The sequence below is a fragment of the Ursus arctos genome, unplaced genomic scaffold (genome assembly GCF_023065955.2).
Source record: "Ursus arctos isolate Adak ecotype North America unplaced genomic scaffold, UrsArc2.0 scaffold_30, whole genome shotgun sequence".
In the NCBI taxonomy this organism is placed as follows: Eukaryota; Metazoa; Chordata; class Mammalia; order Carnivora; family Ursidae; genus Ursus; species Ursus arctos.
This window is the reverse complement of record NW_026622986.1, coordinates 28,271,052-28,343,140: the sequence shown is the minus strand read 5'-3', so window position 1 is coordinate 28,343,140 and position 72,089 is coordinate 28,271,052.

Below are 72,089 nucleotides of genomic sequence, written 5' to 3'. Positions count from 1 at the left end.
TTTAATTGATTTTAGGCGCTACCTAGCATTTACAACAGGCATCTTTATCACAACTTTTTATTAATGTTCTACCACTTCATGCATAGTATAAGACCCTTGTAGCAATATCCTTCCAATTCATCTTTCCAATCCTTGCACTACATTTTTTATACATTTTACTTTTACAAATATTTTAACTCTACTAGAATTTGTTACTATTTATCTTTAGGTCAAGGATCAGTACTCTGTTCTGTAAAGGGCCAGATAGTAAATATTTTTGGCTTTACAGGGCATAATATTTCTGTCACTACTCAACGCTGCTGTTGTAGGGTGAAAACAGCTATGGCCAATTCATAGATGATTGGGTGTATCTATGCTCCAATCGAACATTATTCACTAAAGTAGGCAGTGGGTTGGGTTTGGCCTGCAGGTAGTTTACTGACCAGTCCTTCAGATGATTATATTTTAAGCAGATTAAAAATAAGGAAAGATGTCCTCAACATTTACTTTTATTTTTACCATTATAAGGTGGAATTTTCAAAAAAAAAAATTGCACGTAATGTCAAATGTCCATCCGTCATCTTAGTTCTTGAAACAAGCCTGCTCCCAGCGAATTTTCTCAACCTTTGTTTCTTTTAGAAAATCCTTTTTTGTTGTTGTTGTTGGGGAAGTTGACTTTTGAAAGATATTTTTACTTGATATAGAATTCTGGGTTTTGGGGTTGTTTTCTCTTTATTCAGTACATTAGTTATGTCTCCCCATTTTCTCTGGCTTGTATAGTTTCAGACAAGCATGGTATAATTCCTACCTTTTTTTTCTGTAAGTAGCACTTAACGAACTTCCTCTTTTTCTCTTTCTCTTTCCCTATTTCTACGTGTCTCTCTCTTTCTTTCTTCCTGCTAGTCTTTAAGACTTTATCTTTGGTTGTAAGCACTTTGACTATGATATGTATTTTTGTCTTTATCATGATTTGGGTTCTTTGATTTTTTGGGCATTAAGGGATTGATGTCTTTTACTAATTTTGGAATATTTCCACCCCCTTCTCCCATTCTATGTCTATATTACACTTTTCTTACACTGCTTGCTATTGTCCCACCATTTTTGGAAGATGGGTGCTCCTACAAACACACATGTGATTCCCCTCCCCCTCTTATTTGTTTGATATTTTCTACAGTTTTGTCTAGTGGTGTTGATAAGCCTGAAAAGAAATCCCCTAATTTTTCTCTCATGTTTTTTTTTTCCCAGCATGTTGACTCTTTCATGGTTTCCATCTTAGCTGAAATTTCCCAAGTTGTTCGCTTTTTCTGCTAGACCTCATTTGAAGAGTCACTGCTTGTACCTTTTCTGCCAAAGGTAAAGCAGTCTTCGTGATGTTTCTCCTGGAAGGACACTGACCCACACTGGAATTCATTTTTCTTGGTTATCATCCGACTTCAACTCTCTGATAGGCTCAAGGAAAGTTATGCTTCTGTAGATTATCTGGTTTTATTCTTGAGGATTGTATTAGAGTGCTGTTTTCTCTTGTGTCTTTTCACAAGTGGAGCCAAATTCTCCAGGTTCTTTTATTATTTTTTGAATAATATTATTTTCTTCCATATTTTATGTTCTCTTTTTACAGCTCTTATTTGGATTTTGTCTCTCTTGGACTAATTTTTCTTGATATTTTGAACTATATTACGTGAGATTTTCTTTATTTTGTCTTCTAACAATATTACTGAATTTTGTATCTGGGGTGTTACTGTTCATTTCCAATAAATTTTCTTTGTTTTCAGAATTTTTTTCTTGTCTAACTTATCGTTTATTTTGGGGAGCTGTTAATATTTTTCTTAATGAGTATACTGATTATATTTATTTTGAAATATTCCTCTGTTCCATGCATTGTCTTTGGTTTCTATATTCTCATTTTTTTTGTATGTCTTATTTTTAAGTGTTTATTAAATTTACATTTCTCTCTTCAACAATGAGACATTAAAATGCGGATAGAAGGCTCTGAGGGTAGAAGAGGGAAGAGGGCTCTGGATGTTTTCACAATTCATAATATACTAGAAATGTTGTACCTTCACATTCACCCATGGCTGGTGTTCTACATCCAGAACCTCTATTGTTAAACTGACACCATAAGTTAAATATGTAGCCTGCTCTTGGGATTGACAGAGCAGTCTTCTAATCGACAGGGTGGGAGAAGAGACCTTACACCTTAATTAGGCCTTATAAAGTCTTTAATCCTTGAGCTTTCAGTCCCAATCTATATTCCTGCCATCAGTGCTGATTTCATGTCTAACCTGTGAGTCTTGAGTTCTGGGATGCAAATCAATTTGCTTAATATTGACTTCATCACTTGTTGGCATGAATTTCCCCCTTTTTCACCCTTCAGGTACCACTCATCCATCAGGTTTATAATTTCCAACATTTTATGCACATTTGTTCTTGTTGTTTCTCATTCTTTTCAACTTTGTGGTTTAATGCATTTTAAAGAATTCCTTAATTGTGACATTAGTGACATTTTTGCACAGAGGTAAAAGTATAAATTTTCAAAATGCAGTATTTAACTGAAAGTTCAGAGTATGTTTAGCTCTGTTAAATTTAATCTTGTGGTTTCTGTCCCTCTGTGCATTTGGCCAAAGATTTCAGTCACAAGTTATATCATTGTCTTAGATTAAGTTATCTGAAAATAGATACCCAGATGGTGAATTGCTTGCAGAAGGTTTACTGGGAGTATATTCAGAAGGTACATCTGTAAGGAGACTAGAAAAGCAGGACTGGGCAGAGAGAAAATCAAACTTGCAATGTGAGTGATCCAGGACGAAAATCCCGTTTAGAATCTGCTTCATAGACCATTTCTTAAGACTAGGAGTTTTCTGGAAATAGACTCTGAGATGAGAAATTTATGGAAATTTCCTTCACTAGATGCTCCTATTAGGAAACTAGGTCACAAATAGTGAGCATAGAGAGCAGGTAACACTATGGATCCAATGGGGAGCTCAGAACTTGGTCCTTTATAGATGTCCCAAGGCAGGACATGGGATCATAGATTTCATATCCCTTCATCAGCTATCTAGCCATTGACCAAGCATGGCCTTCCAGGAGGGGACACCACCTTGGATGATACAAGTCTCTGAGGCTCAGTGGAATTCCCAGGGAAAGACAGCAATGTATAGCTGATAGATCCTAGTCCTGAAAATTGGGAAATTGGTGGGTTGCCTTCTAGAAGGACATCTTGATAAGCAACAGTATCAATCACAGTAAACACTGCTCACATTGTTTGTATTACCACACCCTGCACCATGTGCACGTTTGTTCTTATTCCTATTCCACTGAAGAGAGTGCAGGAGACGCCAGTTTGTTAGCTCATTTCCCATGGTTTTCAGCAAAGCAGACAGCTACTTGGAAAATTCAACCCTACTTTCCTTTTAGGCTTAAAAACCCTGTGTATAAAATCAGGCCAATCATTACAGATCTGTTTCTTTTGTCCTTGAGTTTCAGCCAAAGATTTTTAGTAGTTTTCAAACTTAGGTAATTTTGCAGTCAATTCCCTTCCCTATACCTGGGGCTGCAGGCAACTACTAAACTACTTGTAAACGTAAAGTAATTTTGATAATTCCAGAATTCCAAATAAATGGAATTGTGCAATAAGTGTTCTTTTGTTTGCTTTTTATCACTCAGCATAATATTTTTGAATTTGTGCATGCTGTTGGGTATATGAAGAAGTTATTTCTTTTTATTGCTGAGAATCATGCCATTTTGTCGATGTATTACAATGAGCTTATCAATTAAAATGATAAAAGACATTTGATTCTCTCCAGTGTGGGGATATTATGAGTAAAGCTGTTATTACCAATAGTATGTGTTTGGTGTAGGCATTGTTTTCTACTTCTTTTGGGAAATTATCTGTGTGACCCTTCACAGCTAAGCCACTTTTTTTGTATTTCTTAAGCAAAATCTAGCCATATACAAGAATTAGCATTGTACTCATGTATATTTAGATGAAAGAAAACTCTTACTGTAAGGGTTTTGGTAGTAAATATTTTAGAGTTTTCTGGCTGCAGGATCTCAGTAGCAACAACCCAACCTTACTATGGTAACACAAAAACAGACATAAAAAATATGGAAACAAATGAGTGTGGCTAAAACCCATATACATAAACAGAAGGTGGGCTCAGTTTAGTCCATGAGCTTTATAGTGTTCTGGCTTGCCTCCCAGTCTAGATATACATCTATACAAATTCAAAACGACAAGAATTATTACAAATTTTATAATATTCCTGGATTATAAATATGTGCATTGATTTGTAAGTATTCACATAAACATGAATTGGACAATACACAGATGCCAGGAAATGACTGCTTGGTGCTACCAGAAAATGATGTTTCAGTATTCATCTGAGAAAATGGGTGTGACAGATAAATGTCTTCATCTTGTCTCCTACCTAACTATTCCTGCTGCTCAAATCCTTCTCACACACTGGGGTGGCATCTATTTTGGACTCTGACAAGGGTATAACTCATAAACTTCTATGACATTCAAACACAGGCCCCTTTAGTCTTAAGGACATAGGGCAAGAGAGGTGGAGAAGCATTGCCCTGGGGTTTAAACACCATTTGTCTCAAGAACAGGTATTTATGGTGATAAGCTGTCCTGTGCCAGTGCTGCTTGTCATATTCTGAGTGATAAAGGTGGGCATAACTTTAATAGATTTATTGTTTGTGTGTTTATGATATACAGACTTTCCTAAGTGGTGGGGCTCAAGGCAGTGGCTTTCTGTTGCCTGAGTCTAAGGGCAGTGCTAATAGAAAAAGAATAATCTTATAAAAACATAAATCAGGCGATGACTCCCTGTTACTTAATACCTTCCGGTATATTTCTGTAACATGTAAAATGAAATCCATATTCCTTACCATGGCACCAACGCTCCCCATGTGGTAGAGAACCAAAAAAAAAAAAAAAAAAAAAAAAAGCAAATTGTTCTCGTTTTGCTTTCCCCTAGCCTACCATGTTCCAGCCTGCTGGCCTCCCTTCTTTTTCTTTAAGAAATAAAGGGGAGAAAACAAGCAAACGAACTAAGCTTTCCAAGTAAAAATATTTCTGTCCCTTTGATTTCTGCACTGTAGGGCCCAGAACACTGTCTAGTAAACAGTAGGTGATCAATTAGCATTTTTAAATAAACGAGTGAGAAGATTTTATGAAAGCAAAACAAGGAGGGGAGTTTTCCCTGTTGATGGAATGGTTTGAGCACATTCTTAGTGGCATGAAATTTATATTTTGTTTTAAAGAATGACTAGCAAGACTGCAGTAATGAGATTTGAAAGAAGAAGCTTATTATTACATACTAAGGTAATTAGTGATGATTTCATGGACAAGATGGGGAATCTATAATATTTACAGCAGTGTTTATGCCTTAGAATTGTATAATGCTCTGCAGTTTCCAAGTATCTTCACATCTGTAATCTCATTTACGCAAGGTCTCTGCTTTTCTAACTTAATGGAGGCCAGGGATGCATGAAAGCTTAATTAGAGACAGAAGGAAAACACTTTCTTCTTTCAATGATCCATATGTGTCTGTGAAAGAACAAAAAGACTTTTTTTTTTTTTAAAGAATCATCCTAAAACTTGCAATTTTATTCATTTCTGACAATGGGGAATGGCTATAGTTGCCAACTCGCAAGTCTTCCCAAGTAAGCAGTTGAGTAAGGAGCCAAATGTCTTGTCTGTGAAAAAAATAATGTATCCGCAGTAAGGCATCTGAATGCCACCTCCGGATAAGAAGGAAATGAGCATGTGTTCATTTGATCTAACACTTTAAATGTTATCTCTCACATTGCTCTCCCAAGACTCATTAGCCTGTGTTTCCAGAGCACCTCTGAGCATGACGGCTCATACCCATTTGCAATTAAATACATATATGCACACTTAAACGTGAATTAAAAACAATTACTCAGTCCATATAGGTAACTAGAGTTTTCTTTTTTCTTAGAAGTGTATGTTCACTATTTTTAAACTGGCCAGAAGATTGCTTGAAAAGAACCAGGCATAGTTTGCAAAATGCCTTTACTACCCTCAGGACAAACTAATAAAGAAAGAGAATTTCATTAGTTAGGTGGAAAACCATCATATGCTATGTCAGGAAATATACTTCCTTGCATATGCACAGAATGTCCCCTTAACGAGGACATTTTACCTAACAAAATATCTACCTAAATCAACCTTACTAATTCCTCCTTCCCTCCCTCCCATGAGTAAATTTCCTCTAATCCTCCTGGAGGAAAAGTGGATCATACTGAATTTGGTAATAATGACTTTGTTTCTTACGGTGTTAGGCAACTTCTTTGTTCTTCAGTGAATTCCTTCAGACCTTTCTCTTGTGATCACTGGGATTTTACTATTTTGTTTCAGGAACTATAGTTTTAACGGAAACATCTTTTTTGGAATTCCCTGTGGTTACCTTACAACAGTTACCTAAAACCCTGCGATCTTAAGGCTAGAAAGAAATACAATGGTCATGTTCAGAAATTAAATTAAAGCATTATTCATCTCTGTATTCTCCGTAATCACACAAGTGGAATACAGAATTATCCTTTCTGTAAACTACAGTATTTTCTGCCTTTATTATACACATGATGCTTTATTATCTGTATCTAGGTACTGTTTTATGTATGTGCACACACACAAAAAAACTGTACAACACCGGGTTTGATATGTTTTCATATTTTGTCCATTTTGACATAGTCTGTATGAAAATAATATTTTTTGTTAAATTAATAGCTATGATAATGTGTGACTACTATTGGGTTTTGTATTCAATTCTGAGTTCTGAGAAGCTAGGGGATATATAGTCTTATCACAACATAGTTTTTCCATCCTTACCACAGTGTTTGGCATATGTAAAGCTATTTAACTAAAAGTCTTGAAAAATTATTGTATTCTGGGCACTAATCTAAGTATTTTGCCTCTATTTGCTCATTTAATATTTAGAATTTCCTTTTGAGCTATTATACAAATGAGAAAATAAGCCGAAGGAAAGATAAAGTAAGTAATTTGTTCAAGATTTAGTAGTTAAGTCACAGGTCTAGAAGACATAATGTGTTATTCATAAATATTTCAATAGACAAATATATTGTGAAAAATTACATAAAAAGCTGAAGCTACTTACCTAACTTTGAAATAAAGGCATATATTTTTATATATTATATATACATATACATATATCTACTAAATAAATAAATAAAATTATAAACCCTGAACAATAGAGATTTTCAAATTAATGAATTACTTAGGATGGCAATTTACTTTTGGTAGAATACTGATATTTTCTATTCAGTCTCCATGGAAGGATGTCACTTTCAACTCATCTTCAAAATAGATCAATGTAAACGATATATCTATGAATAGAAATGAATGATTTTGTTCTCTGTGTAAGGATGACCATCACAGAGACAGTTGCTATTAACTTGTGACCCATTATTGTGATTTGTAATTTGTAAGCTTTTCCTGGAAAGAAGACAGTTGCTATTAACTTGTGACCCATTATTGTAATTTGTAATTTGTAAGCTTTTCCTGGAAAGAGAAGGTGGCTGATTGCCACATGTGAAAATTTTTGTAGTGCCCTACATTGTGAAGATTTGGCAAACCTGTTTTTCTTGGCTCTTTAGGCACACTAGGTTCTACTTAAATTTTAAGATTTAATCCCCCCAATTACATCTATCTATCTATCTATCTATCTATCTATCTATCTATCTATCTATCTATTCCAAGATGTGCAGAACAAAATGAACAAATTGTGAATTTGTTCTGGAGCTGTAAAATATTATATAGAAGCCCTGGTTTCTGCACTGTGTAATTACACACCACGTCCTCCCTAAAACAGAGGCAAATAACTGTGTTTTTCTTTGTAGCATTCTTGCCATCCTCACATCTAGTCTGACAACAGAGGTATAGAAATTAGAGTTCAGTGAAATTGAGTGTCTTGTCCAATGCCAATATTTCTTTAGGTCAAGTTTGGATAATTAATGTTTTTCTCAACCATATTTCACAATTTTTGTGTAATTTTGTCAGTATCTATTAATTTCATTAATTCTTTCATAATTACATTGGAAAAATTTTAAATGTTGCATCATTGCTTTACCTGGATAGCACTTTAATTTCTTCCAGCTTAGACAATGCAAAAAGAATAAATAGGGAAAATATCATAATAATATTTACTTAAACGGCTTCATGGGTATTGTGCTAGGATAAACACTATAAAAATATTGCTTGAAGTTGCTGCTGTATACATGGGTCATCACATTAGAGATTGGTAGAAACATTTGTTTGCACGTGTTCTGTGTAGGAAGCTGGGGAGGAGAGGGGCCTGAAGTTCTGGGTTTTGTTTTGCTTTGGTCCCAGATTGCTTCAGGTCTTAGGAGTCCCTTTGCTGACCAGCATGAAGGAGTCCACAAACCAGTATTGTCAACAGAAGAATCATCTGCTTTACAAACAACCATGAGCTCCCCAAATGCTTCTCACTGCATCTTACCTTCTGCTGTCATGGGAGAGAACCGACTTCACTCAGAGCTGCAATAATGGGAACTTTCCTTGGAGGAGCAGATGGTATTGATGGGGCCATTCACAATGGTTGGGGATCATTTCAAATTAAAACCATGGTCCTTTCTATCTATCATATAATGTTTAACTGTGTCTTCTCCATTATGCCACAGGCATGAAACTCAACTGCAGTTATTGATTTGTTCTCACAGAACATTCAAGTGTTCTAGGTGTGAAATTCTATGCCTTGTGGAAAATGGACTTAAACTATCAACAATGACACTTTCTACCCATCATATTCAAGGGATAAGCTTTTCCATACACAACACTTTTTTTTTATCAGTTGACGGAGGTTGACTTATTAAATACAATTTTAAAGATGTATTTATTTATTTGAGAGAGAGAGTGACAGCACATGTTTGAGTGCAAGGGGGTGGGAGGGAAGGGGGGCCGGGGAGGGGGAAGGAACAGAGGGGCAGGGGGAGAGGGACAAGCAGACTCTGAGCAGAGTATGGTGCCAGACATGGGGTCCATCCCAGGACCCTGAGATCATGATCTGAAACGAAATCAAGAGCCAGCCATTCAACTCACTGAGGCACCCCATTAAATACAATTTTAAATCAGCTTTGTTTTAAATAAAATCTTTCTAAAGTGCTACAGTGTTCCCGGAATTCTTAAACAAGATATAAAAATGTGTTTTTTGAATTGGGGTTTCAGTCGTGAACAGATTTTGATTTTTTTAGTTTGAATATTATGCTCTTAGGTGTTATAGTCTTAATGTCTTTAGATTGGTATACCTGTTTAGTTGTTTAATTTGCCCTTTTTGGGTAGCTTATTAAAGTATAGTTGACATACAACAAACTTCATATATTTAAAGAGAACAATTTAAATTATTGACATAGGTATTAACTTGTGAAATCATCAGCACAATCTAAAAATGACATCTCCATCATGCTGAAAAGTTTCCCTATGTCCTTCCTTTTCTTTTGCCTCTCCCCAGATTATCATCCATCGCCAGACCACTAGTGATTAACTTTTTGCAGTATACATGAGTTTTAGCCTGGGTCTTTTCATTCAGCATAGTTATTTCAAAATTCATCCATGTTGTAATGCATATGTCTTTTAATTTAATTGCTGAGAGGCATTCCACTGTATAAATAGACCACAGCTCATTTATCCATTCACCAGACAATAGATATTTGGGTTGTTTCCAGTTTGGGCTTATTACAAGTAAAGCTGCTATGATCATTTGTGTATGTCTTTGTGTGAACACATGCTTTCATTTTTCTTGAGTTCAATACATAGAAGTGGGATGGCTGGATCATATGGTACCTACATGTAGAATACTTTAAGAATCTGCCAAATGATTTTTCAAAGTGATTGCACCATTTTACATCGTCAAAACCAGTGTAGCCGTGTTCTGGTTTTTCCACATCTTTACCAAAACTTGGTATGGTCATTCTTTCAAATTTGCAACATTTTAATAGGTGTGAAGTTGTATTTCATTATGGTTTTATTTCCATTTCCCTAAAGACTAATGATGTTAAAACATTTTTAAGTACTCATTTTTATCTATTTTCTATTATAAAATGCCTGTTCACATATTTTACTCAATTTTACTGGGTAGTTTGTGTTTGCTAATTATTATTTCGATATTTATTTATAGATTTTGGATACAAATATTTTATTAGATATGGTTTGGAAAGTTTCTCCAGTTTTGGTCAGTATTTTCACTTTATTGACAATGTCTTTTAAAGAGTAGTACTTAATTTTAATGAAGTCCACTTTATCAGGCTTTTTTTCTTTTTTTGTTTTATGGATAGTGCTTTTGGTGTTGTATTCAAGAACACTTGTCCTAACAGAGGGTCTCTAGGTAGTCGCACTGTTGACTTTTGACCCAGATAATTATTTGTCGCCAACGGCTGCTTTGTGCAGTAGTGGATGTTTGCAGGATCCCACTGGATGCCAGTAGCATGTCCTCCCCACTGGAGCAACCAAACGTCTCCAGGTTTTTTCCAAAAGTCCCCCGAGGGACAAAACTGCCCCTGTTGGAGAATCACTGGCCTAACTCAAGATCACAAAAATTTTTCCTATGATTTCTGAAGGGAATTTAACAGTTTTCAGTTTTGAATTTATTTATTTATTTATTTAATTAATTTATTAATTTATTTATTTATTTATTTATTTATTTATTTATTTATAAGATTTTATTTATTTGAGAGAGAGAGACAGAGAGAGAGAGAGAGCATGAGCAGGGGAGGAAGCAGGGGAAGAGAGGGAAGCAGACTCCCCACTGAGCAGGGAGCCCAATGACATGGGGCTTGATCCCAGGACCCTGAGCTCATGACCTGAGCCGAAGGCAAACACTTAACCGACTGAGCCACCCAGGTGCCCCATCAGTTTTGATTTTATATAAATGATCCATTTTAAGGAATTTTTGCAAATGGTGTGAAAAATGAATCCTGTTTTTGCATATGGATATTCCATTGTTCTAGCACCACTTGATTAAACAAAAATTCTTTTATCACTGAATTGTTTTTACACCTTTATAAAAAAAAAAATAACCGTCCTTATATATGTAAGTTTATATCTGTACTGTGCTGTATCCCATGGTTCCATTTGTCTATCAACATCAGTACCAAACTATCTTTATCACTATAGCTTTACAATGACCTGAAATCACATTGTTAGTTTTTCAACCACGTTTTTCTTTTTCAAAGTCTTTTGGCCGTCGCAGGTCTACTACGCAATCAAGTGTTGAGGTGGTCGATTAGGATAACAAGCTAAACTGAAAGTCACAATCAAATGATAATGTAATCAAGAGGCAAAAAAGAGGTGCCTGCTCAGCAGTGTTCTGTTTTCTCCCACAGGACAGCACAGGAGGAGGGTCAAGCAGATGCAGTGTAGATGGGGGATTATCTCATTGCCAGTGAGCCTCTTGAGGGGCATGAATCAGCACTGTACCCAGGGGATGTTACATAAAGCCATATTATTATTTACTTCTTTTTTCATGTTAATGGGCTAATTTCATAATGTCACTGATAACTTTAAAAATGGTCGGTTGGGGGAATGATACAGAGACGATATTTAAAGCTGGGCATGTCTGTCAGCACTCTTTAAAATACCTCTGCAATTACCTGTTGAGGTCACAGGTAATGTGACCATCATCCATGAGAAGATGACCTCCAAACACCCATGTAGGTACGGGGCAGTTGCACTGATGCTTTCATGGGAATGCAGCTACGATTACTGTCATCTTGGAAATTCTTCAGCATTGAAGACTATGACATAGGTGTAAGGCATAATGAAGCCAAAGCAACTGGGGGTGATGAAGATCCTGATTTCATGCACATGTCACCATGGATAACATAATTCCTAGAGATACCACATATCTACCTGACATTTTCTAAAGATTTTTCTGTATTCTGGGACGCCTGGGTGGCTCAGTTGGTTGAGTGTCTGCCTTCGGCTCAGGTTATGATCGCAGGACCCTGGGATCAAGCCCTGCATTGGGCTCCTTGCTCAGCAGGGAGCCTGTTTCTCCCTCTGCCTGCTGTTCCCTCTGCCAACGCTCCTCCTGCTTGTCTTCTCTCCCTCTCTCTCTGACAAATAAATAATTAAAACCTTAAAAATTGATTTTTCCGTATTCTGCTTAACTTAGAGGGTTGGGTAAGAAAATTATTTTGATTTCATCTTCATTGTGTTTTGGCTTCATGTTTAAGTCTTACTTAGAATTTAAGTTGAACGGAAGCTATTCAAGGTTTGTGAAAATATCTACTGGTATTTTCAAGATAAGCATGTGAAAACCTTTGAAATCTGTTAAAATTTCTATTCCTTTTTAATTCAGTTTAGAATCTACACAATTCCCAATAAACATCTGATTATATTTTCAAATTGAAGACATTTATTTTAGAATGATGGACTCTGAGTCAATGTAGTTTAAGTCTACGAGCACTCACATTTCATTTGAGAGGAACAACTCAATGCTGGGCAACGGAAATGATGGAATTTTAGCTGTCATTTCTGTATTAGCGCTCGGATTCTTTGCTTGAGTAAATGTAATTTAAAAATAAATCTGACTCTCAGGGAAATGAAAAGAAGTACTCCTGAACTTTCCCTTATCAGTTCACAAGCTCCTTGAGGTATTGTTCTTAAATATATCAAGAAGGGCTATTAGTTTGTTCAAAAAATAGTTCACGGTTGATCCACTGGAGAATTGCTTAGTATTCTTTTTTTTTTTTTTTAATGTAAAGCATTTGGTGAAATTTATTAAGATTCTTTTCGAGATTTAGAGCCAGAAGTTTTAAATGGAAAGAGACCTTTAGAGTTTATCTAGTTCAGTCTCTTCATTTTACAGATGATTAAGGTAAAGGAGTTCAAAATTGAATGATTAATTGGTAGCAGTTTGTTGTAATGCATAGAGAACCATATTTGGCAGAAACCTGGGTTCTAGTCACATAATTTCTTTGAACTCTGTTTTTCTCATATATAAAGTAGGGAGGTAGAACCTTTTCACATTCATATCTCTTTTGGACTAATTTTATTTTTTTATTATTTTCATTTATTTTATTTATTAATATTTTAATAATTTTATTATTTTTATTTATTTTATTTTATTTTTATTTTAAAAAATATTTTATTTTAAAAATATTCTATTTATTTATTTATTTATTTATTTATTTATTTATGAGAGAGATAGTGAGAGAGATAGGAAAGGAGATAGAAAGAGCCAGCACAAGCCAGGGGAGAGGCAGAGGGTGAGGGAGAAGCAGACTCCCCACTGAGCAGGGAGCCTGATGTGCGATGTGTGGATCAATCCCAGGACCCTGGGATCACAAACTGAGCCAAAGGCAGACGCTTAACCGATTAAGGCACCCAGGCGCCCCTCCTTCAGACCTAAAACCTATAAGACTTGAGAGGTCAAAGAACCTTTTTACATTTCGTGGTCTTCAATGAATTTTCATAGATAGGAGTTATAACCCTTTTGTTTAATTATGATCTATTTTACTCATTATTTCCTAAATTCAACAAACATTTAATAGGTACTCAAAATTTGAAAGGCATTATGCTAATACTAGCAACCATTTCATTAGTTTGAAATTATATCAAATGAACTCATGTTTATCATATCACTGATATTCTTCTTATTGTTTGTTTTACTTTAGCAGCAGGACCTCCTTTATTCCAGTGAAAGTTTTTATAATATATAATCTTTATAATCTTTAAAAATGGGGCTACTTTTCTAAATCAGTTATGGGATTCCTGCCCATTTAGGTTCCCTGTTGCTTTCTGGCTGTCCTTGATACAATTATGGGGAGCCTAAAGATTCTTGGAATATGGTTTGAAAGCCACAACTGGAGTCCTATTCTTTGGTTTTATGGACAAGGAATCTGTGGCCCAAACTGGATAAGTAATTTTGTCATAGAAAAGAAGCAGAATAAGACCTTGTTCTCTTCAGTGATTTCTCATCCTGTACATAGTCTAGAAATTAAAGCACTCTCTGGATTGTTTCATATTTCAGTTTTTGACAATAAGCAGATTTTTTAACTTGCCTGTCCTTTAAAAAGTTGATTATATTTCATAGGGTATACTTTCTTCCAAATCACAAAATAATCTAGGTGAGTTAAAATTTATTTATAAAATAGACTTGCATAATATGAATTTGTTGTGCAGAATCCCTACTTTGGTGAGAAACCTAAAACATAAATAATACCTTTCAAAACAGTCACATCCAGCCCATTACAGATGACTTTGCATGTAGAGCCGTAAAGGTAATACACACATGAACCTTAATACAAATGATTTTCAACTGACTCTACTTTCCTTGACAATACAGCCAGTTATCCTTGGGACTTGTTCAGGACTGAAGAAATCCAATTCTATCATTGGAACAGAAGCTTTGCCACATGGCTTCTACCCATTTTTTTCATTAATGATGCATTTTCTCCCAAATGATATTCTAATGGCCCACATACAACATACAGAAGAGAAACACTACAATAGTTATTGAGAGATGCTTATTTAAATGTGTACCAAACATTTAAATTTGAGAATAGCCAAGCAATTTAAATAGTTAAAAAGACTCCCGTGGACCTAAGGCTTAAAAATAGCTGAGAAAAATATATATTATAAGTAACAGCCTCCAACAAGTCTTTATCTTCCTCTCTGAGGGGATGCAGGATGACTCAGATAGAAGTCTTTTTCTTAAGGAGGAAAAAGAAAAGCACTGTAACCATTAAGTGTGTTCTGTTTCTTAAAAAATATAAAAAATAAAAAAATAACCAAATAAACAGCATCTATTTTTAAAATGCAGAGTATAATGAACATACAGAAAATGGAACAAAACATAAAGCTGCAGCTCAATAAATCACCTCAAAGTAAACATTCATGTAACCCCCACCAAGATCAAGAGCTAGAAGTTCACCAGTACCTTGAGAAGCTTCCCTGTTGTTGTCTTTCCCGTCGGTATGTCCTCCTGCGAATTAAAGAAAACACAATCTTGACAATCATGGAATCTGTCATTCCCCCCCCCCATGTCCACCACAAGTTTTTAGTTTTAGTACGTAATATGTATCTCTTCACAATATAGTTTAGTATTATATGTACGCATGTATCTATGTATGTGCTTATGTACAGTATTCACATATTTATTGTATACATGGAATCATTCAGTATATTGCTTTTTCTCTTTTCCCACTTAATATGATGCTTGTGGAATCAATCCTGTAGGATGTAGATATAGTTTATTCATTTTTCAAATCTCTATATTTTACATTGCTGAATTAAGCGTAATATATCTGGCTGGGAATTAGTTTTTTTCTTTTTATTCATTTTTAGTCATTATGAGCAATCGTCTCATAAACATTCTTGTGTATGCCCCTCAGGGCACATGCCAAAGTACTTTTTTTTTTTTTTTAATATTTTTTTCTATTTATTTGAGAGAGAGAGTGCCAGCAGGAGTGGGGGTGGGGGAGGTGCAGGGAGAGGGAGAAGCAGTCTCCCAAATGAGCCCAGAGCACTTGATCCTGATCCCAGGACCCCGAAATCATGACCTGAGCCGAAGGAAGACGCCTAACTGACTGGGCCACCCAAGGGCCCCATTGTACTTCTGTTAGATATGTACCTGGAGTGGAATTGATGAGCTCAACAAATGTGTATTTTAACATATGTAAATAATGCCAAAGAATTTTCCAGAGGTGACACTCAGGGTATGAAAGTTTCCATTTAAGCACATACTGGCTAACATTTTACATTGTCAGTCTTTCGGGTTTAAGTATCCTGTTGCACATCTTATTGTGGATTAAATTTGCAATTATGCCATCCCTAATAATGTGGGTTCAACATTTTTCAACACAGTAATAAATTCTTAAAGGAAAGTTATCTCAGTAGATTAAAAAAATCAATATTTATATACATTCATAATACAGGCCTTTTGCAAACAAGGGCTAGAAGACAAATATTTAGATCTCATAAACACAATACAAAATTTGCAAAATGTTGTAAACATTCTCTTTTGAAAACATAAGTGTATCCATGACCATCACTTCAACTAACTATCATACTGAAAGTACCAGCTAGTGAACAAATGTAAGAAAATAAATAAATGGCAAAATGAGAGTAATAAAAATAGTAAAGCAAGCATTATTCATAGATAATATAATTATAAATGAAATAACCCCCAAATATACAAATACATTTTTAAGAAGTTTTGCAAGATAGCTTGATACAGGAAAAATAAAAATATAAAGAAATAGTGGTTTCATATGAAAACTAACTTTAAATAAAATTTAAATGAAATTTTATATACATCATTAAAATATTGATATAAGGAGCTGGTCTTTGATAATAATGATGTGTCACTACAGTTCATCAACTCTAACAAATTTACTACTCTGGTGTGGAATGCTGATAATGAGGAGGCTGTGTGTTGGGAATGTGTGTGGAGGAGGTAAATGGGAACTCTACTTTCTGCTCAATTTTGCTATGAACCTAAAGCTGTTCTGAAAATTAAAGTTTATTTAAGAAATATTAAGAAATATAAAATTTCTAGAAAATAATTACAAAATACTAATTATAATATTTCAATAAATCTAAATAAATAGAAATATGTTAATTTCCTGGACTAAACAGAAAAATAAATGAGAGTCCTACTAATGTTAATCTGTAATTTCATGTTTTTCTACCACATTTGGTTTATGGATATAGACAAAAAATTCTAACATTGATACGGAAAATACAATAAGGAAAGAATCACTGAGGAACTATTAAAGAAGACAACAAGGGATATAAAAACTTACGTAGAACCACATTATGTAAGATTGAGTGGGTTTGGTGCAAAGGCAGAAAAATAGACAAAGGAAGAAAAGGGTCAAATTACAGTGCCATATATAAATAGATCCTTAAATTATGAAAAAAAAAGTGTCACAGCAGATTCATGGAGAAAGAATGATCACTGAATTTAAATGGTGTTGCATGGCCATTTGGCAATCCATAGAAGAAATTGTGAGAATAAAAGTAACAATAACCACAACAAAACAACCTTTTTCTTATACTATATACTAAGTCAATTCCAGATTAATTTTTGGTTAAAGTATGAAAGGTAATCATTAAGTTTCTTTTTTTTTTTTAAGATTTTGTTTATTTATTTGACACAGAGACAGCCAGTGAGAGAGACAGCCAGTGAGAGAGAGACAAGCAGGGGGAGTGGGAGAGGAAGAAGCACGCTCCTAGCAGAGGAGCCTGATGTGGGGCTTGATCCCAAAACGCCGGGATCACACCCTGAGCCGAAGGCAGATGCTTAACGACTGAGCCACCCAGGCACCCCAAGTTTCTAAAAGTTAATAAAAGCAAAAGGGAGAGATGAAGTGGTTATGCTTATATCAGACAAAGGAGGTTTTAAGACAAAGAAAAATGCTACTTCATACAAAAATATTATTTCATGATAAATGGGTCAATCATGAAATCATATAATTATAAACATATATGCATGTACCAGCATGGCCCAAAAATACGTAAAGCAAAATTTGACAAATTTGGTTAAAAAATAGATGGAAACTTCAACATCACACTCTGGATAATCCACAGAACAAATAGAAGATTACAAAGGAAACAGAAGATCTAAAGCTATCACACAAATTGTAAAATTGTAGCCACCAACAGCAGATTCTATAATCTTCTCAGGTGACTACGGAACATATATCCAGGATATAGCATGTGTTAGGCTACAACACAAAAGGTCTTAACAAATTTAAAAGGAGTAAAATCAGAGAAACAGTATTCTCAGATCACAAAGAGATAAAGAAGTCAATAACAAAAGGTATTAGGAGAATTCACAGGTATGTGCAAATTAAACTACACTACTAAAGAATCAATGGGACAATAAAAGAAATTACAAAATAATTTGAAAAAAATAAAAACAAAAAGAAAGACAAAACATACAGAAATTTATGAGCCACACCTAAGGGAATGTTTACAGGGAAATGTATAGCAAAAAGAAGAAAGATCTCAAGTCAATAAGGTAATCTTAAGAAAATAATAAAATAAGAGCAAGCTAAATTCAAGCAAGCAAAATCAAATCAAATAAACAGTAAAGATTAGAGCAGAAATGAAGTAGAGAATTTTTAAAAAATTAAGAAAATCAACAAAACCAAGAATTCTTTCTTTGACAAGTTTAATAAAATTGATAAACCTTTAGCTACTAGACTAACCAAGGTAGGGGGAATAAAGAGAAACTAAAACTATCAAAATTGAAAATGAAAAGGGGAATTATTATTAATCTCATAAAATAAAAAATAAATAAAAGAATACTATGAATGTTTGAAACAAATTAAACTTGAGAGGAAATGGGCAAGTTCCTACAAAGACACAAACTACTGAAATGAACCAAAAAAATTAAAATAGATGTATAACAAATATATTGAATTAGTAAAACAAAACAAAACAAAAAACTGCAACAAAGTCAACGATGGGCCTACACAGATTCAGTAGCAAATCCTAACAAATATTCGAAAAAGAATACAAATACTTCAAAATTTTCCAAACATTAGAGAAGACAGGACATGTCACAAAATATTCTATGATGATCGTATTGCTGCAATACCAAAACAGGATAAAAACATTTCAACAAAACAAAAGTAATACAAATATCTTTTAGGAATATAAGCACAAAAATCTTCAACAAAATACTTGCAGCTCAGATCCAGCAGCATATAAAAAAGATTAAACATTACAAACATCACTTATTTGTTCCAAGAATAAAGGTTTGTTCAACAAACAAAAATTAATCAATGTATAATGCACCATATAAAACAAAGGACAAAAAAACCTGTATCATCTCAACTGATGCGAAAAGGCATTTGACACAATCTAATACTCTCTAATGTTAAAATACTCAGCAAACTATATAAAAATTAACTTATTCCATCTTAGAAAATATCTACAAAAACTCACATATATCATTACACTTAATGATAAAAGATGATACATTTACCCTAAGAATATATATATATTCTCTCTCTATATATATACATAGAACAAATATATATATTTTCTCTATATAGTCTCTCTCTCTCTATATATATATTCTCTATATATGTAATCCAATAAAAATGCACATACAAAATTAGAACTAATAAACAAAGATCAGCAAGTGTGCAGAATATATGATTGATAGTTAATCAACTGTATTTCTATATATTAGAAATAAACAATCCTAAGCTGAAATTAAAGAATCAATTTCACTTATAATAGCATCAAAAATAACTGAATACTTAGGAATAAATTTATCAAAAGAAATTCAACGCTTGTGCTCTAAAAGTTAACAAAAACTCATTGAAAGAAATTATAGAAGACCTAATGGAAAGATATTCCATGTTAATAAAATGGAAGACTTAAATATTATTAAGATGGCAATACTGCCAAGTTGACCAGTAGTCAGTTTCAATGTAATATGATACTCACCCAAATTCCAGCTACTCTTTTTTAAAGAATTGACAAGTTGATACTAACATTCATATGAAATTGTAATCCACTCAGAATAGCCAAAAGAAACGTGAAATACAAGAATAAAATCAGAGGTTTCACACTTCCTGATTTTAGAAATTACTAAAATGTGGCAGTAATAATTGAAACAGTGTGGTACTAGTATAAATACTGATATATAGATCAATGGAATAGGATTGAAATTCTAGAAATAAACCCTAACATCTACGATCAATTAATTTTTGATAAGGGTGTCAAGATGATTCAATGAGTGAAGAATAGTCTCTGCAACAAATGGTTTCTGGACAACTGGATATCCACATACAAAAGAATGCAGTTGGATCCCTATCTCACACCCTATATAAAAATTAACTCAAAATGGATCAAAAACCTAATGCAAGAAGTGAAACTATAAGGCTTCTAGGAGAAAACACAGACTTAGATTTTCATGACTTTGAATTAGGCAGTGGTTTCTTAGGTACAGTGTCAAAAGTATAAGCAACAAAAGAAAAAATAGATAAATTTGGCTTTATTGATATTAGAAACTTTCAAAGGAACTGTGTTTCAAAGGACACCAGCAATAAAGCGAAAAAAAAAAAAAACTACGTAAGGAGAGAAAATATTTGTAAGTTATAAGTTATCTATCCATCTATCTCTCTCTCTCTATATACACACACACACACACACATCTATCTATCTATCTATCTATCTATCTATCTATCTATCTATCATCTATCTATCTATCTATCTATATCTGATTAGGGACTTATATTCTGCATAAAGAATTCTTAACAACTCAATGATAAAAAGGATGAATAATCCAATTAAAAATGGAGAAAGGATTTAAATATATATTTCTCTAGAAAAGATACATAACTGGAAAATAAGTAAGTACATGAACAGATGTAAACAGGATTATTCACTAGGGAAATATAAATCAAAATTATACTACTACTTCATACCCATTAAGATAGATATAATAAAAATACAAGCAGTAACAAGTTTGGGCAAGGATGTAGAAAAATCAGAACCCTTATCCATTCCTGGTTGGAATGTAAAATGGTGCAACCACTTTGGAAAAAAATGCCTGATAGCTGCTGGAAGAGTGAAAGATAGAGTTATCATATGACCCAGTGATTCTACTTCAAAGTATATACCTGAGAGAAGTGAAAATATATGTGCACACAAATATTCACAGAAGCATCACTTATAATAGTCTGAAGTGGAAACAGTCCAAATGCCCATTAACTGATATTGAATGAATGCAATTTGGTATATCCATACAATGGAATATAACTTAGCCATAAAAAGAAATGAAGTACTGATAAATGATACAACATGGATGAACCTTGAGAACATTATGTTATATGAGAGAATCTGGGCACAAAAGGCTGCAAATTACATGCTTTCCTATTCTGGACACTTCATATTATGTATGAAGTGTCCAGAATAGGAAAATATCTAGAGAAGGAAAACAAATGGTTTCTAGGGTCTGAGAAGGAGAGTGAAAGGGGAGTGACCACTAGTAGGTATAGGATTTCTTCTAGGGTGATAAAAACATTTTTAAATAAGATAATGGTGGTGATATTTCCATAATTCTGTAAATATACTAAAAACCACTAAATTTTATACTTTAAAGGATGAATTTTATGCTATGTGACTTATATCTCAATTTTAAAATAAGCAAAAGTCTTTATGTTGTCACAGAGGGAAAGTTTCTTTAGGTTTTTACCAGTACACATAAAGTACTACCTATAAAGATAAATAAAATTAAGAACTTCTATTCATCAAAAACACAAATAAACCTTCAGTGTGGCTATCCTCTTGATTTGATTTACAATTAGTATCATATACTCCAGTTTTACTTTATTGTTCTTCCTGTTAAACTGTGAGTTCCTTGAGGTCAGGTTTAATTTTGTTCATCACTGCGTACAACTGATGCTACGCACAGTTTGCTCCACATCTTTTGCATAATTTACATTTTGCTTTTGTTTTGTTTTCCTAAGTCTCTGTAACAAGTAGTTAAAAACTTGATGCTTATGAAATAATATTTTTTAAATCAACAATAACTAATGTTTATTGAGCAATTATTCCTTGTAAGGTATTCTGCTAAGTGTCTTATGTTAACTCACTGGATACTTACAACAACTCTATGAGCTTTTGTCTCCACTTCACACATGAGAGAAATGAGACATAAAGCTTAAGTAGTTTTCCCAAGTTCACACAATCTGTAAGTGGCAGAGTCAAGATTTGAACCCAGAGTGTCTTATTATCTGGTCTGTTCCTTTAACTACTTCGCTAAAATGTGATGAGTAGGATTCCACACTCTTCATGGTTAAACAACCAAAAGAGGAAACACTAAATTGAGTAAACAGGTTTTACCCTTATAGTCTTTCTTATGACTTTCCCTAAGCTTTTCTATGATGGTGGACTAGACCCTATGTATACACATTTGTGAATGTAGATGCTTATAAATACAGAAATGGAAGGTCTGTTTTTACTGTTTATCTTCTGGTCATTCATTTCCTTCCTAATATTCTGTTTCTTATAAAAATTACGTAAAACATTGGCAATGCAGTATATCATTAAGACAGTGTGGTACTAGTACAAATACTGACATACAGATCAATGGAATAGAATTGAGATTCCAGAACTAAACCCTAATATATATGATCAATTAATTTTTGATAAGAGTGTCAAGATGGTTCAATGAGGAAAGAGTTGTCTCTTCAACAAATGGTCCCTGGACAACTGGATACCTACATGCTTAGTATTGGCAGTTAGAAATGGGTTAGTAAGAAGGAACAGATCAATAATTATATTCACACACTAAATAATTGTTTCCAAGTCATATTCAATATTTACTGACCACGTACTGGTCTTTTCTAAAACATTTTGAACGAATATAAATGAATCCCTATTTGAATATATGCAGATGAAAAGACTGCCTTTTATGATGTACCATTAGGTGTTAGATTTCTTAAGTGACGTATTTTATGCATGAATTTAAGACAGAGAACTTTTAGTGTCAGGTTAAGGATAATGTAAAAATTTTAACTGAAAGCCATTTTCTTTAAAGACTTGTATCAGCTTTTGAATAGATTCAATTGTTTTTGGATTGTCAGATGAAAAGCATCATGCAAATTAAAATAATATTAACACTGAAATTTTTATTTCTTTTCATTATTTGATTTCAACTCTGAAATTCTACAATATTGTGCATGTTACTGGAATATAGGTGACCTTGTAGAAAAATGAGTATCAAGAGCTCAACACAGTATATCACTTATGGTAGAGAAATCATCATGTGTTGAAAAACCAAAGAAACAAATACTCTCAGTCATTCTTTGCTTTCTCAACCTTCTACCCCCAGGGCAAAGTGCCAGCCATATTTTCAGCTCGTAATTATTAATGACTCATAAAATTTCCATTGACTCTTTTAACTGGAGATTGATAGTATCAGTAATGAAATGTCCTGCCCAGCTGTGCCTGAACTACTCAACATTGCTTCTGTTTTTCTAACCAACTTCCCAAAGAACTCCGGAACTTGTCATAATTCCAGTGGTTACCCTTAGGTCTCTATACTCTATTTCCAAGTTAGAATGGCCATTGTGTCAGCATAGAGATATGGAGATTTGATTTAAGAATGGGATATTAGCTCTAAGTATGCATTGATTTCTTTTTTTCTGTTTGAATCAACTCTTAATGTTTACATACACTGTAGTGGGTTAGACAATTAATTACTCCAAACCTTGACTTATTATATATGAAGAATATAAGTCAAATTTATTATCTGTTTCTTATATTTTTATGAGGCTTGTTAGCAGAACTCCATTACATCCAACGGACTCCCTGATGTCAAGAAGCCATTCTTGTTGAAATATTTCACATTAAAATGAACCAACAAATCACTCAAATGGCTTTCCTATACAGGAAAAACAGAGTGAGATATAAAATATTTTTTAAAAATACAATTAAAAGCATTATGGACATTTTCAAACAACTATGCAAGTCCCATACAAAGGAACTGTTTATGAAGAAGACAATATTCTCCAGATTCTGATTGTTCAATTTTAAGCTAATTTTTCTTCTCTTTTTCTCCACCAGTGCTAAGCGAACAGGTTCATTGGATTAAGGATTGCACCTGGCCAGTTTAAGACCACATGATGATTTCAAGGAACAATCTTATGTGATTTCTATCTACAGTGCCCTTAAGCAAAAGAATTAAAGTCAGGGAATGAGCCCTTGTCAACCACTGGTTTTTATGCAAGCTTCAGTCATGACCAGGTAACTGAACATTTCTAGAATGAAAAGGCTTCAAGCAGACTCCTACATTTTTATTTTTCTTTTCATATTTTTTGAGATAACATGCCACTGTATTATGCAAGATAATGATGACAGTAACAATGGTATTAAGAATAATAGTGGTGTGTTTTTTTTTATTTTGAAGATGCAGAAAGCATGGGAGAAAAGGTGTCTAGAATTAGCATGATATTCTTGCACTTTTCTGAAAATGCATGCATTAAAAACACAGTTTAGTGTCTCCCGCAACTTTTTAATACAAATGCTTATCTATCCTTTTGTTTTTATTAGTGTTATTCGTATCAGATAGTCTTGACTAAGGGTCTAGATAGTTTTAGCTTTTATATTAACAATATGAGTAAAACTGAAGAAGAGTGAAAATTCACAAGTGGATAATCCAGACAAACAGCTGTTCCTTTTTCCCCCACAACAGAAATAGGGGCTATTTGAAGACAGAATGTGTTATGGTAAAAAGCAATAAAGTATCCTTAGAAAGAAACAAAATATCCTAAAAAAAAGGAAAAAAAAAATTCTTGGATGTTCAAAGTTTAAATTCTTCACAACAACAAAAATATTTCTAGCTCAGCAGTTTCAGCACAAAAGATGCAGAATTGCTTTATTGGGATAAGCAGGTACTGCATTTTCAGAGCATCTACCTCTTTGTATTTGCCTAAAATAAAGTGTATCAGCTCTCCTTTCAGCCGATGGCTTTAATTCATTATTTGAGATATGACAAATGAGAAAACTAAATGAAAAAATTGTTGCGTATATATATTTTAAGGTATGAGTCACATCTGAAATAAAATTTGAGTTTAAAAAAAAATACTCCTGATTAAGAATGCAAACTCAAAGAACATACCATGACTCACCAACCACTGAACTATAGATGTCAGCACCAAATGCAATCTCTCTTCAACTATTTTAAACTAGAAAGAAACGAGAAACCTCGGAGAATTAGATCTGTATTGACCTAGCTTCATATGTGAACTATCAGGATTTTGAAAATGAAAATTCTAATGTAAAAATGATAGTGTCATTCATATTATATGCTTTTTATGAAAGAGAAGATCTTGGAGGAAGGGTTTGTAAAAATTACGATGCAGTCATGTTCAAGAAGTAAAACGAAAATCATGGTTGACCATTATAGCTAGAATTTAGCTTAAGTATCACTTGGGTGAAAAGTTTTCAAAACAATATGAAATTATCTTCAAACGACATGAATAGGAAGTCTCCTTCCACCTCTTTTAACAGACAGAGTGTGAAGTGAAGCCAACCTGCATGTTCTTCAATGTGAAAGCCTAAGTGTTAGCAGCAATTGTCAAAGCAGGCTTCTGACTTTGTCCTCTAAAGAAAAGTAATTTAAACAGATCTATGGTCAATAAATCTTTCCCCTTACTCATAAAAGATACATAATAAATATTTTATTCATATTTAATTTTATCCCAGTAAAATATATATTTGCACAACATTTTCCCCCAGATTATGAAACAGCTTATATCAGTGATAATCAACTCTGGGAAAGAGTCAATGGAGAATCAAAAGCTGGTTGTGATTATATAACTTCAGACTTAAAAATATCTAAGTGTTGTTGTTGTTGTTGTTGTTTTGTATGTTTAAAGACAAGTGCTTGATTGTAGAGTACAGATAGATAAAACATTTCTAGATTATTTGGGAGGCAAAAAGGATAAGTGTTGAGAGACTCCAGGATAGGCTGGCTTTTTAAACTGATGTTCAGTTAGAGAAGATCTTAATCTCAAGATGTCTGAATTATTCAGTTATTTCTGCATAAATTCCCCCATCTTAGTGAGTTTTAGTAATCAGTGTATTGAGGAATAACTACTATAAAGTAAGCAATTCTAAGTTTTTACGTCATTTGAAATCTAGTCATTATTCCTTTGCAAGGTACTTATTTTATAAATATGGCATTGAAGAATAACATTGGGCACACAGAGTTTTTTTCCCCAACATTCATTCCTATGTTCTTCCTCCTTTGCAGTGGAACACCTTAAATCATCTGCCTAATTGATAGATCTTAATCTAGGATGGCTTGGGTGTGGCTGATTCAGCATGGAAATGTGACCCTATCAGGCAGTGAGTCATGGGAGCAAGTGTGTGGCTGGGTTTGGGAAAGGTATCTTCACCAATTAAAAGAGATTCATAAGAAAAGAAAGGAAGGCTCCTTTCTTCTGTTGGATATTCATAGACCTAGAATTTTGCAGCGTTCTTTCCAATCGGAGGGAATTCACAAAAGACAAAGTCAACAGAATTGATCATGGGAGACTATAAAATGGAGAACTTGATTCTTGGTGATGACACTGGGTGGCTGAATTAACCCACCCTGTAGGCACTCTGCCTTAGGTCTTCCTAAATGTAAAAATAAGTCCTCTCATTGTTTAAGCGATTTAAGTCTAGAATTTTTGTTACTTAAATTTAAGGTATCTTAAGTTATAGACACTGAATTGAGCAACTTAGCAATTGACCACTGTAAAAAAATATATATATATATATATGATTTCTGTTCAGCTTTCCTCTTTGTACTTAGGGAAAAATACTCCCAAGCATACTGCTTATAAGAACTGTGACTTTTAAATGGCTACGGTGGTAAAACTCTAATTTTCCCTTTTATACAGATTTTACCTGCACACACTGAGACATATATACCGTGTTCCTATAAATAGAAACACAGTTTTTCTAAGTGCTGTGGCTCTTAGAAAGGTAGGTGTACTATAGATCTAGAATGATATGTTTCTGTTAGTTAGAGAGACTCCTAGAGACTACGGACTCCGGGAAACAAACTGAGGGTTTTAGAGGGGAGGGAGATGGGCTAGCCCAGTGAAGGATATTAAGGAGGGCACGTATTGCATGGAGCACTGGGTGTTTTATGCAAACAATGAGTCATGGAACGCTTCATCAAAAACTAATGATGTACTATATGGTGACTAACATATCATAATCAAAAAAAAGAGAGAGAGAGAGAGAGAGAGAGACTCATATGATATACAGTAGTTAAAAACTGTTGCCACAGGAAATAATTAAAAATGCCTTATTGTAGGGGCGCCTGGGTGGCTCAGTCCTTAAGCATCTGTCTTTGGCCTAGGGCATGATCCCAGCATTCTAGGATCGAGCCCTGCATCAGGCTCCTCCACTGGGAGCCTGCTTCTCCCTCTCTCCCTCCACCTGCTTGTGTTCCCTCTCTCACTGGCTGTCTCTCCCCGTCAAATAAATAAAATCTTTAAAAAAAATGCCTTATTGTATGTAAGGTATCCTGACAATATGGTACTTTCTAGAAAACAGCATCATGCCATATCAGGCTTTCATGTATCTAGTGGCTGTTTAGGGAATATGTTGATGATTGAGGATCAATTAAGCATCAAGTTCTGAGAAAGTTTTTATTTATTTATTTATTTATTTATTTATTTATTTATTTATTTATTTATGATTCATTCATTTAATTATAGATTTATGTATGTATGTATGTACATATTTTTAGAGGGAGAGAGAGAACATGCAGAGGGGGAAGGAGAGAGAGTCTCAAGCAGACTCTGTGCTGAGCATGGAGCTGAATGTGGGGCTCACAGGACTCAGAGATGAAAATCTGAGCTGAAATCAAGAGTCAGATGCTCAGCCGACTGTGCCACCCAGGTACCCCTGTGAGAAAGTTTTTAAATGCCTGTGTGTAACCAAAGATGTCTACATGGAGGAGAAGAAGAGAAAGTAACTGCGTAAGAGAAGAGAGTGAAAATATTTTCTATTATAAAAAGTAGTTAATAGATATGTATCAAACATTTCTTTATGTGTAAATTCTGGTCAAATGGTCACTTTATCAACTTGGCTCTATTTAATGTTTTAGGCTAGTTACTTTTCTGGACATTCAAGAGTCTGTTAAAAGACTTTAATCACAATATGTTGAAGATAATTCAATGATGGCATAGTCCCGATAACTCAACATGTGGTTGCAATCAAGAGTACTGAAAAAAAAAAAAAACAACAAACAAACAAAACATGTCTTACTCATAGAAATTTGAACACCTAATCTATATTTATAACTCTTTGACATATTTTTTGTACCCGTGTGATCTTGTAGCTTGAGGTTTAATAACGTCTTAGAAAAGTAAAAAAAAAAAAAAAAAGAGAGAGAGAGAGAGAGAGAGAGAGAGGGAAAGAAAGAAAGAAAGAGAACACAGACACATTTAATCAGGTCACTGATTCTGATGGTTTAAGAGAGATAAGTGTAATATAACATATTCTGGTACCTATTTTGTATTAGGTCTCTTGCTCTCTCTCTCTCTCTCCCTCCCCATTTCTTCCTTCCCCCCTTCCTCTCTCTTTCTCTTCCTCATACTTCTTTCTCTCCTTAAATCTCACCAAAGGAAGTAGCCCTATTATAACTGTCTTTTTCTCATAATGACATATGGAAATTATTTTTCTGTACTTAATTAGATAACAAGTTTTTTTTTTTTAATTCACAGATGTCAAAATATATAAAACACACACCAACACTCCCTCTCCCCCCCATTATATCATCTAGACAAGTCCGCACATTTGGAATATACTATTTTGGGAAATCATATGGAGCCTTCTAAATTCTAATGTCTCCACCCTTCAAAAGACATCCTTGTGGGGCTCCTGGTTGGCTCAATTGGTTAAGCGTCTGCCTTTGGCTCAGGTTATGGTCCCAGGGTCCTGGGATTGAGCCACCATGGTGGGCTACCTGCTCAGTGGGGAGTCTGCTTTTCCCTAGGCCCCTCTCCCTTCTTGTGCTCTCTCTCTCAAATAAATAAATAAAAATCTTAAAAAAATAAAAGACATCCTTACATTTGAATTAAATTATGGCTAAAATCTAAAACACCTAGAAATCCCAAGGCATAAAGCCAGGTAATTTAGCTGGTATGCCTAAGTCAAATCACTCCTACACAGCATGGAGGATGTAATCATCTTACTCGGAGTACTTTGACTTGAAAGGTTTTACTCCTACGTCAAGACCAATCGATTCTCTGTCCTAATTTTGTTTAAGGCAGATGACATAGATTGCCGCTGTGTCAATCAAAGCTGACTGGGTTTTTTCTTCTCTTAAAATATCTGGACAGGTTTTAATAGAATCTTTAGATAATGTATATCCTAAATAAAGCTCTTTGTGAGCCTCTGTTGCCTCACAACAACTTAGAAATTACTGGTTCTCTCACATATCTGTTGAACATCTATATAATATGATCTCTGGTCCCAGGCTGGGGCATGAAACACACATGCAAGGAATAGATATAATAAAATATGGCCTGCCTGGCATGGTGGTTAAAAACAATGTTTTGATGTTGGCACACCTGGATTGAGTCAGAGTTGTGATGCTTATTTAGTAGCGTAAACTAGATCACTTTATTCATTTCTTTTTAAAGACCAAAACAAAAACCAAAACCAAAACCCAAAAACAAAAAAACAAACACACACAAAACTCCACAACAAACGTGTGTTTTTACGAAAGATTTTGAGTGCAAAATGCTTACCACAGTGTCTGTCACAAAGTAGGACTCAATGATCACCTGGTTACTAATATTATCAGCAGTCCTGTCATTGAGAGATGTAACAAAGGCAAGAGGAAAGAGGGTAGGACATACTGCTCCCCAGTCTGGACGACAGCTGTGGCAGGGATTAAGGGAGGCTCTTCAGGGGGGGCAACAGTTTTGAGCAGCTCTTTTGTTTTGCAACTCAAACAGCTCTTGAATCTGCTAATTGTTCTTCTTCTTATATAACACTTTTTGTTATTTATAGACAAAACATTACAAGCTTTTAACTACCCATCAATTATCTCTGCTGAGACATGAATGGAAGTTTGGCCATTATGGGGTTTGGAGGCAATTTGCTTATAGAGGTTATTTCCATGCTGTTTTCTATTTCCTAATAATCATGCATGATTCCACACTTAGTTTAGAAAACTGTATATAAGAATATATAAACAGAGTAATTTTCTGAAATGAGATGGCCCTGAATGCCTCTTTTTCAGTTAGCAAAGGCTTCCAACCACATTTTATTTATTTATTTATTTTTTATTTTAATTTTATTTTATTTTTTAAAGATTTTATTTATTTATTTGACAGAGATAGAGACAGCCAGCGAGAGAGGGAACACAAGCAGGGGGAGTGGGAGAGGAAGAAGCAGGCTCACAGCAGAAGAACCTGATGTGGGGCTCGATCCCATAACGCCGGGATCACGCCCTGGGCCGAAGGCAGACACTTAACCGCTGTGCCATGCAGGCGCCCCTCAACCATATTTTAAAGAGCATGGAATTATGTCCTATGTGATTTGGTCAAATTTATGATTATGTGTAATCTTCCTCAATGGAATTATGAAGCAATAACTTATTTCATGCAACTATTACTCTCTATCATTCTCTAAATGTGCCTGATTTTTTTTTAAATGCAAGCATAAAACTTGTGTAAAATAAAGGACTCCACAAATTAGATTAGGGCCCAGGTAATTTTTTTTATTATTTTATTTTTTAGAATAGTTTTAGATTCACAGCAATATTAAGCAGAAAGTAGAGATTTCCCAGATACTCTCCTCCCTCACATACACACAGCCTCCTTCATTATCAACACCCCAAATCAGGACAGTACATTTGTTACAACTGATGAACCTACACTGACACTTCCCAATTACCCAGAGTGTATAGTTTACACCATGGGTCACTCTTGGTGTTGGAAATTCTATGGGTTTGGACACATTTATAATGACATATCCCCCACTATAGTATCAAATAGAGTTTCACTGCCCTAAAAAGCCATTAGGCATGCCTATTTACCCCTACTTCCCTTCTAACTACAGATAAGCACTGTCTCTATATTTTGGATATATGGATAGTGTCTCCATATTTCATTGTCTCCATATTTTTGCCTTTTTTGGAAAGTCAGAGTTGGAATCATATAGTTCGTAGCCTTTTCAGACTGACTTCTTTTACTTAGTAATAGGCATTTAAAGTTGGTCCATGTCTTCTCATGGCTTGATAGCTCATTTATTTTTAGCACTGAAAAATATTTGAATGTCTGGATGAACTACCATTTGTTTATCCATTCACCTACTGAAGAACGTTGTGGCTGATTCCAAGTTTTGGCAATTATGAATAAAGTTGCTATAAACATCCTTGTGCAGGTTTTTGCATAGAAATAAGTTTTCCACTTCTTTGGGTAAGCCAAAGGGTGTGATCTCTAGATCATACAGTAAGAGTATGTTTAGTTTTATTAAGAAACCAAGATACATATTGTCTTCCAAAATGGTTGTACCATTTTGCATTCCCACCAGCAGTGAATGAGAGTTCTTGTTGTGGAGATGTTCATCAATGTTGTGTGTTGTCAGTGCTCAGGATTTTTGGCTGTTCTAATAGGTATATAGTAGTATCTCATTGGTATTTTAATTTACATCTTCCTGACGTAAAGCATCTTTCCATACACTTATTTGCCATCTGTATATCTTCTTTTTGTCGAAGACTGGAAAGGGCTTTGGCGCAGTCTTGAACTAGGTTATTTTCCTATTGTTGAGTTTTACGAGTTCTTTGTACATTTTGAATAGCAGTCCTTTATCAGATGTGTCTTTGGCAAAGGCTTCCTCCCAGTCTGTAGCTTGACTTTTCATTCTCTTGTCTTTTACAGAGCAGATGTTTTTAATTTTAATGAAGTCCTGCTTATCAATGCTTTCTTTCATGGATCATGCCTTTGATGTTTTATCTGAAAAATCATCACCACTTGGAGGTCATCTAGATTTTCTGGGACGTATCTCCTAGGACTTTCATCGTTTTATGTCATGTTTTGTGCTATGACCCATTTTGAGCTAATTTTTGTGAAGGGGGTATGATCTGTGACAAGATTTTTTATTGTTGTTGCTTTGCCTGTAGATGTCCAGTTGTTCCAGCATCATTTGTTGAAAAGACTGTCTTTTCTTTACTGTAAATGCTTTTGCCTCTTTGTCAACAATCAGTTGGCCATATTTATGTAGGTGTATTTCTGGGCTCTCTATTATGTTCAGATGAAATAGTTCTTATATCACCAATACCAGTGTCTTGATTGCTATGGCTTTATAGTAAGTTTTGGATTCAGGAAGTGTCAGTCTTCCAACTTTTTGTATTTCCTTATTATCCTTTTTAAAATTTTTTTTACTGATGTTAGTAATTTGTGTTCTCTCTCTCTCTTTTTCTCCTGGCTACAGGCTTATTGATTTTATTGGTCTTTTCGAAGAACCAGCTTTTGGTTTCATTGATTTTTTATACTGACTTTCTATTTTCAATTTTATTGGTTTCTGCTCTAATCTGTATTTATTTCCTTCTGCTTATTTTGGATTGAATTCACTCTTGTTTTTCTAGTTTCCTAAAGAAGATGCTTAGATTTTTTTTTTAATTTTAGATCTTTTTTTCCCCTAAAATAGTCATTCAGTGTTATAAATCTTCCTCTTAGCACTGCTTTCACTGCATCCCACAAATTTGCTAAGATCTATTTAAATTTATATTTAGTTTACATTAAAATTTCCTTGGAGATGTTTTCTTTGACCCATGTGTTATTTGCAAGTACGTTGTTTAAACTTTTAAGCATTTTGGGGGGATTTTCCAGCTATTTTTTGTTATTATCTTGTTTAATTATATTGTGGCCTGAGAGTAAACATTGTATGATTTCTGTTATTTTAAATTTATTGAGGTGTGCTTTATGGCCCAGAATGTTCCATACAAACTTCAGAAGAATGTGTTATCAGTTGTTGTTGGATGAAAATTGTCTATAGATGTCCATACTATTTGACTGATGCTGTTCTTGAAAGTGGATCCTAACTGTTCTCATCATAAGAAAAACCCCACATTTTTCTGTATCTATACAATATGATGAATGTTACCTAAGCTTATTGTGGTAAACGTTTTATAATATATGCAAGTAAAATCATTATGCTCTATACCTTACACTTAGATAGTGCTGAATGCCAATATTACCTCAATGTAATTGGAAAACAAACAAAATGCTGTTGTTGGTTAGTTTCTTGTAGTTGTCAATTAGTTTAAATTGATTAATAATGTCGCTCAAGATTTCTTTTTCTGTGTCTGTGTCTTTCTGAGTTTCTGAGAATTATTGGTGAAGACAAAATGGATATGCAAAATATTTACTGTGGATAACAGCTATGAAAGATAAAGGCAGGAGAGATGGGAGCAGATGAGAAAATTTTCCAGAGTGCGCTACAGTTCTGATATTTAGCTAAGGAGAGAAAGAAGAAAAAGGTGGATTGGGCAGGGTGGGCCTTGGATCATTTTACAATTCTGGGGAAGCTTAGTCGTGGAACAGTTCTTCTCCACCCCTGTGCTCTGGTTTATAATGTGCCTCTAGCAGAAAGCCAAGGTAGATTTTATGGCACACTTTGCTCCATTCCCTTCCCTCAGGGATTATACACTTGTCCTTCCTGTTGTCCAATGTCTGAAAAAGTTGCTTCATGTATTTTCGTCTGGTTCCTCGTTTTATAATGTGAGAAGTTAAGTCTTCTGTTATTCTATCATGGCCAGAAAAGGAATTCTGACTTTGTTTTAAACAGGTAAATACTGGATCAAATTAAATGTCCATAAATACAGGAATAGTTTAAAACTATTGTGGTGCAAACTTTGGAATTATAGACAGCACTTAACAATAATAAAATGAAGTTTAAATACAATTGTATTTCCTTGTTCCCAAGAATTTTACATGAAAGAAGCCGCTATATAACATGTATATATAATGCACATATACAAGTATACATACACAACTATACCTAAGTGCTATATATTCACAATTATAAATACATGCATGTATATATTTAAACACTTATCTGAAAGGAGATATAAAATTGTTGAGAGTCCTGGAATTGGGTGAAAAAAAGGCATGGATGGTTATAAAAAAGTAATTTTCAAATTTTGCATTATATACAATGATATTTTATAATGTAAGAACTCCAGTACTCCTCGCAAAATTTTAGAGGTAAAATGGATTACATTACTTATTCATTAGACCAAACTTGGTTGTTGCTAAAACCGAAGGGATTATTTGATACTGCTAAAATTTGAAAGGCATGACTGTGGCATAGTACAATAATCTTTTCTATAGTTTAGGGTAGTACTGTGTAATTACCCCAGTACTAAAATCCCTAGCTCTTAGCCAAGTACGAACCCCATTATTTACCTTTTTTAAAGACACTTTTAATTATATCCCATTTTCTTTTTTTTTATTCCTAAATAAAATGGGTGTTTCCCATCAGGGGAAGATATCAATGTTCACAATTAATTATATCTAAGTGCTATAAGCATTTTTATAGATTATTCGGAATGGTGAAAAATCTTCCGGATAAAAGTTTATATCATTACCCTAGAGTTCATTATCTTTAAATTAGGTAACCTAAAGGTCTGATGTTATATACTCATGTGTCTATTTACAGTAATTTCTGTTTTTTTAGTAGTCCATATAAAGGATGGGAGAAGAATGAGTTTCAAATTTTTATAACTAAATGTTGTGTATGAAGAGACATTTATGTTTTGAACTAGAGAATGATCGCAATGCTGCTTTTATCGAACATTTTGTTAGTGTTACAAGATGCTCTCACTTACCTATAAAGTGCTGTGTTTCCTCTACACATAATTGATATTAGAGGGAGAATAACCTTTTCTAGAGCCTGAGCAATAAAGAGGAAATGTTCAAGTTCTCTCTTTATGAATTCTTCATTAACTTTAAACAATTTATGAGGTTTTACAGAATCTTCCAAAAACGTTTTGTTTTTAACCCACAAAATTATGTTGTTAAAAATGCTTCAGGAAGAATATAGTCAGGAATATGACCCTTGGATAAAGCACATACGTAAAGTCATGATCATGTTCCTTGTATGAGAAAGGGCCATTACATTACCATCATAAACAAAAACCCAAAATAATGAAAAGAAGTTAAAAACCCCTTTGTATTTATTAATTCTTGCATTCAGTTAAGAACAATGAAGACTCTGAGCATACAGAAATTAATAGCATTCACTTGTTTAGCTGGAGGAGATCACAGTCCAATGAGGGACATAAATGTACAATCATGTAACTGAGATACAATATTAAGTTATAAAAAAATGTGCTATAGGAATCTAGAGAAGGGAAAGTCAAGTCTACATAAACGAATCACAGGAAAAAATATTTATGCTGAAACCAGAACACTCAGTAAGAATTTTACCAGGGGACATGAACAAAATCTATAGGGAAGGAATGGGTATTAGACCAACTAGAATTGGCTTTTCCTTACACATACACACATGATGATTACATGTATCCACACATGCACATACACACAGGTGAGATGTTTTAAGGAACCATGGAGCATTCTCTGCACCTCTGTCAAACTCTGTCTTCAAACACTCATTCCAGCTTTTCTACTTTGAGAAAAGACAAAAGAGTTGTCATTGCCTAACACATCTGCTATTGAAATGCCACTCATTTCCATATCCAAGTCATCTTCAACTATTCTTTTTTTTTTTAGATTTTTAAATTTATTTGAGAGATAGAAAGAGAGAGAGAGTGCACAAGTGGGGGGGGAGGGGCAGAGGGAGAGAATCTCCAGCAGATTCCGCACTAAGCGTGGAACCAGTGGGGTATTTGATCCCACGACCCTGAGATCATGACCTGGGCTGAAACCAAGAGTCGAATGCTGAACCCACTGGGCCACCCAGGCATCCCAACTTCAACCATTCTGTGAGTACTTTCTTGATATTTGAAGAAAGTAAACATTTCTCCCCAAGTTTTCATTTTATTTGTATTTATTATGTGGTAGCTTATATTCTGCTTCTCATTATAATTTTTTTTTTTTTACATTTTATGTATCACAAACTTTTGTTCTCCTAATTTCCTTCTTTTTCAAGGTCTAACTTGTCTTGTACATAATATTAGCATAAAGATATGCTTAATTTCACTCACCGACACTTAGGATATGAGATGATTTAGTGCAATTCATTATAGCTTTTCAGCAGGTAAATTAGGGTAAGAACAGTTATGCTAAAGGTCAAACAGACAATATATATTATGTAACAGAATCAGAACTCCAGATATTTCAGAAACATATTTACTGCTTTTTAAAAATTTTCTCAAAAGTGAGAATCTTCTACATAATCCACCTGTGTTCCCAGTATCAGAAAATAATCTGTCATTCTACTGCGTTCTTTTCTTAATCATTGAACTGCATGGGGACCTTTTGAAAATCTCATGTTTTTCTCTGATATCAATAGTCTGCTATGATTTTCTTATTAGTCTCATGCCAGTGAGTAAAGAGAAACATTATCAGTCATGTCAGGAGGGAAAGGATGATACGTGTCAACTGAGTTCCCGTTCTAAAAAGTCTTTCTATCCACTGAATACAATAGTGTTTCCTGAAATTTGACAAGACTCATCCTTTAAGTTGTGAAAAAATAATCAAAAGATCAATACAAGGCAACATTTTTCTGAATTAAATTGGTATTTTAGTGTCAACCAATTTTCTGTTTTGGGGCATGTCAGGTCACCAACATAGACAAACCACTGAAATGAGCTCTTGGATCCACGGAGTGCATGGAAGAAGGCTGATGAAGATGTGGACCATAATTTTCTAGGGATTATCCTCATTTTGAAATGTTTCAAGTATCAAATTCGACTGGAGTTTATTATTCCCTGTGTGGAGCTGGCTTTTACTCTTTATACTGAGGAAGACTAACAGTGATGACTATATTCATATAAACAACAAAAGTAAATCTAGGTGGGTGCATAACCCCTTACCACTTGAAGTAAGGTCCAGAAACTTCACTTGTGTAAAATGGGAGATTGCTTTATCATAAGGTTAATGAAATCACTGAAGAGAACTAGCAGCAGAGGTCAGGAGACGATGGCCAAACAAATTCTATTAAAAGTTGCTTTATTGGAAGGTACATTATCACAGAATTTCCCTGTTTATAACCTTAACAGAAATGTAGAAAATCACTGATGAAAAATTGACTTTTTGTCTCACAGAAGATATAGTTCAGACTTACAATCATTATTAATTTTTCTCATGCTTATCCCTGGAGTTAATGTGAAAAGCTAAGCTTACTGGTCTTTCATAAAATAGACAATGAAATATATTATTATAATTTTGGAAAGAAGTAAAAACTTCTATAGTTTGAATTCCTATTCGGCTTTGATAATTATGATTAGGAGATTAGCTTCCACCCCCAATTCTTTTGATATCTCAACACTGAGGGCAATTTGGGTTATGTGTTAACATCCTTAAGTGCTTCCATAGTCCTTAGCCCAATTTTGGATACACTGAAATTACATAACAAAAGCTTCTTGATTACAACCAAAATATTTTTGTGCTCACTTAATATTGTGATTCAAGATAGAGTGGAGGGACACCTGACTTGCTCAGTCAGTATAGCATGGGACTCTTGATCTCAGGGTTGTGAGTTTGGTGTAGAGTTGAGTGTAGACATTACTCAAAAATAAAATCTTAAAAAAAAAAAAAAAAAAGATATAGTGGAAAGAAGCCAGAAACGAAGTGCTTGCTCCATGTCCAACCACAGCTATCTGTGAGATCTTGGGCAAATTATGTTGCCTCACCAGTCAAGGGAAATAATGACAGAGGGGGAGAGAGAGAGAGAGAGAAAGAAGAAGAAGGAGAAAGAGAAGGAGAAGGAGAAGGAGAAGGAGAAGGAGAAGGAGAAGGAGAAGGAGAAGGAGAAGGAGGGAAAAGAAAAGAGAAAGAAAGAGAAAGAAAGAAGAAAAAGAAGGAGGAGGAGGGGGACGAAAGGGAGGAAGGGGGGAGGAGAGACAGTGGCTGAGGAGAAGGAGGGAAGGAGAAAAGGGTGGGAGGGAAGAAAGGAGAGTAAACTGCAGGGTCTCCTCACATTACTAATCTTTCACTGATAATTCAAATTTCTGAGATTCAGAAAAGTCTTTAAAAAAACGTAGATAGGTTATTTATTGTCATTAAAACACTGATTTCCCTTGAACTTCCCTTACCTACTGTAGAACTTTGAACTCCACACCTATCTCTAAGCCTTGTGAAAGAGAAATAGTTGATTTCAGAGCAGTTATAGAACGATGTTATGTAACAATGTTACAGCAGAACATTAACTACAGCAAAATTCATACCCATGATATAGGTATTCAGGGAATTTTCAGGAGATTTAGGGAATTTATGTTTTACTTTTTATTTAATAAAGGTGAACATCCAGTAGGAAAGCCCAGTCTTGTACTGGGGGTCCTCTTGTCATGATTTTCAGAAGTTATATATTCTTATTTTCCAAATTATAACTTCTGCTTCAGCTGAAGTTTTCTTATTAGTCTCAGGGTTACTTTCTTCTTCTTCTTTATAAAGTCCATTTTCCGACGGACTTCAGATTTCCACCTTGGTAAAAATTTCATTGCTTTTTTTATTTCTTCATTTAGTTGTTTATTTTTTCTTAAAATTTAACACAAAAGATTGTTCATCTTTCCTTCATTCCTCTGGCAATGTACCAAACTTGTGATAGAGCCTGGCAAGAATTTGTCTCATTAACTTGGTTTTATCACATGTCTCTTCTGGATCAAGTTATAATATCTCACTTATTTTTCTCACATTTTTTTATTTTGGAAAAGAAAATTAAGTTTCCACAAACAATTCTATGAGAGGAAAAATAGCAGCTTTTCCTCAGCAAAAATTAGGAGGAAATAAAATCTTTTTCTATCTGAAGAGATTATCTATGTGTGAGGGATGCATGTGAGAGTGTGTGTGTGTGGTGTGGGCGCGCACTTGTATGAATTTAGTCTATGTAGACTTACTATGATACAAGGATCTAGAATGTAGAATGTAAAATATATATAACAATAAACTAAAGCAAATTCCTTTGCATCATAAACTTGTTAAGTGGTCAAGACAAATACATACGAAACATTAAGTAACGAAGTATTATTCCAAAGGATATGGTTTGGACCTTAAAGTAATCTACTTTTCTCACTTACTACATTATTACATATCTTTGTTAGTAAAGACGTATCATTTTGTTAATAGCTACACACTATTACACTGTACATATACATTGTGTGTGGGTGTAATTATTTTAGTTTTTTGTTGTTGTTATTGCAGAACAAATAAGCAATTTAAGAATATTTGCTACTACTAACAATTCTGTAACGTAGTCTCCATGTACTTAGATCTTATAAATGCATCTGTGTGTTTTTCTCCAAGGCCATTTTCCCAGGACCATTTCCTGTTTCTAAAACAGAACAATTTTCTCTTTTTAAAAACAACAATGTTTTTAAAGTTTAGGTTTAACAGTGACAATTTTAAAACACTCTCAATAGTAATAATATTTCTTATCATAAGTTAAGCAGAATGACTTTTGTTTGCCATAGCTCTTTCTAGTGAAAAAAAAATCAACATTTTTATGTGTATGATCTTCAAAATCTTTCATTTGTGAATAGCCTGTTTATGTTACATTTCATTATTATGCTGATGTACTTCTTTGTTAAATAAATTGTAAAAATTATTTACATATTAACGATGTAAATTTTAACTGCTGTATATATTACAATTATATTTTTGTCCCAATTGGCTTTTGCCTTTTGATTTTGTTAAGTGTGCCTGTGCCACATAATACTGTTATAATTTCACATAGTCAAATAACTCTACCTTTTTCTCTTTGGACTGACCATTCTTTTGAATCAAGTTAAAATTACTCTCTAGTTATTCTCACTTTTTTTATTTTGAAAAAAATATATAGTTTCCTCTGAATTAATTCTAAAAGGGAAAGAATGGAAACCTTTATTCAGAATGGCAATCAATGAAAAAAGGAATTCCTACAATAGCAATAGGGTGGTGAGGAAGAGGTCAAAGACTCAGAGTTCTGCATGTTAGCTTAGGGATGACATTCTACAGATTAGATTACATCTTCTGCAAGATGTGGTATATTTTTTCAACCAGCTGTCATTACACAGTTTAGAGCCCCAGATTGCTAGCATACATGAATCCAGAAAAGAAAAGACTCAGATAGAAGTAGCTCATCTAATCATCACTCCAATTGACCCACTTGGGGAACTTGTGCTTCTCAATCCTACAGTTTTGGCTTAAGATGTCTTGATTTTCATAAGTGGGAAACACTTCTACCAAGGATCATAGTTAGAGAACATGGTAAAGGTTCCATTTAACCTAAATATTTTCTTTAAAAAAAATATTTTATTTATTTATTTGACAGAGAGAGAGAGAGAGCACAAGTAGGGCCGGCAGCAGAGGGAGAGGGAGAACCAGGCTCCCTGCTGAGACCCAGGACCCTGGGATCATGACCCAAGCTGAAGGTAGACGTTTAACCCACTGAGCCACCCAGGCGCCCATAACCTAAATATTTTCTTGTCTCAGTAGAGAATATCACACAAAAACAGGAACTGCTATTATTCTAGAAGTGATCATCGATGCTAAATAACAAAAGGAAATAGGGTTGCTGTCACACTATGGAGACAAGAAGGCACATGTCTGGAATTCAGCATATTCACCGGGGCATCTTTTTATATTTCCATAGCCATAGACATGGGTGGACAGTTGCAGTGAGTATGGCCTGATAAGGTCATACTAATGAGGGACTCACATCTCTCAGGGATGAAGGTTTGGGTTAAACCAGTGGGCAAGGAACCTAGACCAGTATAAATGCTGATTTGAGTAGGAGGGAAATCTAGAATGAATAGTAGGACACAGAGGAATAACATCAATTATGGTCTTGGCACCAACTGTAAAAACAGAGACTGTAGCTTATTTCACAAATATGTGTTGTTGTTTTCTGTTTGGTTGTTTTTTTTTGAAAACTGTGCACTAACTGCCAAATAGAAGAATCACTAGCATGAGGATAGAGTGACATTAACATGGAGCATGGATGGATGAGCCGTACGAAGGATGAACTCTTACAGACATTATCAGTGCTTTACCCATAACCCATAGTGACTTTCTGGGCAGACTGGCCTAACTTCCAGCTGCCAGAACTTTGGATATTTTGCCTGAAAGCTCTCTGAGTCTGCACTGCGCCTGCCCGGTAGCTACACTGCCAATGCCGGAGGTGCCATTTTTTTCTTAATTTTGTGGTTTTTAGACTAGCAAAAATGCAGAAAAGAGAAATGCAATTTTCATATAAATTCAATTTAGATTATTTGTTTACTGCCACATTCATATTTGGGTGGGAGACCTGAAGCCTAAGATAAGAGGAACAAAGATACACCACTCAACTCATTTTATCCTCTCCTCTTTGATTTTTTCTTTCTCTTTCCTTTTTTTTTGGGGGGGGGAGCTTATTCAAAAGTCCCTGTATTTTCAGAAGTATCTAAACTAACAACAGTCAATAGGTGAAGTACATATATATTTTTAAATTTTCTAGTAGCCATATTTTATAAAGTAAAATGAAGCAGGTGAAATTAATTTTAATAACATGTAACACAATATATACAAAAGATGATCATATCAGCATGAAGTCAATATATATTATTGAGATATTTATATTCTCTTTTTTAACTAAGTCTTTGAAATCTGGTATATGTTTCAGACTTAACAGTGAGTCTCAATTTAGGAGAGTCATATTGCAAGTGCTCTGTAACCAATTCTGGCTAACTGCTACTCTATTAGACAGTGTAGATCTAGAACTTTCCTGTGAAAGCACCCACACCTTATTACCTCTTAATGCCCTTATTTATTTTTTTTTGTAAGCATCTATAGTCTCTCCAAAGACATAACAGTGATAAATATGACACCTCACTTGTATAGAAAATTTGTGAAGAAAGCTCACATGAATTACATGAGAGGTACCATGACTCACCTTTTAAATTCTCTATTGAACTACACGATTAGTGGGTGTTCAAGAAATAGATATGGTTATGAATTGTAGAGAGGGACCAGTATGCGTTGAAACAAGTAAATGATCAAAAACGTGTATTGGTGACCATAAGAGCATATCTTCCCTGAAGAGGGTTGTGGAAAAGCCCTTTTTATTTGACTCACCTCATGAAGAGAATGATGGCTAACATCTCTTTAGTGACTTAAGTTTTCTTATGCAGGTTTAATATGTATCATTTGAGAAGTTTTGACCAGTATTTATTTTTCCATGTTTATAATTAAAGATAAGTTTTAGAGACTAACTCATTCAAGGTCACACAGCTGGTGACTAGTGCCCACAAAACTGAAATCGAACTTCCTAGCTACTCTGCCAGCCCTTTCCTTGCACACCTGCTCTGAAAACAAAGAAGACATGAGACGTAGTACATCATAATTATGTTGTTTTAACAGTGTTGCAATTTTTAATTTAAAGTACCTGTGTCCCCTTTTCTAACAAAAGCAGAGTGGACAGCATCAAGAACAAACAGAAACTCTATATGTGTTTTGTTTCAAACCAATGGAGCTAAGACCTGTAGAGCTGTTTTTCTTGTATTTGAAACACTACTGACAAGAAATTAAGAAATAATAATAATAACCTTGAATCTCTTGCTTCTGTCATATAACAGCTTTCACTAGAATCAAGCAAACACCACACACACACAAACACACACAGACACATAGACACGCACGTTAGAATTGCCTATTTGACCTTATTTATTCGTCTTAGCTAAAGAGATGGGTTTGCTTAATTGCTATTCTGAAGTAAAACATGCAGACCTTTTTGATACTGATTACTTCAGCCATTGTTCTAGAAGCACTGAAATTGCTACCCTGAATCTTCAGTTCCACATTTTTCCATGTTATAATTTTGGAGTCATTTAAGCCCTCTGAGGATCCGACGATGTGGTGTAGTTCACATATAAATACCAGGTTGCCAGAGCAGAAATTCATTGTGGAAAATTATATACCAAAAGAACAATTATAACATTCCTATAAAGGAAACACCCACATTTTATTTCTAAATTATTCTTGTAACATTTCTTAAAGACTATTTGATAAGTAAGTAGTGCACATTAAGATAAAACCCATGCATATGTTTAAATAAACATTTTACCAGTGGCATATTTGGGCACAAAAGTAAACCTTAAATTATTTGTTGACAAAATTTGCCTCCTTATAATGTTGCATCCACTTCATCATGAATCTCTTAATCTACAAACTGCAATAATTTGCTGGTATTAGATTCATTTAAAAATTATCTTGCAAAAAGGAACAGAAGAAGTTAGAGGTATATGTAGCCTGTACACATATGTGTTGACTGCTATTACTTGGTACACATTTTTATATGCTATTTCTTCTGAGATTTATTGTGAAGTTGTTACTGAAATTCCAGTTAGTGAACACACAGTGAATTTAGTTTCAGGTGTACAATTTAGTGATTCAACACTTAAATAGAACACCCAGTGCTCACCACGAGTGCCCTCCTTAATCCTCTTTTCCTATTTAACCCATCCATCCACCCAACTCATCTCTGGTAACCATCAGTTTCTCTACAGTTAGGAGTCTGTTTCTTAGAGCTAGAGAGTATTTTGCTAAGTGAAGTCAGTCAGTCAGAGGAAGACAAATACCATATGACTTCATTCATATGTGGAATTTAAGAAACAATACAAATGATCATAGAGAAAGAAAAGAGAAAGGCAAAACAAGAAACAGACTATTTCTTCTTAGATTATAAAGGAAGGGAGAGAGGACAGGACAGAGTGGGGGAGGGAGAGAGAATTAGAAAGAAGTAATTTTCCCAGCATCACATAATCTGTCTATTGAGAAATTGGTAGTAGGGTACCAATATAGTTAACCTGATTTTTATGAAGTAATGCCTAATGATCGTCTTTACCTTAGTTATTTTTTTCTTTTCTTTTCCTTTTTGCTATAGTATCTTTACTCAGAAAATTTATTGGCTGAAAGCTTACGGACTTGGCATTAGAATTATATTGAAGACATGGACGCCATCACAATTGCTATGGGCAAATGGACTTGACTGTGGTCTTGCTGTTATCTTGTACTTAAAATATAAAAATTCTGCTCCTTTTCTTTTTACTCACGATTCTGCAATAATGGTAGGACATGTAAATAAGGGCAGTCCTATTTATTGGTGTTGCACACAGCTTCTGATATCACTCCAAACAAGAAGAAAGTGCCAATAGAGCTCTACTGATTACATATGGGTGTCATTCTTGTCCTACACATCTTATTATGATGGTAGGATGTTCTTTACCCTCTTGGTTCTAAAAATAATTAAATCACACTTTCTATGTCAAATGGAAAAGCTGAGGTCATACATTGGATGAATCACCAAAATCCTAGAAAGAAATGTGTCTCTCAGATGAGAAACCAGGTAGATGACAGTGTGGGAATTATCATTAGGCCATCGCCCTGAAAATGAATGCTGTCATTCACAATTCTGTCATTTCACAAATATTTAAGGAGGTACTGTGTGCTAAGAAGTTGTCTGTACCTGAGCCTGAACCTTTAAGAAAGCTGTTCATGGGGCCAATGTGGTATTGGTGATTTTAATTAGAGCAGAAAAAAATGCAAGACTAGGTAAACTGAAAAGAAGAGGATTCTGAGCCATGTGGCCCTGTCCCTTCTCAGCCTAGAGTCTGCTTGACTCTCAGAGGTTGACTCTGTTTCTGTTTAATCTTTTAATTTTAAAAGAAAAGTATTTCTCTCCTAAGAACAAATGGCAGGATGGAGGGAGTGCGGGCACCCACTCCAAAAGAACAAAATAAACTCCCAAGTATTCTTGGAATCAGTGTGACTTCTTTATGGTCATGATATGATCCTCCAGGAAATTTTCAGAGTCATTACAGCAACCCTACAGTGCTATTGAGATTTCTCGGGGAAAAAAATGACACTTAACCTCTGCATTTATTTTTAAAGAAGTCTTCTAACTTCGCTTATTTCTTCTTGGATATACTTCTCATTATAGCTGCAGAGCCAAACTAGCAGAGGGAGATTCTTGATGGGGCCATGTACATCTACAGGAGTCCCTTAAGGAAAAGAGTTTCTTTAAGATAAGTTTCCTATTCTGTGTATCACTAACATCTTCACTTCCTAAATACCTTCCCAGGTGGGTTTATTTTTACTGAGTGTTATCAGATCAGCTTCCTAGAGGTAGCATATAAGTAATTTGGAATGCTTCTACCCTCATGTTTGTCTTTAAACTGCAGGATTTCCCTCCCTTGGCTAATAGAAAAAATGATCTAATGTTCCATGAGGTAATTTGAATTTTTCTTTTTTTTCCTTTCATATCCATGTGTTAACTCTGTGGAGGAACTGAAGACTCATGGTCAAATGTCAGCACTATTTCAGTGCATAAGAGTTTTTAGTGTAACTATTCCAAACAGTCTATTTCTTTGCCAACCCAGTAACGCACCAGAAAGACCTCTGGTAGCCATAGCAACATAACCACAAGCTGCTCAATTTTAGACACTCTTTTTGTGTATCCGATTCCCTCTCTATTTTACAGAAAATCAGAAGCTAATGGGACACAGCTGCTTTCACTTTGGTTTGCTTATTAAGCTAAATTCAAATTGTTTCTTGCTTTATTCATTTAATTAATAGGGTATCAGTTTTCAACATACCAAGTATATGTTATTTGAATCCCCAAGATTTATGAAAAAAATGCAAAAAGAGAATTTTACTAGAAGACATGTAGAGAAAAACATCTAGCAGCACTTTTAATTTCATTCAAATTCATTCTCAAATACAATATCTTAATATATCTTAATATATAATAGACACCTTGACCTTAGTTGAATGAAAAGTCATTAAGATCTAACTAAATAAAGGTGATAAAAGAAAACTATTGATAAAAGAGGTATTTGGGCACGTAGCTGTTGAGATCAGCTGCCTGGTGCATTATGATAATATGTTAACTACTGTTCCTTATGCCACTGTAACAGATTAAATGGTGTTCTAATAAGCTGATTATACATATATATGTATATTACATATAATATAATGTATATATTTTATAATATATATTATAATTATATATTACATACTATATACACACCATTCTTTTTTTTTAAGATTTTATTTATGCATTTGAGAGAGAGAGAGAGCAGGGGAAGGGGCAGAGGGAGAGTCCCAAGCAGACTCTGCGCTTAGCAAGGAGCCCAACATAGGGCTCAATCTCATGACCCTGAGATCATGACCTGAACCAAAACCAAGAATCAGATGCTTAACTGACTGTGCCACCCAGGTACCACCCCCGCCCTCCTCACACACACACAATTCTTACTCTTGAGTTTGGTATGAAGGATCCATTTACATTGGGAACTAAATCAGTAGGTAAAGACCTATATATAAAGATCTTGAATTCAAGATTTGGAGTTCTGAATATATTTTTCTTTCTTATTTACATGAAGTTGACCAATTAGTTGTCTTATTTGTCACATTTTCAGAAGGACTATGTCTAATTTATCTTCCCAGCTCTTGTAAGGGCTATGTACCAACTAAAAATTCATTTTCCCAAATCATTCAATCCTTCTTTTATCTGTCCAATCATTTGCCCATTCAGCTACTCATATATTTTCTAAGCAGTTACTCAGCATGCAGCTAGGTATTGCAAATATGGGCTTGAAATAAAATGCAGCTTCCACATGTAGACACATAAAAATAACTGAAATGTAGTTTGACATGTGTAACAAACTAAATTATACAGTGTATGATGCAGGTGGACCATATTCTGAGAACTACATATTTGTTGAAATAGAAGGCAGGAAATGAACAACTTACTCCAGAGAAGAAAGGGCAGATTAGGGAAGTACCTCAGAGGATTTGACGATCAAAGTGAACCCTGAAGCATGAGTAAGAACAGTTCTTTGGTTGTACTGAAGATGCAAAACCACAGTGGCATAAAACATGGGAAGTGTGAAAAATTACAGATTGTGCCTTTTAGATTGTCCCAAACCCCTATTAATGTCAAAGGATGCTCTGTTGTCTGAAATTCTGGGAGGGGTTTTGGTCTGAAGAGCACTTTCAAGAATTGGTTGCACATCTGTTCAACAACCCTAATTTGAAAAGAAAAAAAGAAAAGAAAAGAAACTAATAATTACTATGTATCCTGTATATACCAGGAACATGCTACATACTTTAGATGCCTTATCACATAAGCATTATTATTAGCTTCACTTGACATGTGGAGGAGCTGAGGTTTAAAAGGTAGGGGAACTATTCAAGCTTAGTAAGGGAGAGAGACTGGGTTGAAATCCATGTCTGCCTGACATCAAATCTAATGCTCTCCACAGCACCATTCCAGTGCCACAGCCCAAAGATCAGAGCTTTTGACACAAAGGAAGGTCAATGGATAAGAAAAAGTCAAGTAGGACAGGCAAAAGATTACCCGTCACACTTTGGTGACATTCAGGCAAGAGATGACCACTGTCTGATGTTATCAGGTAAGAAGTATATAAGGAGGCTGTGAGGCAAAGATCTTTCTTTATTAAGAGACTGTTAAGTCTGAGCCATTTTTTCCCCTTGGCCAAGTTAACTAGTTTACTGTAGTTGGCTCCTGCAATAGATTTTCCCTTTGAACCCACTTCCATTCATTCACATTTAAAATGTTCTAGTGACCTCCTAGTACAGGCCCTGTGCCCTAACTTCTGTGGGAAGTACAACTGCCACTATTCTGTCTTTCAGTGCCAACTGACTTAACAGTCTTTCCAACTACAGGAAAACATCTTAAAAATTAGGGCCGTGTTTCATTTACTATTACACCTACAATACCTAACAGAGCATCTAGAACATAAAGAGCTACAATATGATTTTAATAACATGAATAATGAGGGAATAAATTATACAAGCTTACTGTGAATATGAAGTGTATGTACATTCAGATATTGGGAAATAACAAAGTTCAGACACCTTCAGCATCACAAAGGTCATATACAATAAGCCCACAACTAACATACTCAAGGGTGAAAGGTTGAAAACTTTCCTCTTAAGATCAAGAACAAAACAAAGGTGCCCACCTGCACCACTCCTATTCAACACAGTACTGGAAGTCCTAGCCAGAGCAATTACACAAGGAGAAAAAAAAAAAAAATCCAAATTGGAAAGGAAGAAGTAAATGATCTCTCTTTGATGATGACATCACCTGGTATATAGAAAATCTTAAAGACTCCATCAAAAAAAAATGATCAATACAATAAACAAATTCAGTAAATTTGCAGGATAAAAATCAATACACAAAAGTTGGTTGCATTTCTATATACTAACAAATATCTAAAAAAGAAATAAAAAGAATAACCACATTTATAATACCACCAAAAACAGTAAAATACTTAGGAATAAATTTAACCAAGGAAGTGAAATATCTGTAACCCACAAACTATAGGGCACTGATAAAGGAAATTAAAGATGACACAAACAAATGGAAATCTATACCACATTCATGGATCAGAAGAGTTAATACTGTTAAAATGTCTATACTGCCCCAAACCATCTATAGATTCAATGCAATCCCATTCAAAATCCCAATGCCATGTTACACAGAAATAATTTTTAAAAATCCTAAAATTTGTATGAAACCACAAAAGGCAATGAATAGCTAAAGCAATCTTGAGAAAGAAGAACAAAGCTGAAGCCATCACACTTCCTGATTTCAAACTATATTACAAAGCTATAATAATCAAGATAGTACAGTACTGGCATAAAAACATAGACCAACAGAGCAGAACTGAGAACCCAGAAATAACCCTCACATATGTGGTCAACTAATATTCTTTGGAGCCAAGAATACTCAATGAGGAAAGGACAGTCTCTTCAATAAATGGTGCTGGGATAACTGGATGTCCACATGCAAAGAATGATACTGACTCTAATACCACTCACAAAAATTAACTCAAAATGGATTAAAGACTTAAACGTTAACATGTAAAACTGTAAAATCCCTAGAAGAAAACATAAGGGAGAAGCTCCTTGACCTTGCTCTTGGCAATGAGTTTTTATGACACCAAAAACACAAGCAACAAAAGTGTAAGCCCGTAAGTGAAACCATACCAAACATAAAAAACTCCTGCACAAAAAAGGGGAAACAATCAACAAACAGAAGGGCAATCTGTGGAATTGGAGAAAATATTTGTAAACCATGTATCTGAGAAGAGGTTATTATCTGAAATATATGAGGAAATCACAACTCAATAGCAAAATACAAATAATGTGATTAAAAGTAGGCAAAGGATGTGAATAGATACTTTTCTAAAGAAACAGCCAATACATACATGAAAAGATGCTCAACATCACTATTCATCATGCAAATGCAAATCCAATCCATGATGACATATCACGTCACACCTGTTAGAACAGCTATTAATAAGAAGACTAGAGATGACAAATGCTGGTAAAGATGTGATAAGAAGGAAATGCGAGTGCCCTGATGGCATGACTGTGAATTGGTGCAGCCATTACAGAAAACAGTACAACGATTCCTCAAAAACTTACAAATAGAACTATCTGCATGATCCGCAATCTCACTTCTGGGTATACAACTGAAGGAAATGAAACCACTCACTCAAAGGGATATCTGCACTCTCATGTTCATTGCAGCATTTTTCACAGTAGCCAAAACATAGAAACAAACCGAATGCCCATTGCCAGATAAATGTATAGAGAAAATCTGGTATGTATATGTGTTGTGTGTGTGTGTGTGTGTGTGTGTGTGTGTGTGTGTATAAATAAAATGCAGTAACATTCTGCCACAAGAAAAGAAGGAAACTGTGCCATTGGTGACAACATGGGTAAATTCTGAGGGCATTTCATGAAGTGAAATTAGTCAGTCAGAGAAAGACAAATACTGTATGATTGCATTTCTATGTGGAATCTTAAAAAGCTGAACTCATAGAAACAGAGTTGACTGGTGGTAGTCAGGGGTTAGGGGGTGGGTGTAATAAGGAGATGTTGTTCAAAAGATACAATCTTCCAGTGTAAGAGGAATAAGTCGGGATTTAACGTACAGAATAGTAACTGTAATTAACAATACCATTTTGTATGCTTGAAAGTTGTTAACAGAGTAGATATTGAATGTTTTCACTGTAACAATAACAAAATGGTAATTATGTGAGGTGCACGTGGTACTAACTAACCTTACTGTGGTTATTGATTTATAGTTTATATGTGTGTCATATCATCATATTGTACAGCTTAAACTTCCACAATGTTACATGCTGATTATAGCTCAAGAAAGCTGGGAAATGAAAGAATTTAGAAGGAGGGATTCAGTGGTGTCAGGAATGAAGGGGACTATAGGACCAAGCAGATTATATCACTTCCCTTGGGATAAAATAAATGTTCTTGATACTTTTAACACATTTCCTTCACCAAAGTTTTAAAATCATATGTGGCTGGGATCTTGTTTTGTTGTATTTTATTTATTTATTTTTTCTTTTCTAGTTTTCCTTTTGGTTTGAACATTTACTGAAAACAAAACGTTCAACATTTTCAGCTTCACAAACCCTTCTTAGATGTGCTTATGGGAATAAGAGGATTTCTCTAAATCTTATTTGATTATTTAGTCACACACACTGGCAACTATTGTCAAGTAGTTAATTAATTAATTAACTTATTTTGAGAGAGGGAGAGCCTGCACATGAGCAAGGTGGGAGGTGAGATCATGACCTGAGCCGAAATCAAGAGTCAGACACTCAACCAACTGAGCCACTCAGGCGCCCCACCATCAAGTAATTTATATGTTGCTATGTGAAATAGACCTGGCATGGTTTGCATATTTAGATGTCTTTTGATATATGAAATGAATGATAGGACAAAGATAATCTAATCATGTGGGTTGTCTTAAAACATCAGGGCAGATTACTGTACAACAACTATTCCTAAAATGATCTTTGATGTCTTTTCTATCTTTTCTTGGACGGAGCCAAGGAAGAGGCAGCCAAAAGATCTTTCAAATGGACTGACACCTGAAAGGGGGAGGCCATGAAGCTTCTTCACATAGGTGGCTACTCATAAACAGATGGAAAGAAGAGGGACAGATGGAAGGAAGAGGGACAGGACCAGAGAAGACATGGCTGTTATCAGGTTTATGGGAAGAACTTCTGAACACGGAAGATGAAGTCAAGAGATGACAAGCCAGACTAATGGTGGACTGGAGCATCAAGAAGGAACAAAAACAAGAATCGAGTGACAGCGTCCGACGTGCCTGCAGATCCACTTCCAAGGGTGATGCATGTGTAGTGCTTAGATCCCCACTCTTCCAATTTTCTCAAATGTACATAGATGTGATAATTTTTTTTTCCACATGAGGACTGGATTAAATTAGGTTTCATGTAAACATTACAAAGTGCTCATTCATTAGTTTCTTTCCTCTTTTCCAACAAGATGAGTTTCTCACTATTGATTTTACCAAATTAGGTTTTCCAAAGTTAGCAAAACAGAGGTTCTTCTAGTTAAGATTTCACTCATATTGTCATTTAATACCATCATCAGAGCAATTTCCAAGAAGCGTAATCTGATTTAATGATATAATAGTTCACAACTAGATATTAGGCTCAGAAAGAAGGCTTATTGAATAAACAAATAAACTTGTGAAATATCAGGTTCTAAGTGATTTAAATGGTACACAGAGATTTGGGTTCATTGATTAGATATAACAACTCTTCACTTCATAACTTTGTATTTTATGTATAAATCTGTCAGATCAACAAATGTTCTTAAAAAGAGAACACATATTTTGGGAGAGATTAATGCCTGGAGACAAATAATCATATCTTTCAAAAGCTTGCAAACTAAAAATAGATAAAACATCTGTTGCCTGTTCACAATGCATCAGTGTCTTTCTGACTGCAAGTGTTGATATCCAATCCTCACAACTCTGAGGTCATTATGATTATTGTCTTCATTCCATGGAGGAGAAAACTTACCGAAACATAGAAAACTTACTAAGCCACTTGCCTTATCAGCACTCAAGTGACAGGACCAGAGTAGAGTTCTGACTCCTGTGTCTTCAGAGTGTGGGGTATCCTACACTGTCAGATGTCCTTGGCTACACTTTCTCCATGTGCTGCCAGGAACCCAAGCAGATTTCAGTACCAGTATGCGTGGTTCCAAAATGACTCTATGGCTCTAAAAAAGCTAGTAAACAATATAGAATTTGCTGACGATTTAGAAGGCAAGCTATAAGAGAGACTTTTAGAAGTTATCTTGCATCTGGGCGCCTGGGTGGTGCAGTCAGTTAAGTGTCTGACTCTTGGTTTCAGCTTAGGTCATGAGATTGAGCCTTGCATCAGGCTTCGTGCACATTGTGGGGTCTACTTGAGATTCTCTCTCCCTCTCCCTCTGCCCCCCAAAAAATAAATAAATCTTAAAAAAAAAAACAAAAACAAAAACAAAACAAAACAAACCCGATATCTTCCCTCATAGTAAATTACCTCCTGTTTCTGACTGGATGTGTTTCTCCTCCCAAGGCTCAGGCAACACTGCCAAGTGGATAAAGGCAGGGAGCCAGTCACCTTCTTTTTCCCTTATAAACTCCTGTTTTACTACAAGAACCTGTGTAGCTCCTAGATCTAAACCCTCTCCTCTCTGTCCCTATTTACTCCTTTCTCAGGCAGGGGATTTTATTCTATCCCAGATCCTCTGAACTGCATTTCCATGCCTACACTAACCTGCACTAACCCTAGTTAGTAGAACCCGCTGTCCTTTGAAATGGTAATATTTGGAAAAAAAAAAAAAAAGGAAGGGAGGGAGGAAGAGAGAGACAGTCAGAGAAAGGAAGGGAAGGAAGGAAGGAAGGAAGGAAGGAAGGAAGGAAGGAAGGAAGGAAGGAAGGAAGGAAGGAAGGAAGGGAGGGAGAAAGGAAGGAAGGAAGGAAGGAAGGAAGGAAGGAAGGAAGGAAGGAAGGAAGGAAGGAAGGAAGGAAGGAATTTCTGGGTTCTAATATGAGAGGTAATATTTTTACCAGTGAGTGAAGGACCTCAATTATTTAGTACAAATCCAGAGGCTGGAATCGGGGTTGTGGAGAGGGATACAGATTGTATTTTCTGTATGATCTAAATGTAAGCCATTAGAAAGCCAAAAATTAGCTCCTTTGTAAACCCGCTGAAATCAGAGTTGAAGGTAGCTGTTAAACTGGCAGCCCAGCAGGCAGCATTGGGCCCATGGAGTTCTCCCTTAATTGAGTTGGCCAGGAAGCAACCTGGTAACGCAGAGCAGGATCAGACCTAATCGCAAAGGAGCTGAGTTGCTTTGCAGTAATTTCACCAGGGAAGGAAATCCTAGCATCCTGATTTCTGAGAGAGACCCACACTGATCCTAATTCTTAAATGATTCTTGAAGCAATCAGTAAGGCAGCCAGGACACGACGCTACAAATTTCTCAACAGTCATCATATTTAGAAATTCTTTTTGTGGTGACTGGCCATTATGTTGAATTTGCTTAGGCTTAACTGCAAAGATGAAAGGATTCTAAGCCAAGTAGACTATGGTAATGACTTCATCAGGAAGTGTTTAGATACCTTCCCATATGTGGTTTAATCCAGTTGCAGGAGGGCAGATAGATTTAAATCATATATGAAACCAAGTCTTCAGGCTTAAGGTAAAGCAAGGCCACTTATAGTAACTAGATGGGATATGGGAACAAAGCAAAGGCTCCTTTCTTTCTTTCTTTCTTTCTTTCTTTCTTTCTTTCTTTCTTTCTTTCTTTCTCTTTCTTTCTTTCTTTCTTTTTCCTTCCTTCTTTCTTTCTTTTCTTTCTTTCTTTCTTTCTTTCTTTCTTTCTTTCTTCTTTCTTTCTTTTCTTTCTTTCTTTTCTTTTCCTTCCTTCCTTCCTTCCTTCCTTCCTTTCTTCCTTCCTTCCTTCCTTCCTTCCTTCCTTTCTTCCTTCCTTCCCTCCTTCCTTCCTTTCTTCCTTTCTTTCAGACTTTATTTATTTGACAGAGACAGCCAGCGAGAGAGGAACACAAGCAGGGGGAGTGGGAGAGGAAGAAGCAAGGTCCCAGTGGAGGAGCCTGATGTGGGGCTCGATCCAAGAACGCTGGGATCACGCCCTGAGCTGAAGGCAGACCCTTAACGACTGCACCACCCAAGCGCCCCATAAAGGCTCATGTTTGTACACTAATGTGTCATAAGGAGAAGGGGATTTGGGTCTGTTCATCTCCATCTCCCACATCAAACAGGTCCAGTCAGGAGGCAGAGACTGACCACACAGTATGGAAAAGGTTTAATATATAAGGAATTATTAACTCTTTAGAGGAAAGTAATTAGCAAATTGGAATAGAGAATGGTAAAGACTAATCTATAGTTTAGGGTGGGTGCCTGTTATAAACTGACTTGTGTTCCCCACTCCAAATTTATATATTGATGTCTCAAACCCCAATGTGACTGCATTTGGAGATAGGGCCTTTATAGAGGTTATTAAGGTTAAGGGAGCGCATAAGGGTAGGACCATAATCCAATATAACTGATGTTCTTATAAGAAGAGGAAGAGAAACCAGGGATGCTCTTGCACAGAGGAAAGGCCATGTGAGGACACAGCAGGAAGGTGGCCATTTGAAAGGGAGAGAGTCCTCACCAGAAACCAGATTTGCAGGCACCTACACCCTGCACTCAGCCTCCAGAGTTGTGCAAAAATGTCTGATGTTTAAGCACCCGGTTCATGGCGTTTTATTATGGCAGCACAAGCAAATTATTACAGTGCTCAAGGGAGAAACAAACACTGAAAGGAATGTGTGTGTGATTCAGACACTGTTGAGAGGGTGTGTGCAGTTTGTGGGGTTGCTCCAGACCAGAACTCGTCCATATTTGGTGGCTGGCGGTCCGGAAACAGCCTGGCAGAATGCCAGTGAAATTCACCAGGAAGTTGCCTGTGGGGCTGGAGGAGAGGATTTGTGCTGAAGCTTGGGGGAAATTGGCTGGGGCACCTGCATAACTAACTAGAAAGTCATCACGCGAAGCCACTGGGAAGCCAGCTGGGTTGTCTGTGGATCTCATGAAGCCGTGAGTGATGCTTCTAAAACATTAAGGCAGAGCTCTCCTGGAGCTGTGGGCACCAGCTCAGGGCCATGAGAACAAGGAGGAGGGAAGCACGAGGAGACCAGAAAATGCTCCTTTCTCCTTCCATCTCCTTCCAGAATCCACTACCGACACTGTGCTGGCTGTCTGCGGAGAAATATTCCAGTATCACCAGCAGACAAGGAAGGGTGGATGGGGAGCTGAGAAGCAAAAAGTTCATAACTGGCACACATTCTGTCAGCCACAGGGATTGTCTTACTTGCATTCAGGTAACATGTTCCAAATCCGAACAGACTATTTTCATCATACAAATAGATGCATTTGTCCCCTTCATCGACTGCCCTATCTCAGTGCCTATGTCAGAATGTCAGCTCTGCAGCTCCCACAACTAAGGGGACTGTCTTCATCTTTGCCCATAGATGCGTCACCCACCGCCATGCCAGAGGCCCCACGCCAAGATAATTCCAGGTGTTTTCCTGTTCCTCAAACGTCTTGAAGACTTCCTCAGTCTTGATCTGCTTTCTGTCTGTCTCGGGGGATGGTGTGATGTTCAGCCCAGAATATATATCAGGGGCCTCAGAACTCAGAACCACTTGTTCCTCCTTGAAAAGATCAACACTTAAAGCCATGTCTTCTTTCCAAATGTACGGTTAATGTGTCAGAAATGAAATATTCCTAATAATCAGATTACTCATAAAGGAGAAGGAGATTTGGTGCCCTTCACCATGGATATATCTTCCTTCATTTTCTGCCATTTGTGAGTTGTAAACATAATTAATGATACAGATGTTGCTAACACTACTTGTGTATTTTTTTTCTACTCATACTTTTCTACTCATTCTTTCCATATTTTTTATGGTTAATTTAACCTTTGGTGGTCAAAGATACAGCCAAAATGGATGGAACATATTAAATCTTCCAAAGTGTAAATTTCCTCTTATTAGCTAATGGCTTATGGGGGGGAAAATAAGGGATTAATTTGGAAAATATATTTTTCAAGGATGTTTCACAATTCTGTCACAGATGTCTATGATTTGGGTTTTATGGTTAAAGATTTGGCACATTTTACAGTACTGCTATTTAATTGTTTTTGTATACATAGATTCCCCAAATGCCTGCATTTTGCACTAAAGACTCAGCATGAAACAATACCTGTTGTTTAAATTCCCTTAAAATATTTAGAAAACACTTTGGCTCTGATTCTCATCTACTCATAAAACAGATGTGCACCCATACATCCTTTTATCTCTTTGAATTGGGTTCTTCAGGGATCTTGTTAAAGCTGCATGAGGCCAAGTGAAGCTCAGAGGGGTAAAAAGCAGCCTTATTTGAAGGTTGCTGCCATCCATAAATGGACAGAAAGCAGAAGATTTGAAACTGTGCGAAACAATGGCTTTATAGGTCAGGATGCTACTGCTGAGAAAGGAACATTTTTCAGGTTGCCTCTGATGAGACCAGCATAATTTTAAAGCCATTTTTACTGCAAAAGCACCTGACCCAATAAAGAACCACAGTTTATAGTAAATACTTAGTCTCCCTTCTGAGTCTGTCAGCATTTTTGTTGATTTAAAAATGTACTAACCCTATAAGTTCCTCCCAGAAGACCTATAAGTTCCAGGTAGTGGCAGAGATCTGGAAGGTACAGGCAGTGTCCAAGGGAACGCAGTAATTGAACAATGCCTTCTGTCTCAGCTATCTCAAATGAGGTAGGAGCCATGCGCACTGGTTTTGTACAAATTAATCCTCTTCCTTTGGATTTTCCATTAACACTATGCCTCTGAGCAGTGCTCCCCCATGGGTTCTCAACCTCTTTTTTCATTAGCAGTAATAAAAATAATTGCCTCAAAACATCCAATACTAGTGATACCTTGGCCTGTCAAGCAACAGCAGAAAATACAGCCATGGCTGTTAAACCTTCTTTAAAGCATTTGAATAAAGGTTGTTTCCTACTCGCGTGTGTGTGTGTGTGTGTGTGTGTGTGTGTGTGTGTGTTAAATGTAAATAAATTGTGGTTCACTTCAATGCCAGACTACACTTGCCCTATGCCAGCTACCTAGTCAAGTGCTCTTTCTTCCTTTTTTTAAGATTTTTATTTATTTATGTGACAGAGAGAGACAGCCAGTGAGAGAGGGAATACAAGTAGGGGGAGTGGGAGAGGAAGAAGCAGGCTCCTAGTGGAGAAGCCCGATGTGGGTCTCTATCCCAGAACGCTGGGATCACGCCCTGAGCCAAAGGCAGACGCTTAACGACTGCGCCACCCAGGCGCCCCTAGTCCAGTGCTCTTATGAGAAACTGGATTCAGAGTTTCTGAGTAAGGCTAGGTTAGCAATAGAAAAAATCTCAAGTCAATTATTCTGGTGTTAATGATATCTTTCTGAAAGCCAGGTGTTTGCAGGTAGTTAACTAAGTTCTGCCACTTGATTTACTTTTTCCAGATACAAGTCACACATTCACAAATTTCACAAAAATGTTTCTCTTGCAGATGGAGAGTGTTTACTCATATATCCGTGCCACTGAATCATACAAATTTGAAACTTTGGAAAAATTACTTTGAAATCATGAATTTCATATGTTTGCGTGTCCAAGACGTGGACCATCCTGGGTGATTCTGGTTCGATAATGTAGGATCTTTATCTTTGCGTTGAGTTGCAGTTTACAGAGCTTGCCTTATTTATTGGATGCCATAAATACTTAATATTCAATCTAAACATGAAGCCTAAAGTCTAAACACATTGATGAGTACTAAGTAACAGAATCTAGAAAATCTAGATTAAATCTAGAAGTCTAGAAATTTCATACAGAATGAAAACAAACTATACATTAACCAACTATTTCAAATGATAGGTCTAGAGCAAAAATAATAATTATTTATAAACCTGTGACCACTTGAAGTAGGCAGTTCAACAATAGAACAGAGTTACATGGAAATACAATGTATTTATTATATACAAATGGTTTCTTGTAGTCAACATCTATAGTGTATCCCTGCAAATTTTTCAGCATCATTCATTAGAAGGAAGATAAAACAATTTTTAGCTAAGTCTTCCAAAATAGGAGATTAAGGATACACCCTTTGTTTAAAGATATATCCTTTACTTAGGAAGAATTATGCTTTATTTTTAGTATTCTGAGTTACCTAAAATATGGTTTACGTCCCTGGAGAGCCAAGATTAGTTTCCTATTTATTACACTACGGGTTTTCTTCTATCTTGTTCAGTAATCGCTGTGGTGCTGAGCATAAGTATATAACAAAATCTGTCAAATGTAACTGAAAAGTAAGTCTAACAAATAGAAATATAATGCAGAATGAGTGCCCCTCACCATATCTCCGGACAGAGAACTTGATGGATCAGTTGTTCTGGTTAAACGGTTATTAAATCATTAAGACAAGATCAGCAAGTTCCTCTGAACACGACTGTGGACTAATTGTTGAGAGACAGAGTTGCTCTCTCCGTGTGGTGTTTCTTTCAGTCTCAGTGTCCTTAGTCTGTTTATTACTGGCAATTCTTTGGAAAACTCAGACTACACAGCCATCATTTAAATTTGGGCTGAAGTGGTTGGCTTAGTATCCCAGTATTTCTGACATGTCCCTTTGTTCCCCAACTCAAAATCAAACTTTAGCAACAGTATTAATAATGGACATTAGCAGCTAATCTCAAAACATCTCCACTTGCAAATGACAGAACTTTAGTAACTTTTTTTTTTTTTTAAGCCACCCCATTACTTTTCCAACACTACTTCTCAGCTGAACGGAATCAAAATGCTGGTGATAGAAATAATGTCATATGTTTAGGTACAAATAAAAACAGTGAGAAAAGGCTATGTCTCTTTTCAAAGATTACTTTATCTGTAAGGACTGGAGTCAATTCAAGTAAGAAGAAATGATATGTCAAAGCATAAATACCCTTAGAAATTAATGATGAAAAGGCCTGGGCCAGGCATAAGTCACATTTCAGGTGTGTCATGAGGAGGGCATTCATTACTCCAGGTGTAAATGATTTCTTTCTCTTTCTGGGCTTCTGACATTTTCAATACATCTCATGTGAAAGCTGTTTGTGGGGGTCTGGTGTGCTTATTCTTATGAGACTGTATTTTTTTTTTTTATATTATGTTTCATTTATTCAGTCATTCCGCACATGTGTGTTGAATGCCTGCTTCATACACAGTGCCGGGGAGACGATCAAGATCATTAAGTTCTAGGTCTTGCCCTTCATGACTGTATTAATCATTACCTGAGAGTATCTTTTTATTATTCTCCTCAAAATACAGCATAAATAGATGTTCAATAAACACTTTCTGAATGATAAAAACAGTAAGAGGATATATCTATTTTTATACAAATATTACTATCCCAGACTGGAGTCTACCACATTGGCTCTCTGGCTCTCAGGCCCTTGAGCTCATCACTGGCTTTCCAAGGTCTTGAACTTGCAGATGGTGGACCATGGGGCTTTTCAGCTTCTGTTATTGCGTGAGCCAACACCTTATAATGAATCTTTTTATGTGTGTGTGTGTGTGTGTGTGTGTGTGTGTGTGTGTTGTGTGTGTGCGTATCCTACTGGTTATGGTTCGCTACAGAGCCCTAACTAATACAATCTGCATTTTACAGGTGAGGAAAACTTTAATTAAATGAAGCATAAGGAAGGAACCCAGGCACCCGGCCTCTCACATTTTCATTGAAGCACATACTGTGGAGGATTAGCACCCACATGAGCACACCCTCCACTCTGTTTTCTTTGCAAACCTCAGAGATTAACTATGTTCCATGCCTGCCTGGGGCTTTTCTTGTTTCAATCTGAATGTTGCTGTTCACAAAACTCTGAAGTTCTGAAAAATTCTACGGGAGCATGTTGAACTGTCAGTTAAATGTTAAATACATACCATCTGGGCTGTTATTGTTTAAGCATAAAATACATTTATATCTGCCCCTCCTTCAGGGAAATTAATGCCTTATTCCAGATGGGAATTGATCTAAACGGGAAAAACAAAAGCAATATTAAAAATGTTCCCCAAATCACTGTACTAGGTTTTAGATGCATGCTATATATATGGCATTGCTATTTCCTGACATACAGGAAAAAAAAATGCATGTGGATGGAGCTTCCACACAGCATGGTGACCCCAGGGTAGTTAATCTCATCTAGTGGATTGGGGCTCCTAGTGGAGTGCTCTCTCCTTTGAACAAGGCAGTAGCTTCAAGGTCTATTATGAGCTAGGCTCAAAAGCCACTTAGGGTCATTTCTGTGAGAGTCCAATGATCACTTCCGGCATATCCTATTGCTCAAAGCAGTCCAAGGCTGTTTAGATTTCAAGGGAGAGAAAACTGGCTTCATATCTTAATTGGCAAGAGTGTCAAGATTGCATAGCCATGTTCTCACTGGTATCACACTGCCATGGTAAAAATTTTGGCCACAAATTATTTCACTTCTCCTTTGTGTAAAACATGTTTACTTCCCTCATAAGACACCCAAAGTTCTCATCCCATTATGGCATCAAATTCATGCTTAAGGTCTCGGATATCTTCATCTGTATCAGGTGCAGGTGTGGTTGATATCTGGGGTTCAGTTGCTTTGGTATGGTTTCTCTTGGCTTGAAGGCTTCTTAACTCCAAAACCCAAGACACCTGCTTCCCACATACCCAAACACACAATGGTGGGACGGGTACAGCATTGCAGCAATAGCTAATTCAGTTCAAAAGGGAAGAAACCAGGAGAAGCACAAGGCCATCACTGGTGTGTAGCAATGTAAAATCCAGTGGGAAACTATTACTACCTTCTTGTTTAGGGTCCCAGACGGCTCCCAGGGAACTGCTCTGTGTCTATGCATTCTGCCCCACATACTCCCGTTTCACAGAGACATTCTTTCCTTGTCCTAAGAAATAACCTGTGTTTGCAGTTGCATAGTTTTTGAAGCCTGCCAACTGCTCATAAAAACACTGAAAGGTCTTGGGGGTGCCTGGATGACTCAGTCAGTTAAGCATCCGACTCTTGATCTCAGCTCAGGTCTTGATCTCAGGGTTGTGAGTTCAAGCCCCACACTGGGCTCCATGCTTGGCATGGAGCCTACTTATAAAATAAAAATTAAAAAAAGATCATAATAAAGTGGCCTGGGTCATCTGCTTTAAAAAAATTAGAGGCCTAAATATTATTTTAGTTTGGGATTCTTAATGTTCTCTTTTAGTCCAACCTGGTCCAACTTTTAAAACTTTGTAGGAATCTTGTGTAACGTTTTCTAATCCACAAACCTGCTCTGCATATGGTTTCTCTACCTTGACTATCCAGGATGCTTTATAGGACACCACTTGGGAGATCTGTAGAATCCCTATTAACAGAGAGTTCCTGCCAGCTACAACCTCAAGACTCTCAAGACGTCTCTGTCCAGCTCGAAGTATCTACACAGCTCTGCCTTAGATTTTTCTAAGGTCTGAATAAAGGTTTTTACAGTCACATTTGTGACTACATTTTAACCTTTGTCCTGAAACCTTTCCTTCCTTTAAGTCCAGTTTTTGGGTTGGAAAGGTCATCGGCCATCTGCATATCCTCCAAATTTATTAGAAAACAAACAGTTCAGGGACACCTGGGTGGCTCAGCGGGTTAAGCATCTGCCTTCAGCTCTGGTCATGATCCCAGGGTCCTAGGATCGAGTCCCACATCAGGCTCCTCGCTCATTGGGGAGTCTGCTACTCCCTCTGCCACTCCCCCAGCTTGTGCTCGCTCTTTCTCTCTCTCTGACAAAAATAATAATAAAAAATAAAATCTTAAAAAACAAAAGAAACAGTTTGTTGTTTAGTTCCCATCTGTGCATTAGCACTTCATCCCAGACAGTGAGTAGAAGCCCAATGGTCCTTTCAATTTTCAGCCTGGAAGTCCTGTTAGCTAGATTACCAAGTGCATTTGCTGCATTCCCTAGCTGCCACATTACCACAAGGGATTGTAGCTGTTGCTAAAGATCAGAGAAAGTACATCTGTCCTGGAACTACAGTGAAAATGGCTCTGGAACTATAACCCCAGTGTCAGTGCTCCCCAGATAAACTTCTGGCTCATTGTTTTCCTTACAATGTAATCAGGTACGGATGTCAGGCATCCGTAAAGATCAAGTCTAGAGAGCAGAGATTTAAAACACCACGTTTCTCAAGGAATTAAAGACGGCTTTTAACTTCTATTTGAATTCAGAATCATACAATAAATTAACTCTTTAGTTCATCACCTGGTTAAGAAGGGACACGTCCGAGTGACTGTGGAATTTACGGAGCATCACATGTACCACTGCATAAAGATTTTGGATCGGATCATTGAACAGACCACTGCTCTTTGTCTTCTAGTTTAGTTTTGGTTGTAATTTGTTGGATCTAGCCAGTTTTTCAAGTCGCTAGAATGTAATATAGAAATAATGCGCCCTCCCAATTTCTTCTGTATTTTATCTGATAAAAGCATCTTTACAATATTCTTATAACCAGTCTCATGTCACTTCTTTCTGGTTGCTGCCTTCATTATAATTCTGTTTTTGAACAAAAAGCATTTGATTTCTGTTCTTCATAGCTACCCTTTGCATAACCCCTATTTAAAACATTCAGTCTTCTATGTTCATCACATAAAATGGAATGCAGTATCAATAAGAGACTCTGTCTAGGGATGCCTGGGTGGCTCAGTCAGTTAAGCATCTGCCTTCAGCTCAGATCATGATCTCAGGGTCCTGGGATCGAGCCCCAAGTAAAGCTCCCTGCTCAGCAGGGAATCTATTTCTCCCTCTGCCCCTCCCCGTGCTCATGCTTTCTCTCCCTTTCTCTCTCATAAATAAATTAAAAAAATCTTTTTTTTTTTTTTAAAAAGAAACACAGTCTAAAAGTGCAAAACACTTTTTGCTTCCTATTATTATGGTGGCATCTGTTTCTGGTTGGTCTCTAGGACTGATTTTTGTGACCATGAGAAACTGTACATTTAAATAATCTACTGAAGAGATTCAATCACATGGATGACAGATTTCTTGCTCTCCAAATATAAGTGTGAAACCACTTCAGGGGAAAAATGAAAGAGAAATGAGAATAAGAGACAAGAATAAGATAAATGAGGAAGGAACTATGGTAACCAGTGGTAACTGCTTAGTAGAGAATCATGCAGCAGCATGAATGAAAAGTCATTTTTAGGACACTCCTCTTTGTACATAAAAATGGTGCTTGCCTGGGACAAAAGGAAAAGTCTGTAGGAAGGTCAGTGTTTGAAAAGAATAGATCCTTGTAACAGCCTGGTGACTTGCTTCTCTTCCTCCATTCTTGAGCCCTACTGTTCCACCATATTTGATGCTAGTGTGGTCCTTGTTACACAATTTATGTCAAATCAGCCTCCTGATAAAAATATGTTGATAACTCCCTGACTGTCCCTGAGAAAACATCTAACTGCTTTTTAGGATTTTGGGGAGCTGTATAATCCACTTCCCACTCCCTGTGCTATCACATACCTCTTCAGTCCTGTCTTTACCTTTCCTTCTGCTCTTGACAAACCCTCACCCTGCCCCAATGATGCAAAATGGGCTGGCATTCAGTTCTGTGAAAACACTTTCATGTCTGCTTCTCTGGAGTTTTGGCATATGCTGTTCTCTCTGCCTGGAAGCCTTTCCCTCAACCTTCCTGACCTCCACTCATGAACTGTGACTTTGTTAACCCCAACTCCTAACAGGCCACATATTTCCCCCCAGGAAGTCGGGGTTAGGTGCTTCTCCTATATGTCAACACTGTGCCTGCACGTCCATCCTGTCACACTATACTGTTGTAGCCATTTAATTGTGTATAGCCACACTAATTAAATTGTTCAGCTTCATGAAGATTAAGATCTTGACTCTCTATTAAGCATTCTATAGGACCGGACACAGAAAAAAGGTCTCTATACATATTTTCAGACTGAACGGATGGAAAAATGAAAAAAAATTATCAAGGAAAGAATAAAAGCTTGTGGAATGGACATACAATTGACAAGAATTATAATTACAGACAAGGTTGAAGTTTAAATTTTTAAAAATCCATATTGAAAACATGCTTCCTAAGATTATCGTCCTTTTTAATAACTATGACACTCACATCATTTGTAATTTATAGCCAAAAGGTATAAATTGCATTTTTGTTAAGTTTTTAATAAATGTTAACTACCTTACTGAAGATTTTTCAAGGGCTGAAGCTGTGACTAGGTCATTTTGCAATTGCCAAAGATATTGCCTGATACACTTACAACTCCACACAGAGTAAGTACTTGGTACTTGTTTCAACATCTAAAAATAATTTATATTTGTTATATGTGGATCTAGAGACTTGCTATTTGTTTATATACACAGAATACAGGCCTTTGTAGTTCCATTGAAGTTTATGTTTGATGATCTCTTAGATTTATAAAGTACATATTGTACTCTCCGAGGAGTCACAAAAAGAAATACATACCATCACGCATGGTTGAGCTAGCAGTTCTAGGGGAAGGGAGTGGAAATCAAAGCATTTGTGTGCTTCTGTCTGAATTTAATAAGATATTAATAAAAAAAAAATGTGAGTTCTGGAAAGAATTGGCCAGAAATCAATAGAAATACAAAGAAATATAGTTCCAGAATTCAGGCCTTAGGGGACTGAAAATGTCTAAGTGACTGGATTTTAAAAGCATCTGAATGGCAGAGACTGAGGAAGTTTTTTAGTTAAAAATGAGATTCAAGTCAACAACCAGATTAGAAGGGAGGGAGGCTTTCCCAGTCAGAGCTGATAGTCTCATAGTAGCTATCTTTAATTTGAAATACATGAAGAAATGGTAATAGAAGGGTAAAGTAACACAGAAGATAAAGGGACTTGTCACATCAGATCTCTGAATGTGACTCTGGTATATGAAACTGACTGAAAGCAAAAAGAACAAAAACTGTTCATATTTTTAAGGGAATTTTTTTGCTAATGAACTCAAAGGCCCAGATTAAAAATTGCTTTGACTTTACAATGCCTAAACATACCTTCATGTCACTTCCTCACACCATATACAAAAAGTAACTAAAAATTGATCTAATTCCTAAATGAGTTAAAACTATAAAACTCAGAAAAAACTCAAATGTAAATCTTCATGACCTTAAACTAGGCAATGATTTCTTAGAAATAACATTAAAAACACAAGAAATATAAATCAAATTATTTAGGCTTAATAAAAATTGTAAAGTTTTGTGCTTCAAAAGACACAACCAATAAAATGAAATTACCACCAAGAATGGAGGAAAATATTTGCAAATCATCTATCTAATAAGGGACTAGTATTCAGAATAAATAAAGAACACTTACAACTCAACACACAAAATGAAAAAAATAACCCAATTAAAAAATGGTCAGAGGATTTTAACAGACATTTCTTCAAAGAAGATATGTAAGTTGCCAATAAGCATATGAGAAGATGCTCAACATCATTAGTCATTAGGGAAATACAAATTAAAACCACAATGAGGTACCACTTCACACACACTTGGATGGCTAAAATAAAAAAAAAAAAAAAAAAAAAAAGATGGACAATAATAAATGCTAGCAAGAAAGTAGAAAACTTGGAGCCCTCATATATTGCTGCTGTGAATATAAAATTATGCAGGTGCTGAAAAAGTAGTTAAAGTCCATCCCTCAAGAAGTTAAAGGTATAATTACTATATGACCCAATAAGTCCAATCCTAGATACACACCCAAGATAGTTGAAAATACACATCAATACAAAAACTTGTACATTAATTTTCATAGCAGCATTGTTATTAATAGAAAAAAAAAACAGAAATAATCCAAATACCCATTAGGTTATGTATGGATAAACAAAATGTGGTATAGTCATACAATGGATCATAAGTTAGTCATAAAAAGTAATGAAGTACTGATATAGCCTACAACATGGATGGATCTTGAAAAGATTAAGCTAAATGAAAGAAGACAAGTGTACAAAAAAACACATATTGTATGATTCCATTTATATAATATATCGAGAATATGCAAATCCATAGAGAACAGAAGTAGATTAGTGGTTGTCAGGGGGTAGGGGAGGGGAGAATAGGGAACAGCTGGTAATGAATATGGGGCTTTAATTTGGGGTGATATAATGTTCTGAAATGAGACAATGGTGATGATTGTGCAATTCTGTGAATAAACTAAAATCCACTGAATTACACACTATGAAAGAGTAATTTATATATATATATATATATATATATATATATATATATATATATATCATGTTTCAATTTTTAATGAAAATGGTATCATGATGTTTTTCATGAATAGGAGGAAGCTAGTGGGATTTTAAAAGCTGGTTGGCCCCAAGAAGAATAAACAAGGCTGAACTTTAATAATCATGCTCTCCAGTTTCTCTACTACCTTTATCTGAGCCTTCTTAAAAAGTGAGTCCTCACTGTGAGTAGGGCCATAAGGGAAAGGTGTGCAAGTACTGCCCTGGACAAAGGCACTCAGCTAAAGAGATAAAAGGGAGCTCAAATGCAAACTACCACCCACTCACCAACCATAGGCCCTGACACATGGTTTCATCTGCCTAGAGTAATGGGTGCATTTTCTCATTTGCACAAAGGTGTTATATGGCTTAGCATTAACTAATGAGAACAGTGGAGAAAAAGAAGATACTTATTTCAATATCATCCTCATTTATATTTCAATGTAGAGAGAACTATTATAATTATGAAAGTTGTTTAGCAGCAATCTCAGGCAAGTCCTCAGGAATATATTTGATACAAATACATACACATCTTCCTAAAATGACTTATTTAACCCTAATTCATTAAAATTGGTTACCTAAATTAAATAGCTCAGCAAAGATGGTAAAGGGAACTAAACAGATATATTAGTACGTATTAATGACAATCTGCTTTCAGTTTTCTTGGGATATTTGCTACAAGTGACATCCATTTTTGTATAAAGCTTTCCTGTAAATATATGTAAAAATTAAATACATAACAATTTATAAATTATGAGTTGGACATGTACACAAAAGTGGCAGGACATCCCAAAAGACAGAATATATTGAAAAATATAAAATTAGTAAGTATATTTCAGGTACAATAGCTGCTGAAATAGGTCTGGCATTTCTATATAAGCTTTATACTAAGATTAAAAATTTATCAATTTAACCACACATAATTAATTTCATCTTTATACAGATTTCATTTAGTTAACAAACACTAGTACTAGCATTCTCATTTTTTCATCTTCTGCACTTTACTTTTTAAATGAAATCGGGGTGAAATGTGAAAACAAATTATTCAATTTGAATTCAACAATTTATGTAAAAATGAGCATGTCAATAATTTATGTAAAAAGATGTTAACTTAAAACTAAATTGCCAGCTATCTATCCTTGGGATAGGCAAAAACACTTCACATGTCTTCCACAAGGTTATTACAAAATATTTTCGGTGTTGATCTCTAATGTATTAAAGTGACTTCTTTAACTGTCAAAGCAAATATTACCTCTAAATATTTTTGTTTGATACAGAATGAAAAATAACACAACATTGCATAGATACCTCTGGGTGACACTGGGTTAAGGTAGAAAATTTGTTACATCCTGATGAGTATTTGAGAGACTTATAATGAACTTCAATATTGATTTAATATTAAAATTATTATGAAGGATTCAGGGTAGTATAGAAAAATAAGTTCAGTTTATATTAGCTAATTAAACAAGCAAAAAAAAAAATTATGAAGGTCCAATTGCCATATATAGTTAGTAAAATCATTGCTACATAATGGTGTCCTGAAACACTTGTAGGATATTTGTACAGCAGATATTGTGTTTTTAAAAAATAGAGATAATTAACAGGAATATTATTTTCCTAAAATATATATATTTTAAAGCAGGCTCCACACCCAGCATGGAGCCCAATGCAGGCTCAAACTCATGACCTTAAGATCAAGACCTGAGCTGAGATCAAGAGTCATGTGCTTAATGAACTGAGCCACTCAGGCACCCCTAAAACATAATTTTAATTAATCATTCTATCTGCAAATCAAAAAATCTAACACATTGCCATCTTCTCCATTTGATTTTGCACCAAGATATAACTGTAATAACCAAAGCAGAAAGTTTCCATGGTGTCCTCACACAACTCTAACGGATGAGCTATCAGTGTTAAAAGGGAGATCTGCAACTTTGAGTTGGGTGTTCTGATAGTAATGTATGCCAAATAAATTATCTTGGCATGGCTGCTTTGGTTTCCATAGAGAATAAAAGCGGACTCATCTGGGACAATATTTTTCCTACTTTCCCTCAATTTGTATTGCCAAGCAAAGAATGTCACCAATCACGATTTTTTGGCATTTAATAATGGTGACTAACTAATACAATGAGTGCTTTCTGAAACTAAGATGTTATTTGAAAAGAAATATTTTTAGTATAGCAATATTAATAGCCTGTGGATTCTTTTTCATCTTGTTTCCAGCATTTGAACAAATTATATTACCAACAATGAGGACAGAAAATAGAGTGTCTAGTGAGACATTGTGATAACTCACAGAACGATCTAGAAATATGAATGCAGTTTCAGCATACTTTTGATCAAATGAGACAAAAAATTTCAATATCAATTTATAAAAAACAGCTTATAAATCTAAATGACTTGTATCGGAGGAAACTTAGAAGCATTATTGAAAGAAAGCACCATAAGGAAGTAATTTCAAAAGAGAAGTAAACATGAACAAAAAAAGGAGTACTGAATTGATATGTTACATATAATTACGGAAACTTGAAAGCATACTGTCCCACAATGCCTGTAAATGAGAATTTCCAAATTCTGTCCTATGTAGACAGAACATAATCATAAACAATGTTTTTACATATTACCTGAAAAAAATTATTTTCATGTCAAATAGGATAGGCAAGGATTGCTTTTAAAAATAAACACATTTCAATTTTCTATAGTAATTCACGTTACTATAATGTGCTTTTAATGTCTCATTATGCATTGCAAATCTTCTAGAAAGAGATGTAGTAAGTAGCATTTCCCAAATATATTATACATCAGTTTAGGAGACTAGTGTTCTTTTTTTTTTTTTTTTTTTTAAGATTTTATTTATTTATTTGACAGACAGCCAGCGAGAGAGGGAACACAAGGAGGGGGAGTGGGAGAGGAAGAAGCAGGCTCCCAGCGGAGGAGCCTGATGCGGGGCTTGATCCCAGAACGTGGGGATCATGCCCTGAGCCAAAGGCTGATGCATAACGACTGGGCCACCCAGGCGCCCCTAGTAGACTAGTGTTCTACAAACATTTTTTTTTAAGTGAGTTCTCCTTAAAATGTGCATTTCTGAAAATGATGGCAGTTCTCATTTTACAAAAGAAAAACTAAGCTATAAAGGATACTTATTCTATATATGAACATGCAAATAAGGAACACAAATCAGAACCTTGAAATTTAAAGTCCCATCACCTTCCTCTAAGAAATATAAAACACTTATCTGTATTAAGAAATATACATTTCTCAAATATTGTGGAATTTTTACATTCCCTTCCTATAATCAAAATAAGAAATAACTCCATGTATGTGTCCACAGGGATTTGAACCCTCAGAATTTAGACATGAAGTTATAAAAACTACAAATGAAAATAACAAAGATCAACATAAAGTAGAAGTTTTATATTAACTATTAAAAATAAATATTATTAAGCAAAGTTTAAGAAACTTCATATGTCACTTGAGGTTCTTCAGGATGTAAATGTGTTAACTTCAACACCTTATCTAAGATTTCTGTCAGTTCTCAAGAACTTTAACTCTCCTGGCATTTCTTACTATAATCTTCTGATATTAAGTTGTACCCATCTCCTGCCTTGAGGCTGTCCCTTTTTTTTGTCATCTGTTAACACTGATAAGAAGCCTAAAGCAAAATGAAGAATTTCCTGCTCCACAAGGCAATTGTATGCCTTGGAGACTTGAAGATACAAAGGAAGCTATTGTATGGTGTCACTCTGTAAACAACATGGGCTATAGGACGCACTGACTTTGAAAGGATCTTGGACCACACCCACCACTACAGATATCTTATTGCCATATCTCTGTGGGAACATATTCCAACACTTTCTTTGTACGACCGCCTTCTATTTTTCTGCTCAACTCCTGTTAACTGCCAGGCAGAGTTGGTCCTTGAAAGCTAACGGTAGAGAGCCTCATTTTTTAAAAGGCTTTATTTTTTTTAATAGTAGTTTTAGGTTCACAGAAAAATGGAAAATACAGGGATCTGCCATATACCTCCTGGCCCCACTCATGCAGAGCCTCCCTGGTTATCAATATCTCCCATCAGAGTGGTACATTTCTTACAACCGATGAGGCTACATTGAAACATCATTATCACAATCATAGTTTAGATGTGAGTTCACTCTTGGTCCTGTACATTACCTGGATTTTGACAAATGTAGAATGATACGCAACTACCATTAGTATCATATAGAGTAGTTTCACTGCTCTAAAAATCCTCTGTGCTGGGGTGCCTGGGTGGCACAGCGGTTAAGCGTCTGCCTTCGGCTCAGGGCGTGATCCCGGCGTTGTGGGATCGAGCCCCACATCAGGCTCCTCCGCTATGAGCCTGCTTCTTCCTCTCCCACTCCCCCTGCTTGTGCTCCCTCTCTCGCTGGCTGTCTCTATCTCTGTCGAGTAAATAAATAAAAAATCTTAAAAAAAAAAAAAATTCTTTAAAAAAAAAAATCCTCTGTGCTGTGCCTGTTCATCCCTCCATCCCAAACCCCGAAGCCCTCATTTTTATGATCAAATATATCCATGATATATGTTTCTAAATAAAGACAGTTCACTCCTCATATAAATGCACTGCTAATTCTAGTAGAGTAAATCCCAAAATATATAACACACAAAATATCCCATAAGATAAAACATATGATATAAAACATGAGATACTGTGTTTTTTAAAAAATAGGGATAATAGGAAAATTATTTTTCTAAAACATTATTTTTAATTAATTATTTTATCTATAAATTAAAAAAAATCTAATACATTGCCATCTTCTCCACTCCAAATATATAATAATTATAGATAAAATATAACTTAAAAGACAGAGATTTCTACTTCCAGGTAAGATGGGAGTCACAAGTACCAAATAAATCCTTCCACAAAACATGAGTAGAAAACAGGAAAAAATGTACATCAGCTGCTTTTAGATTTTCAATAATAGGCATAGCAGGATTGTGATTTCTGAGAGGAAAAAAAAATGAGGTGAGTCTTGTGATCATGATGGCTTTCCGACTGAGACATTTTTGGGCTGCAGGGACAAGGGTGAAAACCCCTATAGTCCCCAGAGGACTATTCTGAGAAGGAAGAAACTGGAGTTCTTGGAAACCGAGGAAGCTAGAATTTGTAGGTAGAAGTACCAGAAAGGAGCGGACTATAGAGAGAGAGCTCTAGTCATCTGCAAGACATCCTCTTGAGTTTTTGATGAGTACTAGACTATGCAAGCTAAATTGAAATTAAATAAGACAAGACAGAAACCAAACATAGAGTTATAAGATAAACAATTCTCAGAGCTCAGACAAGTTGGGGAGTGATATTAATGTTTTGGATAGTAAGAGTGGAAAGTACTTAATAATCCCCTGATACAGTAAAGACCCCAGAGAGTCAAGCTTTATTAATAAGCTGATACAGAGGGAAGATTCCCCTAGACATATCCTTGCAAATATTAAAACGGGGATCAAATTAATCTGGAAGTCAATTAACCGCCTGTAAATTAGCAAAGCCCAACACTTTTTAAGGAAGTCAGCAAAATTCAAACACTGTACAATGTAATATTACTGTCTGGCATCCAAAAATATTTATTAGAAATGCCACATGTACAAAAATGTGACTCATCACAAGCAAAAAAAAAAAAAAAAAAATCAGCCAATATAACCAGACATATAAACAGACAAAATGAAAACAAAAATTAGTAAAACCAGGATAAAAGATCGATTAAATACAAATATTTAAAGGAAAACATGGACACAATGAGGAAGGAAATGACTGATACAAAGACAAACAGAACTTTTAAAGTTGAAAAAGTACTTTAAATGAACAATTCTCTAAATGAGATAAACACCTGATTAGTCACTGAAGAAAAAAAAAAAATCAGTGAACCTGAATTAATGACAGACTTAAAATTTTAGTGAACAAAAAACAAAAAGACAAACCTCAGTGTGACTGTAAGCAACCTAACACATGTGAGAATGGAGTTCTAGTAACAAACAAGGGGAGGTGACAGAAAATATTTTTAATGAAAATGTCCAGAAATTGTCCAATTTTGGTGAGAATGATGGACCACTGATCCAAAACCAAAAAAATATTAACATGTTATATGCAACACACACAGGTACACATAAAAACAGCACACACCAGAACTCCTCATGATTAAGTAGCTTAAGTCAATAACTAAATGAAAATCCTAAAAGTAAGGAGAGCAAAATGATTCTAATG